Source organism: Monodelphis domestica, chromosome 4 (assembly GCF_027887165.1).
Source record: "Monodelphis domestica isolate mMonDom1 chromosome 4, mMonDom1.pri, whole genome shotgun sequence".
Taxonomy (NCBI): Eukaryota; Metazoa; Chordata; class Mammalia; order Didelphimorphia; family Didelphidae; genus Monodelphis; species Monodelphis domestica.
In genome coordinates, this window is record NC_077230.1 from 28863300 (window position 1) to 28935388 (window position 72089).

The 72089-nt window shown below is 35.9% G+C and overlaps 1 protein-coding gene and 1 long non-coding RNA gene across 2 annotated transcripts; one reads left to right on the forward strand and one right to left on the reverse strand.

The window, feature by feature from the left end:
- Positions 1-12444: 12444 nt before the first annotated feature.
- LOC103105227 (uncharacterized) lies at positions 12445-16787 on the reverse strand. The gene is made up of 3 exons (XR_008918327.1): positions 16418-16787; positions 16093-16194; positions 12445-13301 (listed from the first exon to the last, which is right to left on the reverse strand). It is a non-coding gene; the product is annotated as an uncharacterized LOC103105227 (long non-coding RNA).
- TMEM47 (transmembrane protein 47) lies at positions 14353-56381 on the forward strand. The gene is made up of 3 exons (XM_001367116.4): positions 14353-15497; positions 38456-38596; positions 52789-56381. The coding sequence occupies exons 1-3, from the start codon at positions 15272-15274 to the stop codon at positions 52965-52967; spliced, it is 546 nt and encodes a 181-aa protein (XP_001367153.1). The 5' UTR covers positions 14353-15271; the 3' UTR covers positions 52968-56381.
- Positions 56382-72089: the final 15708 nt, after the last annotated feature.

A 72089-nucleotide genomic window follows, 5' to 3' on the forward strand; every position in this document is an offset into this window, starting at 1 on the left:
GAGGTGGTATCTCACAGTTCTTTTAATTTACATTTATCTAATCAATAGTGAATTAGAACATTTTAATACAAATATAGATAGATTTTATTTCTTCTTCTGAAAACTATAAACTGATCATTTTTCAGTTGGGGAATATTTCTTAGTTTTGTTTTGCTTCTATATATTTGACTCAGTTCTATGCTCAGTATATATTGAGAAATGAGGCATTTTTATCAGAGACTCTTGATGTAAGTTTTTTATACTACTTCATTGACTATGGTTCCTTTTAAAACAATATAATTTCCACAATTAACCTTTTAATTAGGTCTATTTTTATCCTTGCTTTGTCTGAGATCATTATAGCCACTCTTGCCAATTTTATTTCAGTTGAAGCATATTAGATTCTGCTCCAGCCCCTTATTCTCCGACAAAGTTTAATGGATTTTTGGGCATGGTTCCACTTTGCTCTCCAGAATGTGTGTATCTGATCACAGCTCCTCCAACAGTGTATTAGTATCCCAGTTTTCCCACATAACTTCAACATTCATTATTTTCCTTTTTCTGTCAGGTTAGCCAGTATGATGTGGGTAAGGTGGTATTCAGTCTTTACTCTGTCTGTGTCTTTTTGTTTCAAGTGTGTCTCTTGAAAATAACTTTTTATTGGATTCTGCTTTCTAATTCATTCTGCTGCCTAATTCCATTATATGGGCCAGCTCAATCCATTTACATTCATAGTTACGATAACAAACTGTTTATGTCCTTCCCATTTTCTTCTTTTTTTCTTGTCTATCTCTTTTTTTATCCTACCACTCCTCAAAAATCTGTTTTGATTCCAATAACTCTCTTCCTTAACCTGCTCTCTCTTTTATTAACTTGCTTTATCTCTCTTATCTTCTTTCTCTCCTATTTCATATAGATAAGTTAAATTTCTACACACTATTGTATTTTCTTCCCATGCTGAACCAATTCTAATGATAGTAAGGTTCAGCATTGCCCAGCAACCCCATCATTTCCCCCTCCATTGTAAAAGCCTTCCTGGTGTATGTCTTTTTATGAGAAAATTTCCCCCATTCTACCAGTGCATCCCATTTTCTCAACACTTCATAGTTTTTGGAGATCATTTCAATATTATATACTCACATCTATGCTTTCTGTCAATGCCAATCTCTAAAAATGATGAAATTATTAAAAGTTATACATCTCATCTTTCCATATAGGAATCAAAACAGCTTTCCTTTTGTTGAGTCCATTATGATTACTCTTTTAGGTTTACTTTTTTTTCTCTTGAATTTTCTGTTTAAATGTCAAATTTTCTAGTAAGCTCTAGTCTTTTCATCAGCAATTCTTGAAAGACCTCTATTTTATTAAGTATTAGTTTTATTGGTTAAGTCATTCTAGTCTGTAATCTTAGGTCCTTTGCCTTTCAGAATATCATATTCCAAAATCTCCACTCCTTTAATATGGAAATCACTAAATCGTTGGTGATTATGAATGTGGTTCAAAGATGTCTGGAGTATTTTCTTTCTGGGCATTTGAAGTATTTTCTCCTTGAACTTGGAACACTGGAATTCACCAATAATATTCTGCAGAGTTTTCATTTTGGGATTTTTTTTTCTGCAGTCAACTGCTTTTCTAATATGGTATTTCATGATTTCTTCCATCTTTTCATTATTTTGACTTTGATTCATTTTTATTGTTGTCTTATAAATTAAATAGCTTGCACTTGCCCAGTTCTAATTGTTGAGGTATTATTTTCTTCAATGAGCTTTTGTATCTCTTTATGTCCATTTGCCAGTCTTTATTATTAGTTCTCATTCTGAATTTTTTTTTTGCCTCTCTTACATTTGGTCAATTCTGATTGTAAATGGTATTATCTATGAGGGATCTAGGTGAATAAAAGCTTTGAGAGCCAAGCCTAAAACCAGAAGTGGCCTCAGCACTTTTTAGATATGTGAACCTAGGCATACCACTTAACCCCAGACAATGTCCCTCTCCTGTCTTGGAACCAATACATAATATTGATTCTAAGATGGAAGGTAAGGTTTTTTAAAAATGTTATAATATTTAGTCTTTTTAATGTCTCTTTTACCAAGCTATTAATTCTCTTTTCATATTTTCTTACATCACTGTCATTTCTTTTCCCAATTTTTCTCTACCATCCTTATCTATTTTTCTAATACTTCCAGGAATTCTTGTTAGGTTTGAGTCCAATGAATATTTTTCTTTGAGACTATTTTCACATTGTCTTCTTTTCAGTTTATGTCTTGGTACTCTCTGTCACCTCTGCAGTTTTTTAAAGTCTGACAAACAGAGAGAAAAATAAAGTCATCTCTTTGACTAATCAGAAGCGAGATAGGGGAGCAAATTATTGGCCAACTGAAAATCCACATTGGAACCCCAATGTTGAACCAGATTATACAAAACTAAATCAGGCCAAAGAAGTATTATTGACAGCCGTTAGAGCATGCTTTTATAGACCAGACTAATTGTCTAAATGTGAAAGCACCAAACAAGAAATAGATGAGACTCCCTCCCAGTTTATGGACAGACTTATTGATGTGGGGAACATATTTATGCACTTTGACCTATCCAGAAAAAGAGACATTACATAAATATGTAGACAATTCGTTAAGAATTGTTGTTCAGTGATAAAAGACTACTTTAAAACTAGTTGCCAAAACTGGGACTCTATGGACCTCAAAAAATAGAGGAGAGTAGCAGTCTATGTTTATAAGAGCCATATAAAAAGGTGTGAGGAAAACAGTAAATCAGTGGAAGACTTACAGAAAGAAATTGAAATGTTAAAAAGAAAACTGGAGACTTCCAGGTAATCATACCTGCAATCTAGACACCACACGCTTCCTCTCCCCGGCACCGAATGAAACAGACTACATCAAAGGAGCACAAAAATCAGCTTTGGAGGAACAGAAGGACTCCCCAGTACTCCCCAGTACCCCACAGAGGCGAAGGTACTTGGGTTTTGAACATTTCCACACTATAATAAGAAGGAGGAAAAGCTTGTACAGAAACGTGAACTGAGCCGCCCTTCCCTCCCCCACCTCCCCCACCAAACCAGAGTGAGCTACCGGAGCACTCACTGCGACAGCAAGTGAGTGGGGAACATCTCTGTCTGGGGGGGCAGTCCAGGGTTCTTGGGATCTGGGGACTGCCAGGAAAAAAATGTCTCAGGGTGGTTTCACGGGAGAATCCTGCGCTGAGCACAGGGGGCCCAGGGAGCTGTACTTGGGGCAGTTGCGCTGAGCATCTGGGTGGAGCTAAATACCAGGTGCGGACCATGTGCTGATTATCTGGGCAAAGCTGATCACCTGGGTGGTTGCTCTGAGAACAGAGGCCTGCGCTCTAAGAAACGTCAGAGGAGGGGAAGAACTAGTCTGAGGCAACCTAAATTTACAGAAAACCCGCCCATATTACCCAGACCCCAGAACAAAAAGGAAAGGGGAATAAAACCACCAAAGGGATGGCTCACATTGCCCAAAATCAAGCCTCCAGGAAGAAAGGGAAAAAGGTGACTATTGAAAACTTTAATGGTGGGAGTACCCAAGGAAAAGAAGAAAATGAGGATGAAATCCAAAAAAAATCAGAACATGCATCCCAAAATGGAAACTATCAACAAGCTCTGGAAGATCTCAAATGGGAACTTACCCAAAAGATAGAAACCTGGAAAGAAAAATGGGAGAAAGAGATCAGCAGTCTGACAGATAAGACTGCTCAATTGGAAAAAGAGCTTGAAGCATCCAATAGAAGGGCAGACAAAGCTGAAAAGCAAAACCAGTCCCTAACGACCAAATTAAGCAACTCGAAGAAAGTGAGATCATTAAACAGCAAGAATCAATAAAGCAAAGCCAAAAAAATTAATGAATTAAAGAAAACATAAAATATCTCACTGAAAAGGTCACTGACTTGGAAAACAGAGTAAGAAGAGACAACCTCCAAATTATCAGTCTCCCAGAAAAACCAGAGATAAACAATAAACTCGATGTTATTCTACAGGAGATTATAAAAGAAAATTGCCCACACTTTCTGGAGCAAGGAGGCAAAATAGAAATAGAAAGGGTTCATAGAACACCCTCTATACTAAATCCCCAAAAAACAACCCCTAGGAATGTAATTGCCAAATTCAAGAGCTTCCAAGAAAAGGAGAAAATCCTACAAGAAGCCAAGAAGAGGAGCTTCAGATATAGGGGGACTCCCATAAGGATCACACATGACTTAGCGGCTAACACACTAAGAGACTGGAAGCATGGAACATGATATGTAGAAAGGCAAGAGAGCTGGGTCTCCAACCAAGAATCAACTACCCAGCAAAACTGACTATATACTTCCAGGGGAAAGTATGGGCATTCAACAAAATAGAAGATTTCCAAGCATTTGCTAAGAAAAGACCAGAACTTAGTGGAAAATTTGATATCCAAGCACAGAAAGCAAGAGAAACATGAAAAGGTAAATATGAAAGAAAGGGAAAAGGAGATAAATCTTATCTTTTTCTTTAAGTCAAACTCTCTTTTATAAGGACTACATTTACATCAAATTATATATATATTACTATGTGGGGAAAATGTTTTGTGTAACTCTCAAAAATTGTATGTATCATAAGAGTAGTTAGAAGAAACATGCAGAGGGAAAGATTGGGGCATTAAGAAGATTTGGGGAAAGTGGGAGCAAAGAAAGGAAAAAGGAAAGGGTGGAACCACTGATAATACTAAGATTTACTTCAAGAAATTGGGGGGGGGGACTTAATAGAATAATCTTTCCCATATAAAGATACACATGGGAAGGGGAGGGGAAGAACCCTCATATGAGAAGGAGAGGAAGAGAGCATGAAGTGGAATTACTTAAACCTTACTCTCAGTGAAAACAAATCTAAGAGGGAAGAACGTCTAGATCCAGTGGGATCCTGAATTCTATCTCATCCAACAGGGCAAGAAAGAAAAGAAAATTAAGGAGGGGGTTGGGGGAGGGAGTATAAAAAGAAAGGGAAGGAGAGGGGGGAGGAGAAGGGAGCATAAAAAGGGAGGGGCTAGAATGGGAAGCATATCAAGGGAGGGGACTAGGGGGACTGACCTAAAGTAAATCACTGGTTCAAAAGGAGATAGCTAAAGAATAAAGGTTAGAACTAAGGAAAGATATCAAAATGCCAGTGAATCCACAAATGACAATCATAACTTTGAACGTGAATGGGATGAACTCACCCATAAAATGTAGCCAAATAGCAGATTGGATTAGAACTCAAAACCCTACCATTTGTTGTCTTCAAGAAACACATATGAGGCGGGTTGACACTCACAAGGTTAGAATTAAAGGTTGGAGTAAGAACTTTTGGGCCTCAACTGATAGAAAGAAGGCAGGAGTTGCAATCATGATATCTGACAAAGCCAAAGCAAAAATAGACCTGATCAAAAGGGATAGGGAAGGTAAATATATTCTGTTAAAAGGGAGTGTAGACAATGAGGAAATATCACTAATCAACATGTATGCACCAAATGGTATAGCATCCAAACTTTTTCAGATCACAAGGCAATAAAAATATTGATCGGTAAGGGTACATGGAAAGCCAAATCAAAAATTAATTGGAAATTAAATAATATGATACTCCACAATCGATTAGTTATAGAAGAAATCATAGAAACAATTAATAATTTTGTTGAGGAAAATGACAATAGCGAGATATCCTTTCAAACCTTATGGGATGCAGCCAAGGCAGTACATAGAGGAAAATTCCTATCCCTGAGATCATATATTAACAAATTAGGGAGGACAGAGATCAAGGAATTGGAAATGCAAATCAAAAAACTTGAAAGCAATCGAATTAAAAATCCCCAGAAGAAAACCAAACTAGAGATCCTAAAAATTAAGGGAGAAATTAATAAAATCGAAAGTGACAGAACTATTGAGCTAATAAACAAGACTAGAAGCTGGTACTTTGAAAAAAACAGACAAATTAGACAAAGTACTAGTGAATCTAATTTTAAAAAGGAAAGAAGAAAGGCAAATTAACAGCATCAAGGATGAAAAGGGGGATCTCACCTCCAATGAAGAGGAAATTAAGGCAATCATCAAAAACATCAAAAACAACTCTGAGGTATCACCTCACACCTAGCAGATTGGCTAACATGACAGCTATGGAAAGTAATGAATGCTGGAGGGGATGTGGCAAAGTAGGGACACTAATTCATTGCTGGTGGAGTTGTGAATTGATCCAACCATTCTGGAGGGCAATTTGGAACTATGCCCAAAGGGTGATAAAAGACTGTCTGCCCTTTGATCCAGCTATAGCACTGCTGGGTTTGTACCCCAAAGAGATAATAAGGAAAAATACTTGCATAATAATATTCATAGCTGCACTCTTTGTGGTGGCCAAAAATTGGAAAATGAGGGGATGCTCATCAATTGGGGAATGGCTGAACAAATTGTGGTATATTTTGGTGATGGAATAATACTATTGTGCTAAAAGGAATAATAAAGTAGAGGAATTCCATGGAGACTGGAACAACCTCCAGGAAGAGATGCAGAGCGAAAGGAACAGAACCAGGAAAACATTGTACACAGAGACTGATACATTGTGGTACAATCGAAGGTAATGGACTTCTCCATTAGTGGCAATGCAATGTCTCTGAACAATCTGAAGGGATCTAAAAAATACTATCCACAAGCAGAGGATAAACTGTGGGAGTAGAAACACCGTGGAAAAGCAACTGCTTGACTACAGGGGTTGAGGGGATATGACTGAGGAGAGACTCTAAATGAACATTCTAATGCAAATACCAACAATATGGAAATGGGTTCGAGTCAAGAACACATGTGATAACCAGTGGAATTGTGCGTCAGCTATGGGAGAGGGAAAGGTGTTGGGAGGGGGGGGCAGGAAGGAAAAGAAAATGATCTTTGTTTCCAGTGAATAATGTTTGGAAATGACCAAATAAAATAATGTTTAAAATTAAAAAAAAAAAGAAAACTGAAAAATCAGGGAGAGACCATAGCCCCTTTGCGGGAATCCACAGATAAATCAATAACATGCCTTTACTGCGGAAAAAGAGCTCATGTAATGATGATCTATAAGAACTGGCTACAGGTAAAAAGAAATAATAACAGCTTTAGAAATAATAGCTATAGAAATGACTATAATAATGATCATAGAAATCATAACTTTAGAACTGATAGGAATAACTAAAATGACTATAGAAATCAAAATTTTAGAAATAAAAATTATAGAAATAGAAATTGGGAAAATAACTCAAACCAACTAACTTAACAACAGTATAACTCAAGTGGAGCTTGTCCAAAAAATACACAGGGTGCTACTGCCTCTCCATGTGGGGCAGAAGGTGGTGCTCCTTAGATTCTATTGCTTTTGTTGATATTAACCCTTTTTAGTTGTCTCCCCTCCAAATAGTAGCAAAGAAGAAAGAAGGAAGATAGAAGAAGAAATGGATATTTTTAATACAGTACTCCTCTAATTATGAAATATACACATTTTTAACATTTTTGTTTTTCTTCCCTATAGATGGATCTGTACTATTTTGTTGCAATTTGCTTGTGCCTTTGATTTTCTTCTCTCATTTTTGTATTTGAAGCATATATAATTGTATTGAAAAGATTTTCTTTTAAATATTTTTGATTTTTGCAGTAAGCTAAGATATCCATTTGCTTAGCATAAATATTCATACCCCCAATACTCCAGACTATGGAAACCTGCCATTTATTGATAAATATTATGGGACTGTGACTTATAATTGTGTCTGATTCTGGGATATGGGATAAAAAAAAGGAGCACAGACTTTACATAGTGCCATAGAAGCGCAGATTTAACCTGAAAAGTGTCAAAAGGAAACAAATCCATATGGGACTGATGAACTTGTACCCCAATATGAAAGGACTTGAACCTAGTGTGAGACTTTAGGTTGTGGCACTTGACATATATTAAGACACAGGACTCCTTGAACCACACTCCTTGTAAAATACTTTCTATGAAAGTACCTAACAATTGACTATTCTGGCTCCCCTATCCCTGAGAAATGATGAAATATCAGACCAGGGAATGACACTCCCCTTCTTACACAAAAATCTAGTCCTTTTTTTTCTCTTATACTATAGCAAACTTCCTATAGTCTTGGCTGCAAATGGGTAAGTGAAATATTATTATATTCTGTCCTACAGACTTGTGGGATAAGATAAAAATTTTCCAGTTTTTTGCCACCACAAAGAGTGCAGCTATGAATATACTTCTACAAGTCTTTTTCCTTATTATCTCTTTGGGGTACAAACCCAGCAGTGCTATGGCTGGATCAAAGGGCAGACACTTAGTGCCCTTTGGACATAGTTCCAAATTGCCCTCCAGAATGGTTGAATCAATTCACAACTCCACCAGCAATGAATTAGTGTCCCCACTTTGCCACATCTCCTCCAGCATTCATTACTTTGCTTTGCTGTCATGCTAGCCAATCTGCTAGGTGTGAGGTGATACCTCTGAGTTGTTTTGATTTTTATCTCTCTGATTAGAAGAGATTTAGAACACTTTTTCATGTGCTTATTAATAGTTTTGATTTCTTTGGCTGAGAACTGCCTGTTCATGTCCCTTGCCTATTTATCAATTGGAGAACCACTTGATTTTTTTGTGCAATTGATTTAGCTTTTTATAAATTTGAGTAATTAGACCTTTGTCAGAGGATTTTTTTTTATGAAAATTGTTTCCCAATTTGTTGCTTCCCTTCTCTTTTTGTTTTTAATTTGATGTAATCAAAATTATTGATTTTACATTTTGTGGCTCTTTCTAAGTCTTGCTTGGTTTTCAAATCTTTCCCTTCCCAAAGGTCTGACATGTATACTATTCTGTGCTCACATAATTTACTTAGAGTTTCCTTCTTTATGTTCAAGTCATTCACCCATTTTGAGTTTATCCTGGTGTAGGGTCTGAGGTGTTGATCCAAATCTAATCTCTCCCACACTGTCTTCCAATTTTCCCAGCAGTTTTATTCAAATAGTGGATTTTTGTACCAAAAGTTGGGATCTTTGGGCTTGTCATAGACTGTCTTGCTGAGGTCACTTACCCCAAGTCTATTCCACTGATCCTCCTTTCTTTCTCTTAGCCAGTATCAAATTGTTTTGATGACCACTGCTTTATAGTGGTCTCACTATACTCTATATTGAGTATATACTATACTCAAACTATACAGTTTGAGATCTGGTACTGCAAGGCCAACTTCCTTCGCATCTTTTCCCATTATTTCCCTGGATATCCTTGATCTTTTGTTCTTCCAAATGAACTTTGTTATGGTTTTTTCTAATTTAGTAAAAATGTTTTTTGGTAGTTCGATGGGTATGGCACTAAATAAGTAAATACATTTGGGTAGGATGGTCATTTTTATTATGTTAGCTCATCCTGCCCATGAGCAGTTAATGCTTTTCCAATTGTTTAGATCTAGTTTTAATTGTATGGAAAGTGTTTTGTAGTTATGTTCATATAGTTCCTGTGTTTATCTCGGCAGATAGATTCCTCAGTATTTTATATTGTCTAGGGTGATTTTATTTTATTTTATTTTTTTAATTTTTATTTGGTCATTTCCAAACATTATTCATTGGAAACAAAGATCATTTTCTTTTCTTCCCTCCCCACCCTCCAACCACCTCTCCCATATCCCACACGCGATTCCACTGGGTATCACATGTGTTCTTGATTCAAACCCAGTTCCATGTTGTTTGTATTTGCATTAGAGTGTTCATTCAGAGTCTCTCCTCAGTCATATCCACTCCACCCCTGTAGTCAAGCAGTTGCTTTTCATCAGTGTTTTTACTCCCACAGTTTATCTTCTACTTGTGGATAGTGTTTTTTAGATCCTTGCAGATTGTTCAGGGACATTGCATTGCCACTAATGGAGAAGTCCATTACCTTCAATTGTACCACAATGTATCAGTCTCTGTGTATAATGTTTTCCTGGTTCTGTTCCTTTCGCTCTGCATCACTTCCTGGAAGTTGTTCCAGTCTCCATGGAATTCCCCCACTTTATTATTCCTTGGAGCACAATAGTATTCCATCACCAACATATACCACAATTTGTTCAGCCATTCCCCAATTGAAGGGCATCCCCTCATTTCCAATTTTTGGCCACCACAAAGAGTGCAGCTATGAATATTTCTAGGGTGATTTTAAATGGAATTTCTCTTTCTAAATCTTGCTTCTTATATGTGTTGGAGATATATAGAAATGCTGATGACTTATGTGGGTTTATTTTGTATCCTGCAACTTTGCTAAAGTTGTTGGTTATTTCCACTAGCTTTTTACTTGATTCTCTAGGATTCTTTAAGTAGATCATCATATCATCTGCAAAGAGTGATAGCTTGATCTCCCCCTTGCCTATTTTAATACCTTCAATTTCTTTTTCTTCTCTAATTGCTACTACTAGTGTTTCTCGTACAATGTTAAATAATAGAGGTGATAATGGGGATCCTTGTTTCACTCCTGATCTTATTGGAAGTGCATCTAGTTTATCCCCATTATAGATGATGTTTGCTGCTCGTTTTTTTTTTTAATATTGTTTATTATTTTTAGGAAAGACCCTTCTTTTCCTATGTTTTCTAGTGTTTTCAATAGGAATGAGTGTTTTACGTTGTCAAAAGCTTTTTCTGCTTTTATTGAGATAATCATGTGATTTTTGTTGGTTTGCTTGTTGATATGGTCAATTATGTGAATGGTTTTCCTAATATTGAACCATCCTTGCATTCCTGGTATAAATCCCACTTGATCATAGTGAATAAATCTTGTGATGACTTGCTGGAGTCTTTTTGTTAGTATCCTATTTAAGATTTTTGCATCTATGTTCATTAAGGAGATTGGTCTATAGTTTTCTTTCTCTGTTTTTGACCTGCCTGGCTTTGGAATCAGTACCACATTTGTGTCATAAAAGGAATTTGGTAGAACTCCCTCTTTGCTTATTATGTCAAATAGTTTGTATAATATTGGGATTAGTTGTTCTTTGAATGTTTGATAGAATTCACTAGTGAATCCATCAGGCCTTGGGGATTTTTTCTTAGGGAGTTCTTTGATGGCTCGTTCAATTTCTTTTTCTGATATGGGATTATCTAAGAATTCTATTTCTTCTGTTAATCTAGGCAATTTATATTTTTGTAAATATTCATCCATATCACCTAGATTGCCATAATTGTTGCCATATAATTGGGCAAAGTAGTTTGTAATGATTGCCTTAATTTCCTCTTCATTGGAGGTGAAGTCTCCCTTTTCATCTGTTACTGTTAATTTGGTTTCTTCTTTCCTTTTTTAAATTATATTGACGAGTTTTTTGTCTATTTTTTTCAAAATATCAGCTTTTAGTCTTATTGATTATTTTAATAGTTCTTTCACTTTTGATTTTATTAATTTATCCCTTAATTTTTAGGATCACTAATTTAGTTTTCTTCTGGGGATTTTTAATTTGTACTTTCCCAAACTTCAGGATTTTTCATGCTGCTGTTTTCAGAGCTAATTTTGTGGGTCTGCAAGTTGTTGAAACTTCCAAGTTGGCATGATCCTGAGAGAGATAGAGTATTTTTTTCCTGGTCTGTATTCTGAACTTCACCCAGTATGCACCCATAGCCAAAGTGGTAGCTATCCTCCTTGCTTTGGTAATAAGGGCCCCTGCTTCTTTGTAAGTGACCTCCAGTTTTCCTCTTTTCCCTGGAGCTATTACCCTGAACTGCATATGCGCAGTAGTTTTGCCAATCATTGCCAGCTATATTAAGTGTCAGCAGAGTATTTCCTGTACTCTTTTTTTCTGACTACTTCTCCCACATCCTTACTTTTTCAGAGCTGAAAAGTCCCTAAATTGCTGTTGCTGGTGTTGGTGTTGCAGGGGGTCTTGGTCCACACAGTCCTCTACCCCCATGTCATAGATTTCTTCTGACCTCTTATGGTTCCTTGGGCTAAAAAATCTCATCCCATCCTTTTGTTGGAACTGCCACTCCAAAATTTGATTTGATGCATTATTTTAAAGGTGTGTGGAGGGTAATGTAGCAAGAATTCAACTGAGTGGCTGTCACTAATTTACTATGTTAGCTCTAACACTAATCTGGAGTTTTGTTTTGTTTTTTAGTAAAATATAAGTTGAAATTCTCAGCTCAGAATAAGGGGATACAAGGAGAAGTTTGAGGAGTGAGTAAAAAAAGGGTTGGCAAAGCTTCTGTGTTGAGTATGTACTGAGTTAATTGGGAAGATTTTAAAAAAAGGATTGTCTCATAGCAGACAGGGCTATTGAAGTTGTTTAACATAAATTTGTATTGAACACAGTCAGAACAGTTGATGATTTTTTCTACCTCCATTCAGCAGCAAGTGTGTAGGAGTGAAGGCATTGAATGGTGGAAGTGATCCAAGCCTGAAGCTTAGCGGACACAACGAACAATATAATAAGGAGGCAAAGGACATAAGAGGAGAAGACCATTGAAGTCATTCACTAAGAAATCAAGATTGTGAAAGAAGAAGACTGTCATTATTAGAGGGTTGATAACTGAGGAGAGAAAACCTGAGAGTCAAGATGCTGGAAGTCACTTCATGGATGAAAAGCAGGGTGTAGATCTGTAGGGCAGAGGGTGAGTTTTTAAGCCTATAGATATTTTTCTAGTAAAAAAAAGATTTTTTAACTCATCAACATGTAGGTGGTAAGGTAGGTTTATGGGTGATGACAAGATAAAGGACATATTTGTGTGTGGTTGAGGTGACATGAGAGTATATTTATGGAAAAAAGAATAAGTTGAGGAATCGAGGAGTTAGAGTGGGGAAGCATCTATTAGAATTGAGAGGAGAAAGAATATAAACTAGGTGCTAGACTCATTGAGGGAAGAATAAAGCATCACAGAGAGAATCTGCAGACTAAAACAACTAGTATTTAAATTGACTGAGATATGGGTTGTATGAACTTTAAAGGAAAAGTTACTAAATGATGGTGGTATTTCCTACAGTGTAGACTTCCAGAGAGTTCAATAGAAGGCATGAGTGTATTTTTTGCTTAGTCCTTGGGGAAAGAGGTTTGTAAAGGAATTTGAAAAAGGAAGTGGTCAGTTCAGGGTAGGGAATGGGGTTTAGAATTTTAGGGGTTGAGAATTGCTAGAAGGAGGATGCTATGTAGGATTGTTATTTATTAAGTTAAAATTTTAAAAGGATTATCAAATTAAATAGTATTTTGACTTCTTGAGAGAGTCCTTGCTGAGTCTTTGGCAGTTCAGACAAAGAACAGAAGGAGTAATGATCCTCTCCTTCCAGAGCTCTGTGGCTGGAGGCTGCTATGCTGTAATGATGCTTCTCCACTTCCTTCAGGAGGCTGTAGATCAAGAGAGGGATTTCAGAGATCAGACAGAAGAGTGGGGCTTTGTGGTAAGGTGCTCTGCTTTCCTCTTTCAGAGGCTGGCTATCAGACAGGAAATATGAGGATCATGATGCAATGGTATTCATTTCTCCTCTATCCCACTCCCAACTAAGGCTGGAGACCAGGTGAGTTCCTCATGGAAATAAGGGCAAGCTTATAAGGCACAGGATTGTCAGGTAGGATGGGAGATGGGAGAGAAAGGAGACAGTTTCTTTTGTTCACTTTTTCCGCTGCTATTTTAGTCAGATAACATGCCTTTTACAAAAGAACATCGTCCAGGTCTCAAATGCTTTCAGTGCCTTCCCATCACAGGAAGTTCACACTTTTGTCTAGCTTCATGATTCTCCACAATCTATAGACTTTTATCTCTTTCCTTTCTCTCAAATAGTCTAAACCTAGCCATCTGGGGCTGCTCTCCACTCCCAAACACTTACCATTTTTCGTTTCTTCACTCATTTCTAAAACCCCAAATGCTCTCCTCCCTCTCAACCTGTTGATATTCTATTCATCCTACCAAGCCACCTTTTCCAAGGCCTTCAATGATATACCTCAGTGAATGATGTTCTATAAACACAGACTGTTCTTTGAATTTTTCTTATTGTTTATGAACTAATTTGTATAATAGTTAATTTGCACTTTTTTTTCTACCCCCTTAGGGTACAACCCTCTTTCTATCTAGCCCTCCAAACCCCCACCTCCTCCTCTCCATGTGGAACGGAGTAAACTCTGTTGAGTAAATGAACTTCACAGACTAGATCACATATGGAACTTTATGCTGTATGAGGATACCCTTCTTTGTTTCTTTTCTAAAGCAGCTGGGACATCTGTTGTAGCTAGGTGCCTCAGAAAAGGCAAATCAAAAGAAGAAAGAGCATCGGATCAATTGGGGGTGGGAGAGAGAAACATATGCTGGGAAAAGCAGAGGGGACGAGGTTTGGGAAAACAAGACTGAGACCACCCTAGGTTAGGAAAGTAAAGGAAAAGGTTAATAACTTTTCTTTAACACACCAACACCTCTCCATCACACCAGAGGGCAGGGGGAGGTCTGAATCCTGACAATGCAGCTGATCAATTTCTTGCCAGTAACAGCTGCGGATAGGAAACCTAGGAGGAGTTAAAAATCTGACGCCTTCTAGAAAAGGACCCCTCCTTCCCCGCTATAAAAAGAAAAACCACATGACACGGTTTGGGGGAGGGCGAGGTGACAGAGAAAGTAAAGGGTTGCTGGGGGATGGGCAATGAATCTTCTAGGAATTGTCCAGTATCAGCTCAGTGAGGAGCCTCCTAAGCCCAAGAGAAAGAGTTTGTGTCTGGGACCCCACCCCACCGGCTGTCGTTTGGCTTGCAGGCCTTGGGGGCGACGGAGTTATCCGCCTTTTTTCTAATCCATCCTTGGCAAAGCCGGGACAGTGACGCTGCCGCCCTACCCAGCCTTTCTCCCTCCTTTTCTCCACCCCGCCTCCCTGCAGACAGGAGGAGGGGAAATGGGAGGAGTGAGCGAGCTGGGCAGAGCTGGAAACTGGGCACTGCACACAGTGAGAGAGCAAGAGAGCTAACGCGCTGGGGAGCCCGGCAGCCGGCGTTCGGAGCTGCCGATGCCTCGGTTGCCTTCCGTGGCTGCAACCTCTGGAAAAGACACAAAAGGACACTTCAGCCTGTATCACCTTTCACAGCTGCTGCATTCTTGATCGTTCTTCCCATCTACACCAGCAGATTGGGGGGGTGGGGTAAGGAAGGCAAGGAAGAAAGTGTAACTCTTGCTGGACTGGCTTGTTATTTGTTATTTTTGTTTTGGTAGAGCTTTATTTTTATTTTGTGTGCGTGTTTCCCCCCAAATCTCTCCTGGAATCGTGGTTGCACCGTCTCCTAACCCCAGAGGGGGGCAGAATTGCTGGGGGCCAGTTCTGTTAGTGGCTCCCCTGGGCATGGCTTCATCTGGCAGCGGGATGGAGGAGGTGCGTGTGTCGGTGCTGACCCCGCTGAAGCTCGTGGGACTGGTTTGCATTTTCCTGGCTCTATGTCTGGATCTGGGAGCGGTTCTGAGCCCGGCCTGGGTCACCGCGGATCATCAGTATTACCTGTCTCTGTGGGAGTGCTGCCGGAAACCCGCCAACGTAGACATCTGGCACTGCGAGTCCACTCTGAGTAGCGGTGAGAGCTCTTCTGTATCGTACCTCCTCCTCCCCTCCCGCCCCGCGCTCCTCCCTGGGCTCCTAGCGGTTCCCATGCCACAGCGCATCCACTGACTCCCTCCCTACTTCTGCTAGCCGCGAAGTGCTGCCCCCGCCTCACCCCGCTTCCCCCCACACAGTATCTGGTTACTTGCAGGCTAACCCCTGCTGGCTCCCGTGTGATTCTCCCAACTAGTGGCTGCAAGCCCTTTCCAACTCAAATCCTCGGGGCCAGGGTTCCCCCTTGGCACATCCCAAACGGCTTTTCCACCCCAGGCCCTGGGCCAAATCTCCGGGCACCCAGCTCTTCTTGGAGCGGGCGCTTTCTCCGCTAGCCCTGCCCCCCACCCCAAATCTTGTTGCTCTAAGCTCACGAGGAACATATGTTATTTTCTGTAATTGCTATAATTTGCGGCAAGGACCATGTGGAGGCTTTAAAAACGACGCCTCCCTCGTCCCCATTTTTGAAGGTGAAAAAGCAAACAATCCCCCCTCCCAAGCAGCATTCCTCGTTTCCTGGTCCCATTCCACCTTCTTTCTTAGTCCCAGAGAGTAATTTCGCTGAGATTTCTTACCTCCTGTCTTTCTTAGTGTCCGCCTCTCCCTTGTCCGGGTTCTCCTATCCCAGGTTCTGTTTGGTGTTTTATTCCAGTAGCCTTGTAGGGATAATAGAGTAGCTGGGGAAAAGTGGTACGAATTTCCTTTTTTGGTGGCACATTACCCCCGATTATAATGCCCGATTTCTCCTTGCCCTTTTCGCTACCCTCAGCCCCCCCCCCCAATTGTCCTTCTTTCTCGGGGTGAACTGCTTACACAAGGCTAGAAAGTTGTGACTTCTGCCGGCCCTACGTATAAACTGCAATGGTCAGCTTCTTACCGGGGAGCAAGTCAGGGGCTCACCTTCTCCTCCCATGCAAAATAAATACGTCCCTTGGCTTGCTGCCGGCTGCCACCCCTCCACACCTTCCTATGCCTGCTTCTCTCCCCTCCCTTTCTTCCCACCACTTCCAACAGGCGACCCTCCTGGAGGCCCCCTCTAGCCCTGGCCTGGTGTGTATTCTCCCTTCCACAGGCTGCTGGCCTCCTCTGCCTCCTCCTACTTTCTTGTAGCTACTCTGTTGTCACCATTCTGGATTCTTTGGCTGTTCCTTTTAGCCCTAAGAAAAGGTGGAGTTAAAAAGGATTTTATGTGAAAAGAAATGAAACTTTGGACACTAAACCAACATGGTGTAAAACTCATTAGATTTCATGATGCCTGGGTTAGTTTAGGCTTTCTTGAGGCAACTTTGTGAAGCTTCACTAAGCATATGGGCTAGTTAAACCCCAAAACTCATCCCAAGCACTAAAAACGAACTCCCTTGGATCTGTCTTTGCCCTGGTCTCCTTGGCATAGAAGAAAGTAGTTTTAATTGGTCGAGTTTCCTGCCTTCCTCTGTTTTTCTTTTTCACTCTGGACAGGACTTTGGAAATGTGTACTCAAAATAAATAGTAATGGTTTTGGTGGTGGTGTTTAATTCACCATCAAGAGGGCTGGCAAGAAGACACTATTTAGGGCCTTCATTTGGCAGAAGGTTGCTTGTTTATGGCTGAAGCATGAACTGGAGCTTTAAAACATCTTCCTTAAGTAACAGGGTATCCAAACAAACTTTGGAAGAAAATACCTTTTCTTTCTTTTCCACACTATAAATGGAAATTTATGTAGGAATGTCAGCTTCAACATGTTTCCTTAGCAACGTGAATCTTTTGCCCCTTTCTCACTGTCTCCTGAAATAATAGCCCCTGATTGCATAAAGACTTTTTCAGATAGGTTAAAAAAAATAATGGCTTCAAATCTCCCCTTTCTTTTCATATTCTTCCCCCTTTATGTTTCCAAAGAATGTGGGGAATGGAGAGCAGCCAGATTGGGCTTGTTGAACAGTATGTTATGTTGGTTAAGCTTTCCCTAATTGCCTCAACAGGCATCTATCCCTTAATTTAAGAAATAAAAACGGAAATCATCTTTTTTTAAAGGGAAGGCGATAGAGAGACATAAGTATAATGTAAATATATGAAAATCGAACATTTTAAGGTAAAAATTCAAGGGAGACCCAATTTTTTTCCATTCTCTTTCTTCTGGTCCCCACAAGAAATTCCTATCATTGCATTCATTTCTCTTAACATACCTAAGTATCAACTCAGTTTTGTGTTAATTAAAAAGAAAATAAATCCCAGAAGAGCTAGAGTTAACAAGTTCTTAGAAAAGAAGTGGTGATTGTTTTATTTTAAGAATATTTGAGCAAGCTCTTTATGTCTCTTTCTTTCCTTACTATTGTAGGGAAAGGAGGAATATAGAAAACTATCCTATCCCTTTCTACCCTTAGAATATTGTGTTTTTCCCCAAAATTTCAAGTGAACTTTTAAGCATAAAAATGCTTTATGAAAAGAGATAGAGCTAGTACAGAAGCTTGCAGTCCTTTGCTCTCTTGTTTGTGTTCCATAGCAAACTGGTTTGCTGTGAGAAACTGCAGAAAGCAGGGATAAAGCATCTTTTCTGGTGCTTTGAAGAGATGGACTTTATTGTCCCTTGAAGTGGATTACCTCAGATAGCACTATCAAGGACAGAGTTTTCCTAAAGGCCCTTAACAGCATCTTCAAGGCTTAATTAAAAACCTTTGTCTTAATTAGAATTAGAACTGCCATGAAATAGCAAGTTCATGTTTTTCTGAGCAGGAAATTTTCAAGAATATTTATATTGGCAGCAACATGCCCTCTTTCTGCCCTGCCTCCTCTGCAAATCCCTTAACATTTCAATGTAGCATTTTAATTTTGATTCAAAAAAATGTGCACCCTTTACTGTTTATAATCCATTTTGTAGTTTTAATTGAGCAGAGCTCTGTTCCTATTTGCATGACCTATTGAAAGCAGTCAGCACTTGTAGTATGAACTAGTAATTCTGGCAGTGGGTTAATTGACCATGATGTCCCTCTCCCATCTACCTTCTTGTCATCATGCCCCACAAACATACACCTACTCACTCTCAGGTGGGAATTGAGGGTGCAGTGAGAGAATTAGGTCCAAAGTAATCTTTCTTTATTTTTCTGTGTTCCAAAGATCAGATTAGGAAAATGGACAATTTATCCATCAAGTTCAAAGTGGAGAGGAAGAAAAACATTTAAAGTCTACAAACTTGGGACCATTCACATTTGTGGTCATATGAGCGTAAGATGTTATATTCACAAGGCAATGAGTCACTGGATTTCTTCAGAAGAATGTAGCAGATCTCTCAGTTGTAGGTATTCTTTTGCCAAAAAATTTTAACACATCCTTATAGAGAAGAGCAATAACAATAGCTCTTGTAGATGATAACTTTTTTTTACTACTTACTTAATATTGTAAAGTTAAAGTTTATCAAAGCCATAAAAGTGAGAAGAGATCAGATATGCCAACTAAGTCTATATATGAACATGCACATACAAGGAGTATGCATGAAATTGTAACCTAGTCACTTATTAAATAGTAAAGGTTTTATGTTGTGACCTTTGGGAAAATGTGCATATTATATTGTTTTAAGTTGCTTTAAAAAATAAACTCAGACTGGTTTGTCTTTGAGGTCAGAGTGACCTTATTGAGTAAGCAAAAATCAAGACCCAGTCAACATGGTTAAGCCCTGTAGTGTCTTTTATGATACATGAAGTACATCTATCTATAAACTATGCTCCGAGTATGAATTGATTATAATACATAGAGCTCCCCCATCCCCTCACCAAAGGAGCTGGTTATAACCATTCATGGGAAATCCTAAAAATAGCCATTTTTGTAAAGTGAATCACTGACATAGTTTTGGAAGTTTCCTAAAGTATATGCCAATTTTAGGCAAAATACATTTGATTTTCCATCTGTTAAAGACGATTATTTGAAAAAGTGCTTTTGAAATGAATTTTGACACATGGATTTTGCATAATCTTGTTTTTTCTAAACAGGGCATCAAAAACCTACCCTCAGGGGTGGAATGTTAGTTAATTGTTAGCCAGCCTGCCAGATGATCCGGACATTTCTCAACTCCTGAGATTTGGTGGCTTCATTTCCACCTTTGCAACATCCAGGCTGGCTTGGCATCTAAAGCATCCTTGTGAAACAAAATTGCCAGCTCAGAAGGTGTCTTCCTCCAGGGAAGCTGTGGCTCATTGCTTTAAATGAGTTGATATTGACTAGTGTTTACAAATAGCTCAGCAAGATTGCTAGTCACTGCCATATACCCTCTTACTGAAAAACACTGTGAGTGAAGAAAAGCAATTTTGTGAAGTCTAAAAAAAAAAAGTCAAACGTGGGAAACTAATAAATAGCCATTTCAGTTAGTATCAAACACGTTGAAATCAATTACATACCCAAAGCAATTCTTTTAAAAATATAGCATGGACTAAAGAAATCAAACAGCTCATTTCAACTTCAGGAGAACCTTTTCCTCCCGCAGTCTCTCAAGTTTCCAAAGGTCTTCATTAGTTTATTGCAGTAGTGTAAGAGGATGGTGAATTTTTAGTCCAAACTTCATTTCATGAGAAAACTCTGAGCCTGAGAGAAGTGGGTAATTAACTTGCATGGGGTCACACCAGTTCCAAGTAGGAGAGTTCATGTCATTTGATTCCAAATCCCCATGTTCTCTACCCTCTAACGTACTGAGTCTCATGCTGTAACTTAATGAGAAAACAAATGCATATTTTGGGGAGTGTATTTTCTTCGGAAACCTTATAGTGTTATCAATACATTTGTTAAATCATATTAATCAATTTGAGACAGATAGATGGTGCAGTTTAGAGTGCTAGACATAAAGGCAGGAAGATATCAGCTCACATCTAGACATTTACTAACTAAGTGGCCCTGGACAAGTCATTTAAACTGTGCATCAGTTTTTCCATCTGTAAAATGGGGATAATAATAGCATTATCTCTCAGGAGTATGTTTATAAAGTGAGTTAACATTTGTAAAGAATCCTGTGAATCTTAACATGGAATAGAAATGCTATTTTTAATTATTCTTCCTGTAAGAAACCTTCACTAAAAAAAAAGATAAAAACTGAAATGGATTTTTATCTGCCTACAGAGATGTATACAGAGATTAATAATTTGTTACAAGTTGAATCAACATGAACTTTTGGAAATTGCACAGAAGCATCCACGTCCAAAGGCATACTGTTGAAAAAGACCTTTGTTTGCTATTTTCCCATGAATTTATTATTGTTGCTTATTTTAGAAAGCACATGCATAAGAACTATCTTATTTTTAGATTAGCATAACCTCACTGTAACATAATTAATATTCCAATATGTGTATAGATGTGTATGCACAGATATATTATTATCTATGCAAAATGTTATTAACTGCACACACACAGATTCACACACACAAATGTTAGGCATACAATATTACTTCTGCAAATATCACAACTCCAGTACACATTGGAAAGGTTTTGTATAACATAGTGCACTTATCAACTGGGCTTAGTCTTCTTTTCCACCAGTAGCTTATGAGAATTCCATTGTGTTTCCTGTACCATAAATCAAATAAGAGGTAAATCTTTGGGGCACGTAAGTCATCTCCTTTTTTAACTAGCAGAATTTTGAGTGCATTAAAAGGAATTTCTCTAACTTAAACTCTTTGGTGCTTTATTAGCTACACAACCACCTTTGAGCATTACTTTCCTTGGTGATGTAATCTCTACAATTTTACAAGCATGTATTAAGGGACTTAAGCAATGGGCAATGGGGCAACAAAGATTCCCATTAGGAGGAATTTCTAGTTATCTAGGGATAAACCAAATATATGACAATTGGAGCCTATGATGATGTACAGGAGAAACAAAGACAAATTGTTTTGGGAAAATTTGGGAGTGAAAGAACACTTCCAAATATAGGGATCAGGACAGACACTCTGCAGTAGATAAAATGAGAGCTGAACATTGATGGAAGAAAAAAAAATCTACTTTAACTGAGGATGATGAGGTATGTGTGCATAAGGTTCAACAGAAAGAATTGGATCTGGAGTTGGAAGCTCTGAGTTCAAAACCGGTGCCTGCTGCTTAGTACTCATGTGAACTTAGGCAAGTAATTTATCCTCTACATGCCTTAGTTTAATCTCTTTAGTCTCTTCTAGCTCTAAAATTATGAATTTATGATCCTAATTGTTTAGGCATGGAAATGGGCTTCTTGAATACACAGATAGAAGATGGTAGTTTAAAATTAATTTAGTTGGAATATAGAACTTCTAGGTGGGAATAATGAGAAATGAATCTGGAAAGGCAGGATGGACGTCATGTAGTGACTGACCTTAAATAACAGGCTAAAAAGTTTATATTTTACGTTATTCTGTTAATATTAAATCATGTTTTATTCAACATTTTCTATACAACACCAACACAATCACAACATTAGGTCATCTAGCATTCTGTGGCCTCAAATAAAGGCCAAGACATTTTGAATAAAATAGAAATTGACTATGATATCAGATATGTAGCTTTTATTGTTCCTTTTCTAAGATATGGAAATAATAAAAATTCTATTTGTAGATCTATTCTTGGGGCTTTAAAAACATTTTGAATGACAATGCAATTCAGGAAACACTTACTGAGTGTGTATTAAATGCAAGGTACTATCCTAGGTGCTAGGATACAAACATGACTGAAGTAACCGATGCTCCTCAGTTGCTTACATTCTTTTGGGATGAGGCTATACCATGTACACAGTTAAGAAAATATAAATGATCAAAATAATTTCAAAAGAGAGTACTAATACTATGGGGGAATGAAGACATAGTTCAGGTAGGAGGGGGTATCTATGCAGATTTTTGACAGAAGTTTGGGGAATCTATGTTTACAAAGTTAAGAGTAAGGGCAGTTTCTAAATGTGCAAAGGCATGAAGGCAGGAGTCTGTGTGAAATAGCATTTATTCGTTCATTCTGCAAATGAGAATTAATTCCCTACTCTGTAGAGAGCAGAAACAAGCATATTTTCATGTGAGCAAAACACATGTGTAGTAATGTATGAAAGTAGCTGAAACTGCAGTCAGATTGTGTGGAAAATATCTGACAAATTATTTTAAAAACAGATTCTAGGGGGAAGCTGTGAGGCTCAGTGGATTGAGAGTCAGGCCCAGAGACAGGAGGTCCTGGGTTCAAATATGACCTCAATCAAGTACTTCCTGGCTGTGTGACTCTGGGCAAGTCACTTAACCCCCATTGCCTAGCCCTTATTGCTCTTCTGCCTTGGAGTCAATACCCAGTATTGATTCTAAGAAGGAAGGTAAGGATTTAATAAAAAAAAAGATTCTAGGCAATTGTTGAAATATTACATGACCTAGTTGGACATATAGAGAATATTTCTTTTAATCAAAAGAGATTTGATCACCTCAACTTTGAGTAGAGGGTAGATAACTTGCCAGTATTTGTTACTAATCTAAAATATATTATTTGAATGCTCACACAAAGTTAAATATTCAAGGTAGTGATTCCCATGGCTCCATTGCATTTTTTCTTATCAGTATTTGTTATCTTATCTTATCAGTATTAGTGTTACTACTGACATTTCTGGATAGCCAGAAGCTTGTTTGGATGGTATGGGATAGAGAAGGCTTTAGTACTGACGTTAAGCAATATATAACAAGTAGTTATCTTCCTTTTTCAAGAAAATATATGCCTTCAAGCCAGACCTAGAGATAGGAAGTCCTGGGTTCAAATGTGGCCCTAGACATTTCCTAGCTGTGTAATAATGAACAAGTCACTTAACCCCCATTGCCTCACCTTTATTGCTCTTCTGCTTTAAAACAAATATTGATTCTAAGATAGAAGGAAAGGGTTTAAAAAAAAGAAAATATATGCTACGCCCTCAACACTCAAAAGTCTCAGGTGAATTTTAAACTGCTTGTTCAATGTATCAAACAGAATCTGTTTTATAAAGGATCACCTTAAGTTATACAGGTTAATTATTCATTTTGACTGTCTATATCATACCGAAAGCTGCCAAAGTGTAGTACTATAGTGCTGTGTAAACACAGTGTGTGTGCGTGCTTGTGGGTGTTTGGTCTATGCGCACTTATGTGGAAGATAACGTTTCTTCATTTATCTTACTTATTTCTATTATGGGAAGCATTGCCACAATATTTTCATTGTAGAAAAAGAGCAATATATTCAGGCAAATTAAAGTCAAGCCTGTGAGAGACAGACGAGATAAAGACAGACACACGGAGCTCACGCTAGAACTATCCCAGAAGCTTCAGCAAAGTACACGAATATAGTTTCAAACCAAACTATCTTTTCTCATGACCAATATGATAACTCTTAATATTAATTAAACTAACAAATATTTGTCGAACACCAGATGTGATCAAGTCATTGAAATGGGGTATAGAGGAAGCGATGGACAAGTCATGATCCTGCTCCCAAGGAAAATAGAATCTCGAGAGACTTGTGGATAAGTGAAACCCATGTTGTGTATAAAACAATGCCATTGCTGTCAAGTCCCCAGGATATGGCTCTATGTGCCCTTAGAGCTCCGGGATGGTCTTGGGGGCTCAGGATAAATTCTTTTCTGGTGATGCTCCTAGTTCTCTCCTTTGAAGGGTGTTCATGTATTGTATATCACAACTGTACAAGTTTGAATATATTGACCGGAGATGTATTGGTATGTGGTTAAAGTATTCCATTTTATGATATATTTTCTGTAGAGTGAGATAATTCAATTGGTTTACCCAATTGCCTCCTCCCCCTTATACTAGTAGAAGGCTAAAAGGTGCTAAATATACTAAGAGAAATAAATCAAATGCTACAAGATTTGAAGGGAAGGAGAAATCACTTGGGATTGGAGAAATGTGGGAAAGTTTCAAAGAAGTATTGGTGTTTGAGTTGACATGTCAGCAGCTATATGGGACATGAGTATGAGTGTGTGTTTGATCATTTTGATCCTTTTTTTTGGCTTCCCAGCAGCGTACCATGAGTTTCAAATTAATTATCACAGTTTTGATTTATCAAGACATTCCATTTGGAGGATGTGGCATGGCTCAAAAATAGGAAAATAAGGAGAAAATTTAGGGAAATGCTGAATAGTCTAGTTTGGATAAATGATAGAGTTCATGTCTAGAGAAAGACGATAGTGTGTTTGCAGAAGAAAAGTGTAAAATGAAGCTGCAAATGAAGATTGGTAGTAGATCCTAAAGAGTCTTGAATATTATTTTAAGAAGTAAGGACAATATTTAGTAGACCATGGGGAGACACTGACAGTATAGGTAGATTCATGTTTGTAACTATAGATTAAAAAAAAATTCATCCTGCAGGACTGTATGGAATAGAAAATGGAAAGATTGCAACAGAGAAAATGAAGATAGGAATAATGATGCAATCTTGGAAAGAAAGAATAACAGTTTGAAGTAAGGTAGTCAGAGTGGAAATGGAAAAGAAGACATAGACATGGGAGACATTGCAACTCCCTGAATTTGGAAGGGAAGGGAAAGAGAAGGGAATAATTTGTAGAGTGTCTACTGTGTATCAGGCACTGTATTAAGTGATTTTTAAAATGTTTCACTTGTTCCTTACAAGAACTCAGCAAGGTAGCAATTTTAATTATCATTATTTTACAGTTGAAGATAGTAAGTCAAAAAGAAGTGAAGTGGCTTTGAACTGAATTGAAAGTGAATTTGAAAAAATTGAAAAAAAAAGTGAATTTGAAAAAATTGAAGGTGAATTTGAACTGAAGTCATCCTGACACTAAGCACAGTACCCTATCTACTGAACTACCAGCTGCCTCTAAAGAATATGGCTTAGAGTGATGGAAAGCTGAAATATAACATTAAACTATTGTGATTGTGTGACTGAGTGTCTGATGTCATGTCATTGAAGGAAATATAATAAAATAATAGAGAAGCCCAGGGAAGAGCAGATTAGTGGTAAAAGATATTCATTTCTATTTTAGAACTAATTATTATAACATTCATATGATTAAAATAAATATTTTATAATGATAATAATTCTTCTTAGAATTAATTTGAAAAACCCTTTAGACATATACAGATCTGCATGTCTATATTTAGAACTAAAAGATGGTTCATACAACTGAAAATGTCTCTTTAAAGCACTATTATGACTGCTATTGTAAATTTAGTACCAAGTAAAGCAATTTATGGAAAATTCCATTAGTTTAAAGGTAGGCCAAAGTAGTAATGATGCAGGTAATTGCCAAATAACAAATCAAAAATATTGTGAGAAGGGAGGGGGGAAAAAACCAACCACCATAAAAAACAATGGAGTTGGTGTTTTAGTAGCCATTAAACATTTTCACAGAAACTAGAGATTTAGCAATACTGACTCAAGCAATCAGATTTTTAAATCCCCCACCCTACCACATCCCCTACTCCTCAATAGATTGGCTTGCTATCTAATTGATTAATGGTAGATTACTTGTTCTAAGGAACCAGATGCTTTCTCTATGTTGGCTAGCAAATACAAGTAAGGAGAACCAGGGTGATATTTATACATATGATCAATTTTTCTTTTGTGGCAGAAGTGATGATTAAGAAAAATGTTACGATCTGGGTGAAACATTTTATAACCAAAAAACAATGCGACTTTGGGAGTCCATTATTGAAGAGTGGTTTAGCAAGTATTCCTCAGGGATATGCATATTTCTGAGGAAGTTTTGCAGACCAGGACTTGTGGAATTGTGCAATTTCTTAGGGATAGAGAAGGGAGGAGGATATGTAGTATCTGTGTTAAAGAAGCAGTTTTTTTCCCTTTTATTCTCATTGGAGGAGGGAGAGGGAGAGAAGAAAAATATTCACTTGAAAATAAAATAAAAGTTAATGAAAATAGAACATTAAAAATCCTATCCTTTGTAAATTTTGATATCTGAGTAACTTCTTATTCTTTCTAGTATTATTCTATAAGATCACTAAAGATGAGAAATAAAAAGATGAGACTCTTAAGGGGGTGAAAAGAATTAATAGTAATGGAAGAGGGGAACTCTAGATGAAAATAATTTGCTTCATTTCTGGTCATTGAATGCCTATCATCAAGTACAGTCCCCCATGTTTAATAGGTCCTTAATGAACACTACCTGATTGATTCCTTCAATGGCCAGGTTAATAAAATATTTGCAATGAATGCTGTAAATTCCCACAATAGTCCCTTAATCTGAACAAGCTATTTGAAACAACGGAGATTGTACCACTGAAGTGAGTAGAGAATTTCATAGTTGAAAGAGGTCTTGAAGACAAATCAGTCCCAAATCTTTGTTTTACAGATGAGGAAAATGAAACTAATTAAATACAAACGTTTGGTCCATGGTCATAGAAAGAATTATAGCATTTTTGGACTAGGTCCTAAATTTCCTGACTTCCAATCCAATTATCTTTCCATTACACTACAGTGTTATCTGGGAATAGAAGGGTCAACTCAGAAAGAATAAATTGTTGTTGAAGCAGTTATTGTTGCTGCCAAGTCCTCCCAAAATAGTTTATTCACCAAATATTTGTTAATAACTCCTTTTAATGCCTGCATCTAGCATTAAATTGAAGATCTGAGAAATTTGAGTTATCTTAATTAACTATTGAAAAGCTTGAAGGAAGAAATCTGTTCTTGTCTCATTTTCTATTTTGTGGCTTCTCCAACACACTCAGAAATGACTCGTGTCCATGCTGCCAAGTCCCACCAGAATATCCTCTCTGTGGTATGTCCTTCATTCTCCCATCAATATAAATATTATTAGCAGCCTCATTCTCTGTGAAAAAATATTTTCAGAAAAGAGCAGGAAATGTACCAACAAAACTCTTCTTCTCCTATACTTTTGACCTCAAGCTTTTTTTAAAGTTTCCATCTTATTAAAGTACTCTCAAGGACAGCGATTAGCTGGTGTCAATCAAAAGAAAAGGAAATTCTGTATGTCTCTCTGTCTCTGTCTCTGTCCTTCTCTGTTTCTAGACGTCTCTCTTTGCTCTGTTAGGGGGAATATGAACAAGATTTTGGGCAAGCAGAAAGGAGTTGTTACTTGCATGGATGGAGGGCATATCCACTTCAATGAGATCACTAAACCTTATTACTTGATTACACTGTCATTACCACACACATTAATTATTTGACTGAGGGCCAGTAAAGAAGAAATTTAAGATGGCAATTTCTTTCCCTGCATCTGAAATAAAAGAGGAGTTTGCTGATAATTCTCTTTCCTGAATGTTGTCAGTCTTATTTATCTTATTTGTGTGAATTAGACAAATGAACTTGGATATTTGGTACTTTTGTTCAAATTATATCTAAAAAGGAACTTTTTTGAAACGTTGTAATATGCTTCTTCATCTCTATACCTTTTCTCTCCCTTCTCCAACCCCACACCAATGGGAAAAATATGTTAAATATGCTTTATATTCCTAAAAAAATGAGACTGTCTTTAGTGTATCCCCAACATAAATATTCCTAAATGCTTTTGCTAAATTGTCCAGGTCACTCATCTTGATTTCTCATTTTTCTTTTAGTTGTGTAATGCAACAAAAACCCAGCCTTACTGGAAAAAAGTCCATTTTAATCTAAAAATCACTCAAATCCTCCTTAAAAAAATAAAGCACCACTGATGTTCAAATGTTTGGTCAAGATACCTTCAGAAAAGCAAACATTTTAAGAGCTCGCAACCCCTCAGATGTGTTACTTACTGCTTTAGCAAGTGGATATTTAGCTAAATATCATGTAAAAGAGTTATTATATAGCAGAATGTTAGTATAAGCTTATACATATAAAGTAAGACACTACCTTAGAAGCCATCCAGTGCAGGCCCTTCGTTTGATTGATGAGGAAACTGAGGTCCACAGAGGGGTGGACTTAAGGTCACAATTAGGATGTGGCAAAACTGAGGGCAGTTACATTACAAATCACATTTTTACTCCTTTTTCATGAGGCAGCATTATGTGAAGAAACCAGTTTTTTTTCTTTGACTGAAATAACCATATCTTTAAAGATCATTTCTGGTTCTTTGCTTGGAAACACAAAAGGAATAACTCATATTCTGTCTGGATTTTCCCTGCAAACCTAAAACAGTTCTTTTCAGATCTGCATGATCATTTGGCAGCTGATTTGCATTACTGCATTATATATTTCAGCGATTATGAGGGATTGTAAAGGAGACTACAAAAACCATTTGATCATGCTGTGACCAATTTGATTCTATGCTATAGCTTATCTCTTAGCTATGGTTATCTAATAAGTAAAATGTGAATTCAGTTATTGCATCAATAATAAATATTGTTGGTACCCACATTTCTATCAGGAAGGACGTTGATTAGCTAACGTAGTCCAGAACTCCATTTTATAGTGAAACTCTCAGGAAGAGACCAAGGCACTTCATCCACTCTCTCCCTTCCCTACTTCATCTTGTATGTGGAGACAGGCTAAGAAGTTGAATATAATTTTTAAACTTTCAGGAGCAAAACATCCGTTATTGTTAGCTGTGGAGACCTCACCATGATCTGGTAAAGATTTTTTAAAACAAAACACAAAATAGTCCTTGTGCCAGCTTGTTCAAGTTGTCATTTCCTTATTGTGAAAGAGTTAGAAATGAAATGTGACTTTCCTATTTATCTTAAGTTACTTGTGAGGAGGAGATTATTCAAAGAATTTTTTTTTAAACCCTTACCTTCCATCTTGGAGTGTATTGGCTCCAAGGCAGAAGAGCAGTAAGGGTTAGGCAATGGGGGTCAACTAGAAAGTGGCTGAGGCCAGATTTGAACCTAGGACTTCCCTTCTCTAAGCCTGGCTTTCAATCCACTGAGATACCCAGCTGCCCCCCCAAAGAATGTTTTTATGAACTAAATGGGCTTAGCAAAGCAATGTCAATCTGTCTTTATGATCATTAAAAATACAAAAACTTTGCACTGAAAATCAGGTTATATAGGAAATTTGAAGTCTTTACTTCCTTTGAGAATGATGGTTTTCTACGCTTATTAGGGTCTGAGGTGTCTACATCGCTGTAGAAAAGTGGAATTCACTACATTTATATTAACTTAAGGGAGATAACTACAAGTAGCCAGGAAAAGATAACTTTGGTTAAATGAAGCAGAATGATCATTTCAGGGACAGTTTTTGTTAATGCGTTTTGCTTGATTGTTTCTAGACAATGAAAATGACAGTTAATATTTCTACAATCCTGTAGGGGTCACAGAACACTTCATATATGAAGGCTATTTAAAAATGTTAATTTACCTCACAGTTTTTAGAAAGGATATAATCTGAGTAAATCACAATGTTACGTTAACGTAGGAAAATGTATAATATGTGGAGGTTGGATTTTTCAAACATTAAGAAAAAAGAGAAAGAAAGAAAAGATTGAGACTGATTATACTAAGCCAAACAGTGTGAATAAAATAAGTGTGATAAAATCTGATTCTTCATTGATGCCTAACTATAGTTCTTAGGAGTTGACTATCATCAGACATTCAACTACAGAGATATCTATAAATGCAGCTTAACTAGAAATGAGTGAAAGGGAATTTTATAAGATTTTTTTTACAACCCTTCCCTTCTGCCTTAGAAACAATACATTGTATTGGTATATATAAGGAAGTAGATTGGTAAGGGCTAGGTAATGGGGGCCAAGTGACTTGCCCAGGGTCACACAGCTAAGAAGTTTCTAAGGTCACATTTGAACCCAGGACCTCCCATCTTCAGACCTGGTCTCAACCTATTGAGCTACCCAGCTGCCCTCTGAGATTTTGAAAAGGAATAGAGGAGTAGTAAATCTATATTTATATAGTAAATATATTTAGTAATTCTTTAAATGAATTTAATTCATTATTTATTTAAATTAGTTATTACTTTATATTATATGTGATATAATAATAAATAAATTATTAAGTTATTTAAATTAATAATTTAGTAAATCTAAATTACTATATGAGTAGTAAAAAATCTCTGGAATAAGTATAGCTATTTGGCCCAAAAGAAATCACTATTGACTCATTGACGGTGGTTTCAAAGTCTGGAAGGGACATGATGTTAATTGAAAATCCCTACAATGAAATGTTCATTCTCCAGTTGAGTCAGTAGTAAATGCCCCCACAGAATTTTTATTTTGCAGATAGGGTCTCACAGTAGGTGAGATGGTTTAAGTAAATAAATCACACCATTTTATGGGATTCACAAATATAAACAAACATGAAAGTTTCTTGTACCATCTAAGAAAACATGCCATGAGAGGTCTTTATTAGTGCTATTGAATTGTATTTTAATGACAGATTTAATAGCTTCTCAGGTTGTTCAGCAGATGTAAATACATTACAGGGACTTCTAGATTGTTTTTGCTACTATTTCATCTAGTGAACTACCTACCTATCCCACTGTTTAATTATTTGTTCATTCATTTGTTCAATATCCACCCATTAATTCACTCACAATGTATTCATTCATTTGCTCATTCATTTATTTATTTATTCCTTCAATTCTTTATTAGTTTATCTATTTATATATTGATTCCCTTACTTAATTTTCTGGCAGATTCAGAAAGAGATTTTTATAGCATTGCTAAAGAAGCAACGTGTTGAGCTGCCATGTTTCTCCTCTTTATAGCAATTTTAAAACCTGTTCTCTCTCCCTAAACCTATCAGAAAGTACTTACAGTGAGATTTGGTTTAGAGAATGGCAGTTTGGTTTTAGCTTTGTTTCCTATCTTCTGAAGGTTTTTCCTGGGACATCCTTACCCTAACTAGTTTAATGGCATAGTTTAATGGCCACAGGGCTCATATTACTTTCCCCAAATAGATCAGCATATGTTCACTGCAGTCAAATCAACAAAATTAAAATTCCAAATGAGGCGAACTGATAGTGAACAACTACTAGTTTTAAAAGTACTGTGCTTACGGCCATTTGGTAACCACCATGCCTGGCTCATTCCTCTATTGCTGCAGTGTAAGATTTATAAATGACATGTACTTGTACATACATGAACTAAACTTAAGAATCCCTCCTTCATGTAACATAACAATATATCACTAATAATTGGCATCTTCAGTTTTAAACAGAATTTAGCTGATTTTATTCATTTAAAATCCATCCAAATTTTAGTTGATGAAAGTGAATAGAAGCAATTGCACAATATTTTCTTATTGTGAACACAAATTATATGATATTAAAATTAATTGACTATAAGATTCTTGAAGTCAAAAGTATAGTTGAAAATTTTCACTTTTAAATTTAATTCACTGTTTTGATAATTTATCCTATCAATGTTGTTTGGCAAAGAATTTTAATATGTTGCAAAGATATATTTAACGTTAAACATGATTTTAAAAGTTACGTTTAAGTTTATGAGGTAAGTAGATCCTCATTTTCATTTCACTGTGATCCAGGCACTACACTATTTTTAACAGGCATTTAAAAATGATGGGATGGAAGTCATAACTGGTCAATGTAATGGCAAAATTTTACATGTATGGCCTCAGATATGGCACCTTTACATATGCTTTGGATATAGATAGGAAAGCACTAAAGCTTTAAGGACGCCTGAGGACCTAAGAATTATTACTAGCACCACCAGAGGCCACCTAACCACCTAACTTTGCATCCTAGGACACACTCGTAGACACACACTTAGATGCACACACTCACACTCACACAGATGTGTGTTTCTAAATATACATGGGTAGCCACAAATGAACTCAAAAATGTTCTCTTCCCCTCATGGTAGAATATTTTGGTTTTGCTATGACTGTAGGGAAGAAAAGTATAACTTAAAAATCAATAGCATGGAATTGGAATAAACCAGTAGAAGAAAGAAAATCTGTGCCAATAACAAATCTAATAGCTTTAGTATTTCTTGTGATTGATTGACTCTATACCTCACTTCCCAAAATGATGACCATATTCAAGCAATAAGCATTCATTAAACTGCCGTGGTATGCCAAGCACTCTAGATACTAGGATTACAAACCTAAATATAAAATCATTATTATAATTGAGGATCTTACAGAAGAGAAATAGTATAAAGATGACAGAAGCTTCACTTGCTGTTCTATATAATTCTTACATCCTTAGAATTCAAGAGCCAACGGGTAAATGTCCTCGTGTCACCTAGTTCATCTCTCTCTGTTATTTAGGAACTTGTAAGGGTTATATTAGTTTTTTAAAAGACCACCAAAAAGCAGCTTTTATGATTCCAGCCCAGTTCCTTTAAAGTAAAGATGAAGTCTTAGCCAAGGTTCAAACCTTTGTCCTTTCCATTCCATATATTCTAAGCTATTCACTAGTTTCTTCCATTACAATCTTTTTTTTAATTAAAAAAATTAATTTTTTAAAGAGACAAATCATGGAGCACTCATTATTAGACATAGTTTTACATAAAACATGATCAGGAACTAGAAACAACTCAAATAAAGAAATCATGTAGGAATGCTAAGGAAAAGAAGGAAGACAGTTAAATCTTTATTGTTCTTTGACTAATTTCATGGAATGACCACAGCTTATACCTTTTGTCTGATGCAGTGACACTCATCAATTTTTTGTTTCTTTTTCAGTAAGGGGGCATCATGGCTACTTGTGCCAAGTCTGCAGTGCCTGTACTCTGATCTCTGAATTGCCATCACAAAATATTTGAAGGGGATTCCCCAATCCCTGACTCTGTCAATCTGTCTCAGTTTCTTTCCCTGTCTCTGTTTGTCTTTTTCTTTTTCCCTCAAATTCTCCTTGACCTAGAATAAGGAAAGACACAAAAATATGAGGAGCTTGCTCTTTGGGTATTATGTTGGTTCTAGAAGCAAAAGAACCTTGAGCCTCTCTCCACCTGGAGACATTAAACACCATTTCTCTCCTTCAGCAGTGAATTCCCGTTCCAGTTCTGTAACTATTCCAAAAAGTGCTCCTTCACCATATAGTTAGTGGAGTGGAACCACTTCCAGAATGTCTGCACCCGCTTCAAATCTCTGTGAGAAATATCTATAACACCGTCATGTCTTCTGAAAGCAAGCTCCTTAGCCTTTCCCATTTGGGAAATAACACTGTAGTATAATAATATAATTAATAATATCTACGATAAAAGTAAAGAAGAAGATTGTTTTTCAATCATTTTAGTCATGTCTGATTCATCATGACCCCATTTGGGGATTTTTTGACAGAGATATTGAAGTAGTTTGCCATTTCCTTCTCCAACTCTTATTTGCAAACCTTTCTCAATTAAATTGATCTGCTTTGGTTGTTGTGGTTTTTATTTTCATTGTTTCTGACTCTTCATGACCCAAAGGGGACTTTCTTGGAAAAGATACTGGAGAGGTTCACCATTCCTTCTCTAGTTCATTTTATAAATGAAGAGCTGAGGCAAAAAGATTTATTAAGGGACTTTCCCAGAGTCACATAGCTAGTAAATAGTTGAAGAGTCTTCCTGACTCCAGGCCAGTGCTCTATTCATTGTATCATCTAGTTGCTATAGTAGTAGTTGTTGTAATAGTAGTAGTAGTAGTAATACTATATAGCTAGTACAATAGATTATGGATATAAAAGACCCAGAAAAGGGCACATATGCATGCATGTCTATGCATATGAGAGTTAGGTTGACAGTGATTAGAGAGGCAAGGTCTTGATCCAAGTTCTACCTCTAAAATTAATAGATACGGGACCCTTGGCAAGTCACTTCATATCTTGCATGGAAGTGCATTAGTAGAGGGAATTTCTTCATCCAGAAATTTAAATGTAGTTATGAAATCATAGGTCCAGTCATTTTCCTGTTAGTGTATACATGTACTTTTGTGTATTTTTCTCATCATAAAGAAATACAAAAGTTGAATGTTTTTGTTTGTTTTTTGTTTGACTTGGGCTTTTTTTGTTTTTGTTTGACTTGAATGTTTTTGTTTGACTTTCAGGGGACAGATTGATATTTTCTTAATCCTATCATTTTCACTAGCACAAACTTTGATAACATCATAATTTTGTGGACTTGCCTTACTTCATATGATATTTAAAGATAAAACAAAATGCTGCATAGCCCTGACATACATAGAATATTTTTATGGAGCTTATACCTGAGAAATAATCAACCTGCAAGATGACCTTATAGAACATATAGGCTTAGCACAACACAAATAAAATCACTGAAAGCACATATATTTTATAGACCCAGACAAAAGCATGACAACATTCATTTGCCAAAAGAGTAATCTGGACCGTTAAAACTCACACTTGAATTACTCTATATTATATAGATATCAGATTTTATGCATATTAACATACTCAAAGTAGAAGTAGTCTGATGTAAAGACACAGGTAGTTCTTGGAGACAGGAAGATTCAAATCCTACATCCGAGAATAGATTGTTCGACCCTGAGCAAGTTACTTACCTACTTTGTCTTACAGGCAACTTTCTAGTTTTTCTTTAATGTCATAGACTGTTACCTTTGTGAAATGAGCATCTGCACTGAAGAAATTAACTGACTGAGATAAATCACACCAAGAGTTTTTATATTTAAAATATTTTCTAACATAACTCCTTTATTTGAACAAATCCAGCAGGTGAAAGCCCGTATTTATTTAATAACACATTCTTAATTTTTATAAGGTCATATTAACAAAATAAAATATTTACTCTGGTACTTAATTAAAAATTTTGATTTGCATGCAAGCTTTCAGTAATACATCTCTTAGAGCAGCTGAGATATATCTATACTATACCTTTATAAGCATATTCTTTTGTTTGGCTTTTTATTCAAATTCATATGTTATAATACTGTTATGGCATATAAAAGCAAATGTCTCTTTAACTCATAGTTGGAAGTCATGTTCTTTTGTTTTAAAGTATATTACTTTAAAAAGTGAGCCACATATATATGTATATTTAAAGTGATGCCTTTTCTTAATATTTGCCTTTTATTCTATTTTAGTTTTTCTCAACTTTTTTTATTAATGGGAAGAATGATAGAATATACTTGTAATTCCTCTTGCTAATGGGAGAATAAGGATGATAGATCACTTGAGCTTAGTTGGATAGTAGTAATTTGCTAAATTTAAAGGAATTTCTTAATATTTGTCACTATTATGTTGACTACCAGGAAGAGGAAGCTTCTTAAGTAAGGTTGAACTGGCCAACGTGGAAAAAATGGAGTTGGTCAAAACTCTGCTAGGTAGGGAAACTCAGTTTCCAATAATTCAGTGAAAAATAAATCAAATAAAAAAACAAGAAAATAATAAAAGAATAGAAGGAGATGTTTTGTTTTCCATCTCTGCCTCAGCATCTCAAAAATCATAAGATCTTACAGAAATAGAAGTGGGCCTAACACCAACTGCTCCCACTTATGGGCCAGAAGCCCAGCTGTTAATTACCATTTCCTTTTCTAAGGATGATGGGCAAAAAAAGGGGGAAAAATGAGTGAACTCAACTCTAGAAAACATTGCAGTTAGAAACCCAGTCTGATAAAAAGATAATTAATTTTTTTCCTCTATGAAAGCTATGTACAAGCAGAAAATATGTTTTACCTAAACCCAGAATTGTTGGAGGAAGGAAATTTCCTAATGTTTCAAATTCTGCAGGTGGTAATGGGAATGGAGGTACATCAATGGTTAAAATTTGTAAAATGCCTAGTTATTACCATACTGAGCATGTGCCTTGTAGGCTGTTGTCATGGCAAAAAGCCTTTCATTCAGCATGCAAGGGTACTGTAAGCAAACATCAGACCTAGCCCTGCTTTGATCATCCTTATTGGCCATCATTGAGTAAAAAAAGTGGTTTTCCTGAAGCAAATGGAGTAGCTTGCCACTTGTAACAGGATGCCTGGCTATTGACCTTGTTCTTCTGTAAAAAATACACCAGAAATTTGTCTTTGACACTTCCACAAGGGCTTATATTTTGGGGTGAATATTCCAAAGTATCTTACTGATGCATACTTTAAGAATAGGAGGCTGTGTAAACCTAGACACCAAAGAAATAATCTTGACACAGAAAAAGGGAAATGAGTGTACAAAGCAGTGCAAGATTGATTTTTTAAAAAGTAGACTCGCTTATACTCACAAATGAGAAAATTTTCTCAACTCCATGACTAACTGCACTCCGTTAGTAGTCTCTTCACTGCAGTAGATTTTATCCTCCAAAAATGTTGTTGTGAATAAAGAACTCATTAAAATATTGAGACTAAGTAAGAAAAAGTCAGAAAATAAAATAAAATCTTCTGGAGGAGAAGGGATCCATAATAAATAATTATCCAAAATTTATTCAAGTTAGAATTCTGGATTATATGTAAATTAGCTTTCACTTATTTCACAAATTTTGGTACAACAAAAACCTTTAGAAAGGAGATCAGGTGACCTGAGTTCCCCTTTCCTTTCTTATACTGTATATCTCTAGTCATTTGAACAAGATATATTACCTGTCCATGTTTCAGTTACTTCATAAAATGAAGGAGACAGACAAGATAATGTCTCAAATCCTTGCCAACTCTAATATTCTAATTATTGGTCTTAGAAAAGCTGCTTAGAAATGTGTTGCATGTCAGGGTTGGGATTAAAAATAAATTATATCAGTAATAACAGTAAGAATCCCCTGCATTTACATTATACTTTTAACTTTAAAAAGCTTTTATGTAGGCTATTCATTTCCTCAAATTATTCATTCTGACTCTGGATAATAGAAAATGTGGATGAGACAAGATTCCTACTATATTATTTCTTTTTTTTTTCTTTTATACTAATGGAGGAAATTCAGTAACCTTCACACTTGGTTTGAATGAAAAAAATCTGGAAGCATCTAAGCACTAAGCTTTGATCATAGAAAGAACTAAATAAATATTGAATGAATGAGTGAATGAAAAATAGACTTAGTAGCTCTATACAGTTTTTTGACTCACTGCAATTCCAGTCTTAAAATATGTGTCTTAAGTAATAATCAGGCTGTTATAACTGAGATTTAATAACTATGGGAGAGAGAGAGAGAGAGAGAGAGAGAGAGAGAGAGAGAGAGAGAGAGAGAGAGAGAGAGAGAGAGAGAGAGAGAGAGAGAGAGAGAGAGAGAATTGACAAATATTCCCTGGAAAATTCCCAAAAAAGAAACAACACAACTTTTAATAATAAAAATTAGCACTTATATAGCACCTACTATGTGACAGAAACCATGCTAAATATTTTAGAAATCTATCTGATAGGAAAATTATGAAAGAATATTACAAGGATAAAATCACCTTTTGTTGAGATTTGAGGAAATAAGAAACATTTAAAAAAGAAATCTGAGAATGGGGATTACCCTTACTTCAGAACTTAAATGGGCTTGTGATCATTACAGTAGATGCTTCCCTTCAGTGCCTTCTTATCCTGTAGGGTTCTTCTCTAGGTTCTTTTGTAAATCTTGAACAAAGGATGTAGCTGACACCCTGGAGGACATTTCATTGAATTTTTAATAGTATGTGTGGACTACTGCTGTACTCCGACTGTACCTTTGCTCTCATTCCATGACTGACCCACCTCTTTTTTCCAGTGATAAAGTTTCATGATTTTAGAGTTTATCTTCTTAGATTCACGTTATCATTAATAATTTAGTGTAGCCATCTTATATCCACTCTGTATCTTTTACATGGTCTTTAGAATGGATTCAACATTGATAAATATTTTTGGAAAATACTGTCATGAAGGTCATAGAAGCCTTGGTGAATTAAATTATCCCAAGAGTACAAGGAATATATGATCCCAGATCTAGAAGAAAAGCGAGAGGAAGTCAAATTTAACCTTCTCATTGTACTGATAAGAAAATTTGAATCTTGAAGATATTAAGTGACTTGCCCAAGGACAGAGAAATAGTAATCTTCAGATGTGATTGGAAACAAGGCCCTCTAACAGAAGAGCCAATGGATTTTTCCTGTTCCACAGATCAGTTAGTGGGACACATTTAATTGCATCATTGTATGAACTGTGGAGCATTGCCCTGCTTTATATTTTGTAGACTTGTCATTTGATATCATTTGCTTTCTTTTCCTCTTCTAGACTGGCAGATTGCTACTCTGGCCTTACTCTTGGGTGGTGCTGCCATCATTCTCATTGCCTTCCTGGTTGGTTTGATATCAATCTGTGTGGGATCTCGGAGACGTTTCTATAGACCAGTTGCAGTCATGCTTTTTGCTGCAGGTAAATATATTCATAATTTCCATGTCTGTATTAAAGTTTCATGAGCCTATCTACATCTTCATTGCCTGTGGAGAAGTAGCATACCTATATTACACCAAAATTGGTGACATATGTAATGTCTTAAAATAAATTGGATTAGGCATTAGCGGATTATTAGTTTTTTAGTATGATAAATATTTTAATAAGCACAAGTTATAAACTTTTGAACAAAATATGAACAAATAAAATCCCTTGAATGTATTGTCTGCATTAGTATTGTAACAGATTTGTTTACTGAAAGCCTTTTCAAAAATTTTTCTTAGAGAAGATTTTATTTGTGACTGTCCTTTTGGTCTTACTGAAATCTTATTAATCACTATTCATTTTTCTCTATGGCATGCCATTGAATGTAATTCAGTATGAAAATAAATGTTTTTTTCCCACCCCAAACCACCAAAAAGTCAGCTGTGATGTTAATTAATACATGCTCATTAATTTAACAACTTTCACAATATGAAACTTTGCCTAGATTAAAACAACACCAATGAATGGATGTTAAAAATGACAGGGCAATATTTAAAAAGAGCTTCACTGACTAAGAAAAAAGTGAGCCATTTTTCAAATGAGATTTTCAATTTCCAATAATAATGATCTGAAATATATTCCTTTGTATCCTGAGGTGACTTCCCTTCTTCCTGTCAATCACGTTGATGTCAAAACCAATGTTATCAGCTATCCAGTAGCCAAAAATGAATAAACTGATAGAGCCATGTAAACTGCTACATGGATTTTTAAAAGCATTTAAATTATAGGAATAGACGGATTCTTGAATTTGAAGGGTATCCAGAACATAAAAGAAAGAGAAAAAAAAAGGGGGAAATGATGAAGTGTTCTGCTGCCCCCTACCGTTTATGTTCATTGTTTTACTCCAGACAGTTCAATGGAAGGGAAATTTCTTCAGTGTCAAGAAGGATTCTTATGGAGGACAATATAGTTCAGCCACAACATTTTGCAGATAAGAAAACTGCATCCCAGAGATGTAAAGTTATTAGTTACAGATCGCAAACACGGGAGATCCAAAATGAGAGGCTTAAAGCAACACTGATGTAAATTTAGAGGGGAACTTTCCTACTTACCAATTAGGAAACTGAATTTTAAGACCTGAAGTGACTTCACCAAAGTTTCACAGGTAACATACAGTAGATTAAGGACTTAGCTACATATCTTCCAGGAGTCATTTCATCATCAAGGGAGTTAATTAACTTTAATTAACTTCAAAATTATAATTTTCTATTTTATTATATCATTATTATTAATACTGGAAATAATAGTGGCCATTTAATTATTATTTATTAAAACAACTTCCATTTCACTAAACAGAAGTACTACAGAAGCACTACAGAAGAATTACAAGTTGATAAAAAGAATTTCTAAGTCCAGGAAACAAAATTCTCCTATGACTAATTTAATAAACATTAATAGGCCCCCAAAGCCCTAGAACTGAAACCTAGTTTTGGCTTTGAGGCACATTCTGATTCTAACACTCATGAGTAAAATGAAATAATGTGGATCTCCCCAGAAGTCCATTTTAACCAAATTTGATCTTTATTGCTATTTATGGTTTGCTTTTTTAAGTACACAGAGATACAATTATTGCCATCATTAATATTATATGTTAAAGTCTCATTGTTTGGGTACATGTCATATATGTAAACATATGTTATCTATGTGTATACATAGGTGTATTGTAAATATATACATATATGGAGAGAGAGAAAAAGAAAGTTAATTTTTTCACAGTATGATATTCCATGCTAGGCAAGTAAAAAAAAAATGTACATCTTTTAGTGACTTTCACTTAGCCTTTGACTTCATCTTTAATAACCATGAAGGTATGATGAGGTGAAAAAATCATCACCTGTATAAAACATTATTTGTCATAAAAATTCTAGTTTTCAAATTCTCTTTCAAAGAAAATTCTATGCTCTTTCATATGCAGCTTAAAATGAAATATGGCTTTCCTTTTTTCCATAGCTTTGTTTTCAAATAACCTATTATTATGTAATGCAACATGAGCTAGCGGAAATTGTGCTATGAAGGCAGGAGACCTGGGTTCAAACCCCAGTTTGTAACATGTAGTAGATTTGTTAATATGGATAAATCACTTTCTTTCTCTATAGTTTAGTTTCCCTATCCCAGCAATGCTTTCATAAAGAGAAGTGCTGTGAAAGTCTAAAAGGATAATTTATCTATGCATTAATAAGAAAATAAGACTCTTTAAAAGTTAGTTTAGGGGGCAGCTGGGTAGCTCAGTGGATTGAGAACCAGGCCTAGGTCCTCGGTTCAAATCTGGCCTCAGACATTTCCCAGCTGTGTGATCCTGGGCAAGTCACTTAATCCCCATTGCCTAGCCCTTACCACTCTTCTGCCTTGGAGTCAATACACAATATTGACTTCAAAACAGAAGATAAGGGTCTTAAAAATTTTTTTTAAAGTTAATTTAATAAAAGTTGTGTGAGAATAAGAACTTGATACTGTTTCCACAACAAATCTTAATTACTAATTAATTAATTTCGGGGACTTTATTAATTCACCTAGCCTTTTTCAAACAATGATAACCCAAACTCAAAATTATAATAGAATCATTCAAATATAGTATCTTTATAATGCTGTCACTTCATTTAACTCAATATCTTTTGACAGGCTGTGAATATATGAGCTCTAGAATGAATCATTAACTTTGGGCTTATTATGCATTTAAACGGGGTAGAACTTCATGGTTATTTGTAACACAGCAGGTCAGACTTTCCCTTTCTATTTGGAGAATATCATTAAAAGTACTTGTAGCTGATTCCTGGAAAATATATTCATTAAAATACATCCATCATGTTCCTATGGGCAAAATGAAGGCGAGAATAGGAAAATCTGCTCACTAAAAATGAGGCAAGGTCAAAAAATGCTTTCTCCTAAAGGCACTAAAGTAATGTACCTATTATTATTGATGTTATATGTGAAAAGTATTGGGGTGGCGATACCTGATTAAAATGCTGTCTGCTTCTTCCTATCTGTGTGACAGTGGATGAGTTCCTTAATCCGTCTCAGTTTCAGACTCAAGAATAAAAGGAAATGACTGAACTGGTTACCCAGCCCCCAAGTATACTCCATCTCCTATCTTCTACATTTTGCATTTGCTTTCCTGCATATCCACCCTTATATGAGGAAACTTCAACATTTTGATGATTCTCCCTCCAACAATGTAACCAGTCAGTTCCTCAACTTAGTCACCTCCACTCCATCTCATTCCATCATCAACAAATACCCCATGACCATATTAAAGAATTCCAAAATATTTATATATATATATATATATTTTTTTACTGAGCATAATCTCTTGTCTAACTCTCCTGTCTTCCCTTACTAAACCCTGCTTTCCCTCCACAATATATTTTCCAATTCCTTGACTCCTTAATTTTCTTCTAAGCCTCTCTTGCATGAGCCACTCTTTCTTTCCCTATCTTAAACCTTTGATGAACCATTCTACATTGTCCTCTTCTCCTAAGACCCTTGTACCCTTATTTATCACCAGTCATACCCTGACAAGCTTCAGGCTTGATCTGTTCCCAATACCCATCACTCGTGTTCCCACACATGTGCTCCTGAGGGAAGGCAAGGATCATACAATGCTTCTGGTTAAACTCCCTAACAGGACCATCTATAAATAATGCCTTAATTTTCTGTCTTTCATTCTCTTAATCACCTACAATCCAACTTTTGGCCTCATCCAAACTACTTTCTCCTAAATACCCAATGAACTCTTCATTGCCATATTCATTCCTGTTTTTTTCTCAGTCCTTATTCTTCTTTGCTTCTCTTCAGCTTTTGAAATTTGGTCACTCTCTTCTCCTTGATATCCTATGGTAAGAATTAAAATTCAGAGACTGGCCTTAAATTTAATAATTTGATTAAATCAAAAGTAGCAGGAGGAAGAAGAGGGGAAAGCAGGAGAGAGAGTGGAAGAGTACTCTCCTTATTGCTGCCTTAGCTGATTATCCTCAGGTCAACATAATGGTGTATTCGCTGCACTCACCACTCACCAGCAGGTCCAGCCAGCATCATCAACACCCAAGCCAAGAGAGCACTTCCTCTTCTCCCTGGTCATAGAAAATCCCCTTCCCACTAACTTTCCGCCCAGGAACTCGCACACATCACATCTCAGGAACCAGACATGGCTTTTCAATTCGCCTGAGCTGCCCAGTAGAGAGCAGTCCAAGGGCCTAAGCTCTACTTCCTGTCTTGTGACTCTTAGCTTCCCTTTTCCAGCCCCTGGTCTATAGCTCAATTTACACAGTGGTATCTGCCAGGGCGACAGGAGATGACGTCAAGAGAGTGACGCAGGAGAGAGAGACATTTACTTCAGACACGGTGCTGGCTAGTTTTTTTTCAAGACATCCCTCTCTCCCGATTTTCCACCTACCTATAAGGTTGACCCTTTGTCTTCTTTGCTGAATTCACCCTTGGGTCCTGACTTCTAGGCTTATGGGTCCTCCTCTTGTCTCCCTCTATACCACTTCCATTTGAGTTCTCATTTAATTATATGCATTTAATTATTATCTCCATGATTCTCAAATATACTGCTCTCTATGCTGCTTTTTATTTTCCATGGTGACTGCCAGGTCTTGCATCTCTACTTGTCTTTCCAACATCTTGAACTGAGATACCCTTTAGATATCTTAAAACTCAACATGGTTAAAGCTGAAACTTATGACCTTTTCCCCCCAAACACTACCCACCTCTAAACTTCTTTATTACTATGAAGTGTTTCACCATTCACCCAGTTTCCCAGGCTCACAACTTAGACACATGCTCAATTCCTCACTGCCTCCCACTTTCCATAACCAAGGTGTTGCTAAGACTTCTTAATTTCTCCTTTGCAACATCTCTGGAATACACCGTTTCTCTCCTCTTATACTTTGCCTATTCAATAAGCTCCAATGAAACTTTTTTTTTTTAAGCCTTATCTTTTGTCTTAAAATTAAGTGGTAAATTTGAGATTCTGTGACTTGCCCAGGATCACTCTGCTAGGAAGTATATAAAACTCAGTTTGAAACCAGGATCTCTTATCTACAGTCTCTGGCTCTGTATTTATGGAGTCATCTAGCTGCCCCATTCCAATGAATTCTTAACACCTCTAGGATCAAATATAAAATCCTCAAGCATTCAAAATTCTTCAGTTTTTCAATCTGTTCACAGCTGATTTCACACACCAACCTCTCTTCCACCCAGTTATATAAGCTCCCTTGCTGTTCCACAAATAAGACATTCCATCTCTCAGCTCCAGTTATTTTCTCTGACTCTCATCCATGTCGGCAATACTTGTCCTTTCTCATCTCGACCTCATGGCCTCATTAGAGTCCCTGGAATCCTCAATGAAATCTCATTTACTACAGGAAGCCTTTCCCAACCCCTCTTATTTTTAGTGTCTTCTCTTCTTTCTGTTAATTATTTACTGTTTCTCCTGTAAATAGCTTTTAAAATAGATTTGGTTGCTTCTTGTCCCTCTCATTAGATAGTGAGCTCCTGAAAATTAGGGACAGTCCTTTGGCTCTTTTTTTTTATCTCCAGTGCTTACTACATTATAGGTACTTAAATGATTACTGACTGGCTGACTAGACATTTGTTGACTCTTCACCAATTTATCCCTAAGGGTCTCTAAAGCCTATGACAATGCAATATGTGCCAGCCTCTCTTCAATCTGTAAAATAATTCCCCCTTGACAATGGGATAATTTAGCCTCAAAAGGTCTTCAATCAGGCGTAATCCATCAACTGCTGAGCTGTCCATTTTATTTGTAGACAATATTAGTTATTGGGAATCTTTCCTTTGTGTCATGCCTAAATCCTACTTTTTTGACCTTCAGTTTTTTCTTAATTTTGCAACATGGAGCCAAGTAGGAAAAGTCTATACCTATGTATGCATGCCCTTCAAGTAGCTGATGAATTTCCAGTTGCTATCATGTCCTGCCTTAAGTTTCTATATATAGACTAAATATTTTCATATGTCATGATCTATGCTTCACTCACCATCTTTAGCACTCTCTTCTGGACTTCCTGCTTCTTATCTAAGTCCTTCTTAAGGATATGATACCTAGAAATAAACAGAGCTCTGCAGATGTGTTCTGATCATGAAAGAGCTCATCACCTCCTTTATTCCAGCCTACATCTTTCAGTGTAGCCTAATGTCTTTGATGGTCACATCCATAGCTTGGTACACTTACTAAGATATCTGTGGAAGGGTCAGCTCACAAAAATGTTAATTGGTCCAGGAAGTATTATTATTGTTTACATATTGATTGGTGTGCCTGTATAATGTATTACTCAAATATATTTGCATAAGGCTCTCCTTTTTATCAGAAAGTCATAACTGAATTCTCTGTCCTAAGCACAAAGCATCTGATAATCATTTTCTACCAAAAAGTAAGGGCATATAGGGCATATAGGATAGAGCCCCTGGGCATATAGGATAGAGCCCAAAATAATCTCACTAAAATATTTTTGAGGAAATTTGACTCCACAAATCAGTCCATAAATATGGATCCATGAATTCAGAAATGATAAACACAACTAATTAAAAATATTTTTCTGGTTATTCAAAGGAGTAAAATTATCATGCCTATTAGACACTGAACACACTTCTCAATTAATTCTAAGCTTCCCTGGAAGTAAAGGGAATAAGAAGGTATATTGTCCCTTCCTATTAACACTATAATTTTTCATTTTGTAAGAAAAGAGACACCAATCCCAATATCTCTGTTGTGGGTTTTAAAATTAATAACCAATAACTAAATGTTATATTTTTATAAAGTTTTATTAATAATAACTAAAACAAAAGAATTGCCTGACTTCAACCTGGTTGCAGACAGGTCCAAGAGAGGAAGATGGAGGAGTTACAGCCACTTAAATACAATCACACAAAATGCGGGGACACAGGAAAAGGGAATTTTGGGAAATTTTAAAGGACTTGTGGGGGATGAAGTACAAAAACTCAAAAAACTCCATTTATACACTGTGTTCACAGTAAAGTACAGGATCATTGTCCTAGAGATCACGGGTGGAGATCTGAGGTAGAATCCAAATAAATAGGCAAAATACGTTCTCTATTCTTACTCCTAGCTTTTTACCCACTTTGTGTTTTTCTGACTCCCACTAAGAAATTCACCACATTGTGTAAAAATAGAGAGACTGTGTTTGTTCCATGCAATCACTGGATCAACATGCCACATACATATCTGGAAATCTCAAAGTGTAGAGGAAATAAAGTCTCTTCTTCCCCATAGCCTAGTGTTAACATGAAGACTTCTCTGTACACTTACGATCCCAGGTAAAAAGAAATAATGGACAGATAGGTGACACAGTGGATAGAGCACTGTTTCTGGAGTTAGTAAGACTTGAGTTCAAATCCATTCTCAGACACATATTAATTGTGTGATCATGGGCAAGTCATTGCACTGTGTTTGTTTCCATATCCTTATCTTTAAAATGAGCTGGAGAAGGAAATGGCGAATTACTTTAGCATCTTTGCCAAGAAAACCCCAAATGGGAGCATGGAAAGTTGAATATGAATGAAATAACTAAAGAATAAAAAAGGAAAGAAATGGATGACTTCATATTAATTACCTCTTCCCTATATCATGAATATGGAGATGAAAAAAATACTCAGGGGTTCCTGATTCCTACCTACCTTTTTTTTCTTCCCTAACGTGAGACATTACATGACTTGATTAGCATCATACAGCTAGTATGTATCTGAGGCAAGATTTGAATCCATGATGACATGCTGACTTCAAACCTCACATTTCTCTTACTATGCCACTCAAATTCCCAGCAAATGCCAAGAAATAACTAAAGGTGGTATGTCAGGTAAATCAGGCTAGAAGTCAGTAGGTATAGATGCTCATCTGAGTTATATTATGTATAAGCTTCAGTGAGTTGAATCCATTACCCAATTGGCAAATTTATGTGACTGAGTTGTAAGGAAAGGTCTTTCAAGTCCTAAAATTAGGCAAATTAATAAGATTTTTCATGAGTGATTCAGTCTGTATGAGTCTGGTGTATTTAAGTGATGTGCTGATAAATACACTCAAACAATAATAGAAACAATATACTCTTAAGTTTAAACTCCATTATTGACATTTTCTATAGTCTAGATAATTAATAAAACAATAATTCAAGCCTTAATTGGTAGTGTTTTCTGTTATCTCTATATTCAAACTGAAAAATGTAATAATCATCTCTTATAAGCCTATTTGAGCTGCCTCCTTCCCTATTATCTGTAACTGTCTATTATTCTCCAATAATTAGGAAATGCAATTTTAAATATTGACATTTTTCATAATTTTCCATAGAAAACTCATTTGTAAGCTTTGAATATTTTCCCTATTTCTAGGAAAACTGTTTATTAAATTGAAGTGATAATTTATACTAGGAAAACAGAATTTACATATTTTTATTAAATGAAGAAAAAAAACTTGTCATAACTAGATTATTTTAAAAAAATTTTAGCATTTATTTCATCATGTACATTTTTCTATGATCCCAGAGAGTCCATAAAATTCAAAAATATAATTCAGACCCATAATTTTAATATGTTAATATTATCTCTATAATAATAATAATATTTCATTTCTAATGAAAGTTATCTCTAAATAACTTTACAGATATCTATGCCAGTTGAGCCTTCTGTAGTCATGTTCCCTTGTTCCACAAAGGGAAAGCTATGTAACTATATAACCATACCTCAGAGGCCAAATATTTGCTTACGTAAAGCACACTGAGATGGATTTTAAAAGCAATCACTGTAAATACTACATTCTAGAGTAAATAGTTACTCCCAAAATGAAATGGAATACAAAATTTCATAGTATTATCCCTAATTCATTCCCATATTAGTTGATAACCAGGCAATAGCAGTAATTATTTTAAATCATTATATGGTGGTTATTCATAGGTCCATGTGGAATGTGTTATTTGTTTTAATTCAGTTTCTGTTAGACTTTGTAACTAAAGAAATGCATCTCGATTATCCTTATTATAAAATTTAAAATTCCCTTTTTGAGATAATAGTAGTAGCCAGTGTATGTGATTTCATTGTTGTGGGGGAATTTCCTGGTATGATCAATTCTCTTCTTTGATGCAGCTGGACAACTCAAGTATAAGTCTGAGAGTTCTATGGGGGCACCACAAAGTTGTGTAACCTGTTTAGGTCATATATTGTATCAAAATCAGCATCTGAGCTCATGTCTTCTTGTATAATACCAGCCTACCAACTACCATATCATTATGACTTGAATTATAATATGTGATCAAATTTGATTCATTGCTAAGTTTAAGATCATATTCTGTGAAACTGCCTTCTTTCTTGTAGAGACATATAGAGGTACAAAGACAACTGGAAATTTGAAAAACATGATTTTTTATTTTAACATCTTCTTACTAAAATTATTTAAATAATGGGTTTGTATCATATTTGTACATAGGAAATCTAAAATCCATATCAAAGCTTTCCATAAGCACAAGTAAGATTTCATTCATATTTTGGATAATCACTTGGACTGCAGAGAAGGACTTATTTTCATGAAGAAATTTGCCCGTTCTAATTAAATTTGTTGGCATCTGAGTGGCAAACTTTCTCAAGAATTTGTTTGTCAGTATAATTAAAATACTCAGAGATAATTCTCACTTAAGGATCGGAAGTTATACCTTAGAGAACATAATGATTTTTAAGTATCCTTCCTTTGAGAATTTAATCTATTCCAATAATATTTACTCAGAGAGAAGAGACATTTCAAAATGTATTCTTTTCAGCATGGAAAAAAAAAAGGCTCAGTGATTGGGAAAGAAAGTATTGCCACTTTGCTTTGGTGACAACTCATTCAGAAATCTTTCCAAGACTTTATAAGAACATAAATCATAATGGGAATGATGACCTTTTGCTGACAATTTGATTGAGTAGAAGAGTCAGTTCTCTTGTATGATTAAACAGGTTTCCTCTCATGATGTTGTCCCTTCCATAAAGGTTAATGAACTGTGTCCATTGCTAGATTGCAGTTTGCTTTCCTGTTCTACTCTCTTAGAATTTGATACTTTTTTTTTAACTTTCCTGAGATTTATGGATTCTCAAAAGCAATGTAGTTAACAAGTATTTACTGAATACTTACATTGTGTATTTATTTCAGAAAGATTTGTATTTCTTTAAAAAATCACAGACAAGTGAGACTTTCTCACATGTATGTAATGATCCTTTATAAGAAAATATACAATAAATTATGCAACCTATGCAAGCTGTGACACTGTTCAGTGCACAGGGCTTCCTATCAGCAGTCCTTGCTTTCAGCTGTCTGTGGACTTGGAGAGACTAAATGCTCATAAAAGTCTCCAGTGACAGAGTCAACATTTAAGCACAGAAATGATGCTAAGTTAAAGAGATGAACCATTTGGTGTGAGAAATAGTATCAGATGAAGAGCTGCCATTGCAGGGCATGCAATGTCAATTTCTCAATGAATTCACAAATTGTGCATCTTTAGGAAGGGTAATGAGAAAAGGGTCTCATTCATAGGCAAAATAGCAAAGAATAAGGAAAAGATTCTTGCTTTACCTTTTACCCCACCCTACTTGTTACCTTAAAAAGCTGAAGCTGTATTCAGGATGGGTCCCCTAGGGATAAGAATGTTGGAGTCTGATAATTCCTCTACTGGGACCCATTGCCACCATCTAGTCTTTTTTTTTTTCTTTAGGGAGGAGAATTTTGGAGGGCAGAGACTGTCCAGAAATTTGATTCCTCTAATTTCTTAGCACAAAACTAGGTCCATAGTTAACTTTGTATAGTTAACTGCCCCTTGAATTGAACAGAATAAATAAAGAAATAATAAATAGAAGCATATTGCCTATGATGAACTAAGGCTTTAGTAGATAATGTAAACCACATGGATCAAATGTTTTGGTTTGTAATTGTCCTTTTTTTTTATTTGAACACATTCTAGAATTCTAGAAATAGAATTATTTAAGGAATGCTCTTGCATCATATTGGCACATAGGACACCTCAAATTTGTGCCAGAACAATTGATTAGCACACACAAGATTGATTTAAAAAATTAGTAAATATTTGGACTGGAGAGAGGCTCTTATTTTCCATGAAGAAATTTGCCCATTCCATTAAAGTACAATGAATAGAATTAACAAGGACAAAGTGATATGTAGCATAAAAATGAATGTGGAGTGATGACACCGTTTTCCTCAAAAGGTAAGTGTAGAGTCTAATTTTGAGGTAGGTAAGAGGCATAAATGACAGAGAAAAGGAAGGACATTTCAAGGAAGTGAAGGGGCATGGGAAAAGGCTTTGAGGTGGTAATTTTGCAAGTCATACATATTGGGAAACCAATGGTAACTGGGTTGTCAGTTTGAAATGCAGAGAGAGTTTCAAAGGAGATGAGAGAGATCTGAATGAGCAATGATACAAACTAATGTGATAGGCTAAGCAGTTTGGAAATGTTCACTGAGAATGAATTTAAGCTCCCTCATTTGTGAATAGCATAAAATAGGGAAAGGGATTGTTGCTGGACTTTTCCCCTTCGCAATCAAATCAGTAATCGTTCAGTTTCTACAGTCCATGAATTGTGCTAAATTCTGTGGATACAAATTTAATGAATGAAACAATCTCTAGTAGTAAGGAGCTCACATACTAATGGGGAAGATAATGAGGTATTATAGACTTATATAGTAATAATGGGTATATATATATACCAGAATAAATGTTGTAAACATATTTATACTATAAAAAATAAAAAGTAGGCTATTTGGGGAGAGTGAGAAGTAGAAATTGGGAAAGGCTTCAAATAAAATATAGTGAATATGATGCGCCTTAAAGGAAGAGAGATATTTTATGATGCAGACATTAGGAAGGAATGTGTTCTAGGCTTAGAGAACGTCCAGTGCAAAGGTCTAGAGAAGGAAGTGCAGGTAATGAATGGAAAGAAGGCTACAGGGATTGGATTGCACAATATGTGAGAGGCTATCATGAGGCCAATAAGTCAGGAGAGATGAGGCTTGGGACCAGGTTTTGAGGGGCTTTGAAAGCTAAACAGAGGAGCTTCCATTTGATCCTAGAGGAAAATGGAAACTATTAAAATTCATTGAGTAGGGTGAAATCTGACTTGAAGGCAAAGCATTTAGGCAGCAGTGTTCAGGATGGACTAGAGGAAAGACACCAATCAGGAAGCTATTTTGTTCATCCAGGTAAAGGAGGTTAAAGATCTGAACTAATGTAGTAGGTGCATTGGTAGAGAAGGGATGGAATATAAAAAGGAAAATTCTTCCTTCTTCTTAAAACAGCGTTAGGTATGATTTATAGTTATTTTAAAATGTTAAGTGAATTCCAATTAATTTTGTTTTGAAAATTTCAACATGCTACTTGGGATAATTAGAGAACTTGGGAAGGGACAAAGCCAGAAGTGAGAAGTAATAGCTCAAGAGTTCCAAATGATATATTTAGTAATAGTAACTTTTCTTTCTTTAAAAGACATTGTGAATGGGGGCAGCTGGGTGGCTCAGTGGATTGAGAGCCAGGCCTAGAGATGGGAGGTTCTGGGTTCAAATTTGATGTCAGATACTTCCTAGCTGTGTGACCCTGGGCAAGTCACTTACCCCCCATTGCCTAGCTCTTAACGCCCTTCTGCCTTGGCACCAATCTTCAGTGTTGATTCTAAGAAGAAAGGTAAGGGTTTAAAGAAAAAAAAAGGCAGTGTAGCAAGGGAATTACTGACTGACTTGGGAGCCAGGAAGATCTAGGATCAAGTCTTGCCTCTGACTGCCCCATGCCACTAACTACATAAATTAGATGACTCCATATAACTATATATATATATATATATATATATATATATATGTACGTACATAGATTATATATATATATATATATATAGTTTATGTGTAACTAGAAATTAAAGATGAATTACTGATCAGCATTGGTAGTTTCTCCCAGAGGTGCAGTGAGTAGAGCCCCAAACCTCCTGTACTCAGGAAAATAAGAGTTCAAGTCTGTCTTAGATACTATCAATCAATCAATCAATCAATCAGCTTTTTTTAAACCTTAATTTCTTAGTAACAATTCTAATACAGAAGGGCAAGGGGAAGTGGGCCAGCTAGGTGACAGTGGATAGAGAAACACACTTGGAGGCGAAAAGACCTGGGTTCAAATTTGCCCACAGACAGTTTCTAGCAGTTTGAATCTGGGCAAGTCAGGTAGCCTCAATTGCCTAGACTGTGTTCTTCTGTCTTTACAGAATGTAAAGGTTTAAAAAAAAAAAAGAAGGGCTAGGCAAATGCCTTTAAGTGACTTGCCCAGGGTCACACAGCTAGAATGTATGGGAGGACACATTTGAATTCAGGTCCTCTAAGTTTAAGACATGATGCTCTATCCACTCACTGAGCCATTTAGTTGCCCTAATAAACATTTATTAAACACCTACTATGTGCCAGGCACTGAGCATACAAAAAGAGACAAAACACAGGCTTGCCTTCAAGGAACTTACAATCTAATGGAGATGGCAAGAAAACAAATATATGCAAAGCGAGCTATATATATGATAAACAGAAAATGATTAACAGAGAGAAAGCAAGAGAGCTTGGTGAAGGCTTCTTGTAGAAGTGCCTTTGGCAAATCACTACATCTTTCTCAATTTCCTCCTCTATACAGTGTGGTATGTGACAACACTAGCTCCCAAGAGTTGTTTTAAGGATAAAATGAGATAATATCTGTAAAGTAACATACAACCTCTAAAATGTTATATGAGTGCTAGCTATTATCATTTTTATTAAATATTCATTCAACAAAGAAAAATGATTTTATGTCAATTATGACAAGTTTATAATGATCAACATCCCATATTTCACCAGCTTGATTAACATATTTTGGGGTTTTCTGTTCATTAGATACATTTATTTAATAAATTTAAAGATTTTATTGGCTAAAGTACAGTACTTCTAATTTTTCTATTTATCTTTCCATTTCTTTTCTATTTCTCCTCTTTCTTTTTTCTTTAGTTTTTCAATTTTCCTTTATTTTTCAATTCCTTTTATTTTGTTTCTTTTTAAAAATGTGTTTCTTGGAAGCTTTTAACCTCGTGTCCTAATTCACCGCTTTGTTTTGTTTTTCTTCCAGTTGTTTTACAGGTGTGCAGCCTCGTCCTCTACCCAATCAAGTTCATTGAAACTGTGAGCCTGAAAATTTACCATGAGTTCAACTGGGGTTATGGTCTGGCTTGGGGTGCAACTATATTTTCCTTTGGGGGTGCCATCCTTTATTGCCTGAACCCAAAGAACTATGAAGATTACTACTAGAAACAACAGTCTCCAAAGAAAATAAACAAAGAATTATGACATCTTTTCTAACTTATGGTTTTCTAGAACACTTGCAGAGCATCAAAGCAGTTTGATCTGTTGACTCATTATCCTCTGCCCTTTGGCTGCTGTCATTATAAACAGCTTTTACATGTGTTTTGGGGACCTGCAGAAATTAAGAGAGCTGATTAAACCTAAGCAAACGCTGCAAGCTTCCAATATGTTAACGCCATTTTCCTTGACAAGTGAAGGATCAACATGACAGACCATTGTCTGAAAAGTAGGTGGAAAAAATGCCCTCATGTCCTCCTGCCTGCAGGGGAGCAGCTGGCATAAACTCCATTTCAAAGTGTTTTCGGTTTTGTTTTTCACAAGGATAAGGATTCAGCCGGTAGTAGTCTTTTGCAAGCTTCTCCTAAGGAGTCTTTGAATTGGTCCTTGGCCTCTTGCTTAATCATTTCTTGAAGAATGAGGTTCCCTTTAGTACCAGGAGAGAACGGGACTGCTTAAAGGCTCAGATTCCCCATTGGAGAAGTTTTTGGCCATAGGAGTTTATGCATCGGCAATGAGCATCTCCTTGCTGCGCGTGGCAGAGCAGGAAAGCCAAGACTTGTAGACATTTGCTTTTAATTATGTGGTTAGGAGCCGGGCCTCTGCTGTGACTAGCACGAGAGGAAAATGGAGGGCCTCTCTTTTCCCCCCAGGCAAGCAGAAAGAAAAAAAATGCATGAGTTGCATTTGTCCTAAATAATCTCTCAATCATTTTACCAAACATTGCAGTAAAGAAATGTGCACATGTTCCCAGGCTAATTATTTTTCTAGAAAGTGATCATTTAGTACAATTTGCAATGAAACCTATCCCGACTCCCTTGCACAAGGCATCTCTTCCGTATGAACCCCAGTATTTCCTGTAGCACAGTGATTGGAGCACTGCCCCTGCGCACCTTGTTAAGCATCTTAGGCTGGTAGCCGCACCTTAGCTGACATGCCAAGATCCATCTGCTGAAGTCGTTTGCTGCAGGCTCCCTTCACGATGTCATTATCCCGAGAATTTTCACGGAGAGGCATAAACAGAATGTTAAACAGAAATGAGGCAAATTCCAAAATGAGGTACTTTAGAGAGTTCACCCAAGAAGAGGGATTAGGGCTGCCATTTTCTCTTGAAAGCCCTTCAAAATAGAAGCTGCTCTTTTAATTTCAGGAACCTCCAATGTCGGGGGGCTTTTGTTTCCTAAAAAGCAGAGAGAATTAAATATAGGCGAAGGAGTAGAGGACTAGAGTTCAGCTGATAGCTGCGTTATCCTCCGAATGGAACCAATTGGCTGACAGTTTCATGCCTTCAGCTATTCTAACTCGCGTTTAAAGTGCCCCATTATAATCCTTCATAGACTGTTTAAGTTAAGGGAAGTGCCAACAGAAGAGAGTGCAGATTTGCAGCTAAGTTCCTGTTGCAAACTGTGATGTTTATTTCTGTTTAATGCTTTCTAATTTGAGTACTTAAATTAATTATAAACATATTTTTATATCATATATACAGTTCTAATATAAAAGTTAAAATACTTATTTTTGTTAACAAAGACAAGGAAAAGATATGTCCTAGTTGGCCCTCTAGCCCGAAGAGACGATGGAAATCCTTTAAAACGCTCTGCTGTGCTGTGCTGTGCTGTGCTGTGGTGTTGTGTTCCTGGTTCCACAGAGGGACTGCAGAATCCATTAACAGCAGGACGACATCTCTAGTATGAAATGCATTGGTCACAGCTCACAAAACAGGGCCCTTGCTTCCAGCTTGTCATTGTTTAATCCCTGTTGCCAAAAAACAAAGGAACAACAACAAAAACCCAACCCACCACAACTCTCTGCCTTCCTGTTTAAATACAGAATTTCTGTTTGTTGAATTTTCCAGTGTGTGTCTCGTAGAGACACACACGAAATGAGAAGTGGAAGGCTTAGTCTTTAGTTTCAGCAACAATCAGCCAAACTGGTTAAAAGTGCCTGAGGATGACATTCTTTGGAAAATGTGTGGTTCTGTGAAGGCTTTTAAGAGATGGGAGGAAAATTTCCTATGATTCCCCTGAAAAGCACTCGAAACCCTTTTGAACCAGTTTTCTCAGAAATACGACTGTTTCCCTTATAAACAGCTTTACAACGAATTCCATATCCTTGTTGACCAGTGTGAGGAACACAAACTTTGTAGAGATATTTAGGCTACTTGAAACAGCAGCAAAAAACGCCCTCGATTGTGAGAGGATGGCTTTTGTCTTTCCTTCTCAAATACTAGAACAGTCCTGTGGTGCTGGCATCAATCTGTGAGGCAATTAGTCATCCAAGAGGATACAGTGTGCTGTTAGAACGCTATCCCATCTACCCATCTCACTAAGATTTCATTCTCTGTCAATATGACAAGCGAAAAGAAGTGATGGAGAACATGCGTTGTGGGCTGAGGCAGGCATGGTTTCAGATTACTGATAGCGTTTTCTAATAAGATTTCTTTTATCTACCCAATGACGAGCCCCGTGTTCTGTTTCTACACTTGTACCATTTGGAAGTGGTTCCGTACTGGCCCACAAGTTCAGTACCAAACAGCACTCCTTAAGGTTTCTGTGAACCCAAAATGATAGGCTTTTGTTTCTGAATAAATACAACCTAAATACGTACATCTATTATTCATATATCATATTAGTATCATTTGGTTTTCTCTTTGAAGCAGAAGCTTTGCCCTTGCACAAACTCATTGTTTATCTTCTAGTTACCCAGAAGCACCCACACTCACACACACACTTCGAGCAGGGCTAGTTATTTGTATTTCTGAAGCTTAGCGTATTCCGTCCGGTACTGATCTGTACAGAGCACCTCTCTTGGATTTCTTGCACAATTATGTTTTAGCTTTTGTAAGTTCAACATGTAAATTTTAAAGACATAAATATAGAGAGACTTATGTATTTGAAATATAAATGATATATATGGATCAGCATGTAACTGTATATTATTAAACATGCAATGAAATGACTGGTAAGTGAAGCCTAATCTTATGACTAGCTATGTAATTTATTCAGACTGTATTTTTGTACAGAACTGTGCACACTAACCTATTGCCTCTGTGTCCTCTTTAAAGCCTAAAACTGTGCCTAGAGATTTCATCTGTCTTTAAAAAAAATTAAATCTATTTCATGCTGTTGATGGTATTAGTTTCTCTACTGTTGTTCTATATTTATTTTGTTTAAATATATGGTGTGTTTATTACTTAAATGTGAATTCATGGTAACTCATTTTATAAAAAAAAAAGTCATCAAGGAGAAAACTGTATACAAAGGTTTTAGCTTGAAAATGCACATCAAAAAAAACATTTCACAACTTTTGTAGCTGACATGAAGTTATCTATTTGGGAGAAAATAAAGATAATATTGATAACATTGACACCCTACTGTGTTTTGCACTGTCTGGACATCTGGCTTTTTTTGGTTCACAGTGCATTTGCTACTTTAAAAGTCTATCTTTTATCTAGATTCATATATTTATTTAAATACATTTTTGAATGAATACTTATTTTCTCTTCAAAATTATTCCTTTGTCTCATTTAATTCCTTTCTAATTCTTTAAAAAATAATTTTCACTTAATAGCAATGGGAAAACATTTCAGGGTCTTAGAAAATGACTTACATTTTCTCAGGGAGGCAGAGGGAGCATTTGCATGTTAGGGCAATTTATGGTGTGTGTGTTTATGAGAATTTATATAGAGATACATATGTATATGTATATCCATATACATTTATCTGTATATACACATATATGATTATGTAAATATGCCTTTCTTATGTATGCATGCATACATGTGGTGTGCGCATCAGATACACACACATGCAATATGTAAATGTATAATTGACATATACACATGCATGTGCATATATATTGCCCTACCTTATAAGTTTTTTCTCTGCTTCCACAATATAGACAGGAATTGGACTGGGTGGCTAGACAGGGATCAGTAGCATTTTTTTTCCTATGAAATCATAGATCCATGATTTGTACACACATGTACATCGTTATTTGTATATTACAAATATTATAAAGAAGATTTCATATGTAAAATAACAAAACAGGAATTATAGCAGGAAGTACTTCTTAAACTTATTCTCTTTTGAGGACTATAGCAACAAGAAAATATTTGTGTTCTTGCTTATACTTAAAATTTGTTTTTTAAAGTAACATTAAAATTTCTACAGAATAGAACAAAAGTCTTCAATATTCATAACTCTTGAGCATACTTAGAAGGAAATTGAAATTATTTCTATAATAAAAATTTATTTGAGCAAAAGGCAGGTTTTCCTTCAGGATCACAAATTGGTTCATTTGTGTTAGAAGGAATTTATGTATTAAAATCGATTTTACTGTTTTTTGTAAAGATTAAAACTTAGGGCAAGTAGGGATTTCAGAGTTTGGGATTTAATGTATGTTATAGCAAACAAAAATCTATTTTTTCTCTCAACTATCCACCACACAGGACCAGGAGAAACAAAACGAAATAAAACCTTGCAATGAAAATTCAGTCAAGCAAAAGAAATTACCTCAATATCCATGTCCAAAAATACATGTCTCATTCTGCACCATGAGTCCATCATATCTTTCTCAGAATATAGGAAGAATATTTTATGTTTAGACCTTTGAGACATGTTTAAGAGCTCATAAGTATTTTAAATTGTTTATAAGTGCTACTATTATTTTAGAAATTGTTTTCTTGGTTTTACTCACTCCACTCAGCATTATCAAAAATACAAGTTTACCCAGATATCTCTGAAAAATATGAAGCAGGAAGTACTTTAAACCATCTGAGAAAACAATCTAAATTATGACTTAATACAAAATGATTATCCTCTTCAGATCTCCTATCTTTATAATCTGAATTTAAAGGATACATGTTTTTAATTCAATATTTTCTTCATCTTGCTTTTTCCAATAACTTATTTCATAATTTTACCTTTTGCTAACAATGTGATTGACCAGAAGTTTTTAAGCTCTGGGGATTTCAGAGCATCAAGTTTCTAATCCTGTTTATTTCAGTAGCTAGTTTGACTTTTGACTATGTTATCTCACATCTCTGGGCCTCATTTTCCTCATTTATAAAGGAAAACAATGTTAAACTAGATGATCTCTAAGATCCCTTCTGGCTGTAAATTAGTGATGTAATAAAAATAAAATATATTTTATAGTACAATACATTCAACAAAGGCAACTTACATAGGGTATTTTAGTTTATTTTTTATATAGTCCTTATGAAGAAAGAAGAATATCTATTTATTCTTTTACATGTAAGTCATTTGGGACTCAAAGAGGTTCAATGGATAAATCTCATCAGATCTTAGAGTCAGACGTGAGTCAGTATAGTAGGTCCAGGTTAGTTTGAATAACGAATTTAATGAAATAATCACATTATTTGAATTCACATAATATTAGGCTGGAAACAATGACCATATTTACATAGCTATAACTTCCAAAAGTCTGAATGCAAATACATTTTACCATTTCATTGGAGTCATTAATCAGGACGTGGCTCATTTGGATTGTACTTCTCACACTACTAATAAAAACAGACTCAATGAAGGTAGTTGACATAGCTAATTGGGGGAAACTGTCCTTTGATCTCAGGGTTCCTTTCTCTCACTCCTATGCTCTGTCCATTATAAGTTTCATTTGCTTAGCTCATTGAAGTTTACACAGAACTTTCCTCATAATCGTGGGATGATGGTAGTGCTGGCGTTGTTATTATTCCCATTTTAAAGGAGGATCACTAGATTAAAATGAATTGTTGAAGAACCTTGTGAATGGTGGAGACAATATACTAGCCAATATTTTTTGGAGCCAAATTTTTCTAAATATTCTCTCAATTTTCAAAGTTAAAAATATTCCCTTTCCAGGACAAATGTTGATCTCTCTTCTACAAAGTCAGTAGAGAATTTGCTAACTTTCAGAAAGTTTATTGCTTTGCTTTGAGGATGAGGAATAGTTACTGATTAGTTAACATTACATATTCACAATCAGAGAGTGTAATATTATGTTAGAACATTTGGTAATTTCATTTTCTAAACCCTTAACTTCTGTCTTAAAATCAATACTAAGTATGAGTTTCAAGGCAGAAGAATAGTAAGGGCAAGGCAATGATGGTAGTGCTTGTTGGGGTTAAAGGATTTGTCCAAGATCACCTAGCTAGGAATGTCCAAAGTCATTTAAACCCAGGTCCTCCCAACTCCAGACCTGGCTTTCTATCCACTGATTCCCCTAGCTACTCCTGATCATTTAATTTTAAAAGAATAAAGTCCAGAAAATTAACTAAGCCAATAGTTTTATCATGATTGCTTAAGGAAATTTTCCACAAAGGATATCACAACTATATAACTCCATAGAAAAGTCCTAAGGAATAATTTGAGGAACAAAGCTGTTATGTTATTGGACTAGTATAAATTTGCTGTTGTGTCAGTAGTGGAATTTGATCCCATGACTTCCTGACTCTGAGAATTATTTCATTCCATGTGTTGTCAGCATGTAGACCAAAAAAAAAAATGATATAATCTTTCACTGTAATCCTTTGTTCAAAATTTGTGACTTTCTATCATTAGTTCTGTTTAAGTAGGACCTGAAAAATGTAAACCAAGATTGAAGGCTAAAGAGACGAAACCATGTCTAGAGTTTACTTTATTGTGTTTTGGAATATTTTTATAGAAAGCATTGCTTTAGTTCAATTTTCTCTCTCTTTTTTTCATTTTCCATGTATGAAAGGTACATATTATGTATCATGGCTTCATGTAATAAAAAAATAGAAAGGGTATAGACATTTTGATAACAAGATTACAGAAGTCAGCATCAACTATGACATATTTTCATTGATTCTAAGGCTGATATATCTGAATGAATGGAAAAAATAGCTGAAAAAGGGTTTTAATTTTAGAAATGTTAGACACTTTAGAGACCATAGTATAACCCCTCACTTTTTGCATTTATAAGGAAGCTGATGCCAAGAGAAGCAAAGGAACTTTCCAAAGGTCATATAGGGACTAAGAATGAAAGCTGAAATTTGAACCCAGAGCTTCTGAATCTGGATCTATACCTCCCTCTTTTTTATTTCACCATGTATATAGAAAGTATCCCAAAAGTTTTATGCTAAAAATGCATTGTGGTTTTTGTCACACTTTTTATAGCACTTTAAAATTTTCATTCATGATCTCATTTGTACCTTGAAACCATTCTGTGAATTATTATGGTAGCAGTGCCCCCACTTTTTCATATGAAGATCTGAAACTCCCAACTAAAGGGATTTCTCTGTGATCTTGTAGCTATTACATACTAGGAATAATCTTCTGTTTTTTAAGAGTCTGGATCTTTAACTAGTCTGTGAGGATAACTTTTTTTTTTGAGAAGAGAATATTTAACAGATTCATAATAATTGGATCTAATTATAAAGGAAGAATGATGTTATCCATCCCTTATCCTTTATGTAGTCATTGAATTGTTTCAAAGACATTCAGATTTTAGCATGTAACAAGTTTTTAAACTAACTAATGGTGCTGACCTACACAATGACTCCATAAAAAAGAATTCTCTGAGTTAGACTCTAAACACTTATTCAGTGATTACAATGTTCCATGCAAAGAGCTACTAGCTGAGGATATAAAGAAAGGCAAAAGACAATTCCTCCACTCAAGGAGAGCACTGTCTAATAGAAATAACATGCAAATCACTGTGCAGGGGGGAAAAAAAAAACCTTAACCCTAAATGGGAGATGATCACCAGAGGAAAAAACATTAGAATTAAGGGAGAATGAGGAAGGAAAAATGATATTGTATCAGCAAAAATAAATAAACAAATGAATATCCCTGAATTCTTTAAATAGCTAAAACTGGGGGAGTTAGGAGTGGAGGTTAGAGCAGTTATAGGGGGTAACATTCCCTGACTCCTTATTACTATCTCTCATTCCTCACACCCCAACCCCATCCTCAAAATGGGACAAGGAGATTATTTTCCCTCCTCTCGATCTCACTCACCACAATATTTAGCAGGAATTTGCCCATATGGAGCCACTCCATTTACTCATTTGAGAATAGATCAATTTCCCTAAGTTTATCAGTTTAATTAAGACATAACTATCATAATTCTATGCTTCTGTCTATAATATCGAGGATATCTCTTTGACTTTGGGGTTTTAAGGTTTCTTTTCAGTTGTTATGGTTTTATTAATAACAAACTCAAATAGACATGATTCCTCTGCCCATTGGGTAGAAGAGTGCTCCTTTTGGTAATCCAGTTAGGGCTCTTGGAACTCTGACTCCCCACCAAAACTCTGCTCTCTAGCAGAAGGGAACAAAAAGAAATCTTATGCCCTCAGACTGCCCATTGAGAGCAGAAAGGTGTGGTTTGGAAAATTAAACTCCTCCCAAATTACAGGGAAAAAAAAGGGAGATATAAAAGAGTGAGTGCCTTTGCCAGCTTTTCTCCAAAGGGAAAAACTCTTAGATAAATGCAAAAATAGCGTAGAATAATACCCCAGTTCAACCCAGAAAGCTAATATGAGATATTCGAATATATAGGTTATCAGAATATTATGAACAGCTTTCTTTATTCTGTCAGAGCTGGGTTGCGTCATGGCCACCCAGCAGATTTTAATTCTGGCAGTCAAATACTTCTAAGTCAAAGGACTTTTAAAAAATTTATGATTTGGAAGGCTGCTTAGGAAAACATTTGGAAATTTAATGTCATTTAAATATTAGGAGTTCAAGACGATTCTCTCTTGGCATGAAAACATTTTGAGAAAATACTATAAAGGGCAGAAATATAAAATGTTCTCACATTTCTTTGGTCTTGGTAAAATATGTTCTTGGTCCATTCCAACTCATGATGAGGATCATAGATTTAGAACATTACAAATGGAAACCTGCCTCGTAGTTCATAGTGTCTTTCACTACCATCATAATAGTTAGCGTTTTTATTGTGGTTTAAGGTTTACAAAGGAATATGCACGCACACACAAGTGTGCACACACAATATAATTGGGTTCTCACAACCAAGTAAGGTAGATGATTTCATTTCCACTTTGTTTTCAAACCCTTTCCTGCTTCCTCTTAATTCTGATGCCTTTTCTCTGTTGATTATTTCCAATTAATCCTGTATGTAGCTTCTTTGTATCTAGTTGTTCACAAGCTATCTTCCTCATTAGACAGGTACTGTCTTTTACCCTTCTTTGTAGCTAGCCTCAGCACTTAGCACAATGCCTGGCACTTAGGAGATGTTTCTTGCCTGTCTGCCTGACTGAAAGAGCATTCGACAGATCCAGTGCCAAAAGTTCTAACTAACTTCCAGGAGGAGATAAGTCAGTATTTTGTATTTCATGGAGATGTAGATAATATTTTCCAGAAAGACCAGGCAGTTTCTTCCAAGTTCTGTGCCATCACAACTTTTTATTCTTATTTTTTCAAGAAGAAAAGGACTGGAATCCTTTGAATTCATAATCACCGTGTGAACAACCTTTGTTTTTATTTCCTAACCCTGAGACTCTGATCTTCAGTTCTTATCTTTTAAAAAAATCTCTCATAATTTTTCCTGGCTTTTAGTATGTTAAAATCTTAAATATGATGTATATTTTTAAGAAGCTTGAGCAAGTCTTCAGCTGTTTTGAAAAAGAGAGTCATACCTGATTGTAAAGCAGGAGCATCATCTCAGTAATTCAATGGTCAACTGAATTTGGGGGTGGGAGGTTTTAACTTCATATTAAAATATTGTATTTATTACAATAAGATCTCAATGACTTCTGTGAAATTAACACATTTTTAAGAGTTTGGAATGAGACTGTACTAAAACTAGAAATCTTTGATCAATTATTCCCCACATGCAATCTTTGAAAAGGAAATCCTTATCCCACATGTCTCTAGCCAACTTTGAAGTCATTAGATACCTTATTACTGTCCTTTAGTGCTAGAGCTGGGGATAAAATTCATCCTTTTCCATTTATCTCTAAAAATAAATAAACATTAGTACATATTTAGCCAGATATTTGAGCTGGGAGAAATTTAATTGTGGTCCAGAAAATGACAATCCAGATTTACAGGATATATCTTGTCATTTCTGAGTTGTAAATATTTTGAAAATATACAAAACAGGAAGAAGTAGGTGAGACTCTGGCAATAACTTTAGTTGAAAGGCCTATTTTACTTCATTACAGGATTTGGAATTAGTTCTAGTTTTGTCTTATTAAGAAAGATATGTAACATTGGACTGTGTTTAATGAGTTGTATACATTAAAACATGTGGAATGATTTATGTATTATCTAAAGAATAAATTACTAACTTCCATTCAATTTAAGACATAATATTTTGGAATTTTTACAGAGTTGACAAAGAAAAATGCACTGAAATATAAAACTGGGATCAGAGGACAGGGAGCACAATTTAGGAGGAAAAGATGTTCTTCTTAAAGGAGTTAATTGTGTTTTTATGATGCTAGTGACATCTTTCTGACTAATTTATTTAGTTTTACAATCCCTTCACAGAATGAACCCAATGGTTTTTTTCAGACAAATCTTTGTTGCAGTCATTGTTGTTCCAGGGAACAAATGCTTAACTTCTTCCTATATAATAGAGAACAAATAGTTAAGAAAGTCTATGTACCCAGTAGAAATATATTAACTATTTAGTGAATGGGTTATTGTAACAGGAAAGTTGAAAATCCTGAAAAAACACAAAGTACTGGGCTTAAAAGAAACTTCAAGCTCATTTAATCCAAAAATTCCATTTTATAGCTGAGAAAACTGAGACCCAGACTAAGATGATAAAGTGAGTGCTCTAAGGTCATGAAATTAGTCAGGGTGCAGAAACAAGACTGGGAACTAAGCTCTTCACTCTGTTTCCATCAGGATCCCTGCTGGTCTTGCCAGATTAAACCTTTCTTTTCTCAAATTCCTTTAATTTCACTTAATCCTAAACTACTATAGATGCATATACTTAGAAAAATTATACAAAATATTCATTCCCATGGATTTGTTTAATATGTATATATTATGATAGATCTGGAGTTGCCTCAGAGTCTATGATTCTGTAGTTAGTGAAGAATTCACAAAAGAAAAATAATCTAGGATCAGCTAAGCAGCTCAGTGAATAGAGAGCCAGGTCCAGAGACAAGAAGTCCTGGATTCAAATGTGACCTCAGACACTTTCCTTGGGTAAGTCACTTAACCCTAGTTGTCTAGCCCTTACCATCCTTCTGCCTTTGAACCAATACACAGTATTGATTTTAAAATGGAAGATAAAGGTTTTGAAGAAAAAGAGAAATGGAATGTAAACTAGACCTTGTGTAAAAGAAAAATAAAGGCATCCCTTCTAAATTGCAGGGATTAGGAGTATAATTCTCTTGTGATCTGGAAAATTCATGCAAAATCTTTGGCCTTCTCTTCATACCAAAAATAAAAAGATTTGGATTATTTTTTCTTTTTTCCTCTATAGGATATTTACGATATTTGTGAGTTATTAAACAATATAACATATCCCTAAAATTCTAGCCCGTGTGTGTCATCTTCCAGCTTTCCTGTTCTTTTCATAGACTTTAACTTTCTAATTATTTTTACTTAAAATAAGAAATTGTACCATATTTATAGTGTTAAAATATAAAATATGTTGATATTTTCATCGCTATTCATATATTTCACGTATTTCTAAATTCCTCAATTTTTTTCTGTATCATCTGCTGGCCTTGTCATGTCTGTGGCTTCTTCAGACCCCATTACCCCCAAATTCTCATTTTATTTCTTATCCTGACCCATGATGTATTGGAATGACAATGGGGAAAGTTGTGATACAGAAGGACTGACTTTATTGTGATGCACGCATGCAACTCACATACATCCTTGGTCTACAGACATCTGCAGCATTGTCTGCAACCTCAAGCTCATCGATTGACTTCTCTTTATAAATGACCTACATTATACAAATTCAGGTTGGAGGGGGTCTACCAAGTAGGATATTTTCTTTTGAAGTTGGCTCTTCCCTTGGAAGCAGGGAACACTCCCAGGGCTCTGCTTAGGCACCTGTCCATATATTGTGATGTAAAAACAGCCAAGGCATTCCATGGTTCTGTGGTTTCTTCAAAGCTAAAATGAGATAATGTGACTCCACAGCCTCTGAAACTCCTAGATATATTCTAGGATGCTGGAGGCATGTGCAAACAAAAAAAGAATATTTTGTAAAGAACACATTTTCATTTTACTTATGCTATGATTATTAATTACTGATTCTCACATACAATTATTCAATCAACAATAGGAATCATTCCTTACTATTTAATATAATTAAAACTTATTACAATACTGGATATCTAATAGGATTAATGCTGAAGATATTAAGTTATAAAGAGGAATAAAATAATGAATATAAACTAATTAAAGCTACTTAATTAGATTATCCTTCATACTTTTCAGTATTCTTGCCAGTACTATTATCTCCCCTTTTATTGATACAATATACTAATTTTCAACATACTTAGTTGTTTTCTAAATTTAAAATAAAGTCCCTAGCTTCTATTCAAATCTAAGTTTTAGTGAAAGAGCTTTCCCCTTTTATTGATACAATATACTAATTTTCAACATACTTAGCTGTTTTCTAAATTTAAAATAAAGTCCCTAGCTTCTATTCAAATCTAAGTTTTAGTGAAAGGTACTTTGTAGTTTACATTTAGCAATTTTATATCATCAAAGGAACACTGAATTTCAAATTGAGATCTAGGTTCAAATCTTACTTCCCCAGTATTTCCTAGCTGTGTGACTGGGAGCAAGTCACTTGACCTTTCTGCCTCTTGGATTTTTCATCACAAGATACTTGGGAGAAAAGCACTTAACTTGCTATACATGTGAACCATAGCACCTTTGAGCAAGGTAACTGTCCTCCGTATCCAAAAGAGTCACTCTCCTTTGAAGGCTGGTACTAAATTTCCAGTGTAGTATAAAATTATGTGACTTAGTTTTTCCTCTTTTATTTTAAGATCAGAAAGGCAGGTCAGAACCATTTTATATTCCAAATTCTTTCATCAGTGTTCAGAAAGTAAAATACCAGGCCACTTGCTGAACATATGACTTGACATTATGAATTAAGAATCTTGTGGTTTATAGAATTTACAGAAAAAGTGGGAATGTGAATGTGGCCTTAAAATACACCTCGTCAGGACTCGTTCCCTTTCTCCTTCTCCATCCTTTTGCACAAGTGCATATACTTAGACAGCTATCAGAAAATATCCCTAATGAGAAATTCTCCTTCTCCCAGAGGGTGCCTCTGCCACCATCTATTTATGGAATAATAGCTGGGTCCCTACTTCATTCTCACACACTATGTTTAAAAGAGCAATTTCCATTTGTGAAGCATTGCTAAAAGGAAAGAAGTCATCTTTTATCATAGTCAGGAAAGGTCAGCAAGTCAGTAATCCTCCATTCACTTGCTGACAGAAATATCCTTTTCCCTTCCACACCATACCTAAAAATGATTTATTCACGATTGGCATTAATACATAAAATGGCCAGTACGCAGTGCTGTGCCTCGGCAGCCCTTTACATGGTCCAGGTGCTTCTTTTATTACCTGCTTAGCCTGTGAATTAAATTTCTTGAAGCAGGTACTGGAGATAGGATTCCCAAACCTCTTCTAAGCACTCTAGCATAATGTCTAATCTTGGCAAGGCTGTAACATTTTTATAATGAAGACCAACCATCAAGACTCATCCCCCTCCCTCAGGTACTGTTCAATTTTGCTGAGTTTCATTTTCCCTTTGCATGTGCAAGTGTATATAGGCGTGAATGCATGACATTATATATATACATATATATATGTATATAGCATGACTTTGCATATATAGACATGTAAAAATACTTCACAAGAACTAAGCTCGGGTGACTGGATCTTTGCTCCTAGGGTTCGGAGAAGTAGAAATCATTTGCCTGTAGTGGAGCTCTAATAGTACTTGTGAGTACTAATAATTAAACTATTAATTTGTGAGTACAAATAATCCATCTTGGCACCCACTTACCATGATATTTTGGTGGAAGGGTGGGGGACAGTACTGGAATTTTGAATTCACAAATCTAAGGAATTGCTGCTAAAGGAATTATATCTAATGAGTGAGAATGCCTCGGTGTTGCAACGGACAGTTTTAGAAAGCTGCCTAGGGGCATTGAAATGCTATAAATTTTGCCTAGTTTCACATACCCTGTATATGTCAGAAGCAAGACTTGAAACCAGGTCTTACTGACTCCAGAACCAGTTTCATTACTCTCCCATGCTGCTTCTCATTAGTAAAAATGACTGGTTTGTTGATTATTGTACTTCACGCTCAAAGAGGACCAAAATGGTATCTCTGGTGATATCTTTTGACTGGATAATAAATTGGATTTAGGTGAGGTAGATGTCATGGACCCCCCTCTTCTCTTCCAGTCTTTGGAGTCTAGTATCAAGATAACTGGCGATGGCCCATGATGCAGTAGATGACCTTGACTTGTTTGAGGATTCACCAAGCTCTCAGGGTTTTACTGAGCTTCTTCCCCAACATCACAGTCATTGCAATAAATTGTTCTCATCTGCCCCATTCTTCCTGAGAAAGTATCCACATTCCTGCAGTAAACATTTCTCTAACTCACTGAGGCAGTTGAGACTTGTCAGTTGCTCCCAACCTGGCTTGGTCCATCTTCCAAGATGGTTTACCTGACTATGACTGCTTCACATGCTACAGCTTCTTGGAGGTACAGGTGAGTGCTGGGAGGTGGGTGGATGCCAAGGGAGTATAGGCAGCCTGGAAAAAGGACAACAAGCCCTCATACCAGAGGTGCTAGTCTTCCATGAATACTTCATACACATCCTGCTTTAAACAGAATTAAAATGTAAAGTCAAAGGATTTGAGTGATACATTCTAAAGCACTGCAGAGGCTATATAAATGCAATACCTTGTGTTCAAGATGAGGAAACAAAAATATTTGGAACTTAATTGAATTAGATCAAGGATTTGGACCCAGGTCCTCTTACTTCAGAGTCTAAAAGACAATGGAGTAAGCTTCCCTTCTTCCTTGCTCTGCTTTCCCCAAAACCTGTGATTATTCACTCCTGAATTAAGGTTAACAAACCTTGCACATAAGTATTTCTGTTTTTCTTGTAAGAGAAAGCTTTAAGAGATGTAAGAAAGAATTCATGTGTCAATAATCCTCTCACTTGCGGAAAGAGCTATTCTCCCAATTTTAGTAAGGTGATGTCCTTGTGTGACTTGAAGATAGACAGAATAGAAATCTGTAGCCTCTTCTCCAAGGAAGACTTTCATTCCTGGTAGGAAGTTTGGACCAATGCTACTCTGTTCTCAGAGAGAGGGATACCAGGCTAGCATGTTATATTTCATAATACTTATTTTTAATTTAGGGGATCTCTAACTATGTCATTATCTGGGAGAAGTGTGACCCCAAGGTCTATATCCAAGACTTTGCTCCCCCCCCCCAAATACCAGTTCCACAACAAACACAAATAGAGAATAGCAAAGAAACCTATTTAACCAAATTGTAGCAAAACAGAAGCCGGAGAATATATACATAGGGACATATATTCTGAACAATAAAGAGTGAAGATAGTCTCTTGTTAGGAACAAGGTAATTCAGCTCAACAAAAAGAGAAACTACTAGATCTCATCCAAAAAGTCTCTACTGTAGCAAGTTCCAGGGAGGGTCATGATGGAGACTGCCAGTTTCTTTCTCGTCTTCTCAGAATCTTTTTTTTTTCAGTAACCAGTAATAGGGTTGGCCACCTTCATTTCCCATCTTAAAGCTTGAAGCCAAAAGCACTCAAAGTGACTGGATACTTGAAGAAACCCACAGAAGATTGAACATCTCTCTCCCTCCATTCAATACTTCATATAGGGCAGGGAATTCTTTACTAATAGAGAGTAGCATACCAGTGAGTTTTTGGATGGATATTGCATAGAATGAAAGGATGTCTTTTGTTAGAAATAAAGTTTGCCTTAAAAAGTCAAGTGTACAGCATCTATTGTTCAGTGAACACTAATTTTTCTTTCACAGGATATGTTTTATTGCCCGGACTAACTTTCCCTATTCCCTACTCAATAACATCATAATTAGGATCAAGGATCACAGGTTCTTAGATGTATGGGATTTCAGAGGCCATCTAGTCAAGTTTAATAATTTTACAGATGAATCAATTGAAGCCAGAGATAATAAACAGCAATTATTATATACTGGTAAAGAGCAGAAGTAGATTTTGAGCCCAGTTCCTCTGACAACCAGAACCAGTACTTTTTTCTCTGTATTTTTTCCTTTTCACATTTTATCTTCCTCTCATCTCTATGAAAAATTTTATACATTTTATACAAAAGATTTATACAAATCTTTTCCTAAATCTTCTCTCAATCTCTCATTTTCATATCAACAAGATTATTTAAATGTTCATACAATTTTATTTATTTTAAACTTCATTCTTCACACTATTATGAAATTAGTCCTTCTTCTTTTGATTATTGAACTTCTTTGCTCTATTGTTTACCTACTGCAATCCAAACTCCTTGCACTGTAAATCCAAGTCCTTTCCTTTTCCCCAATCTAAATCAATCATCATCCTGCTTTTGCAGTTTTGAAGTCAGAACTCAGGCAAAGTAGAAGATCCATATCTCTCCAAACTCTACATATTCTATGATCTTCCAATTTGGATCTTTTTAATACCATTCTCTTTCCCCGGTCCTATCTCCTTCTGTGAAGTTTTCACCCAAATTTAATGAACCATCTCTATAAAGCTTTTCCTGATTCCTCACTCTCATTCCTAGTTGGGAATCTTCTTTCCCATCTCAGACCTTATATAGCACTTCTTATTTTTCTTATTCAAGTGATCTATCCTGTCTTACAATTAACTGTATATATGTTGCATCCCTCATTGATTTCAGTGCCCTGAGCATATCTCAAGCAACTTTTCATCTACTCTAGTACTTAGTCCAGTGTTCTTCCTGTAATAATTACATGAAAGAAGTTAACTGAATTCATAGAATTAATGTTCTATTCAATATTATTTTTTCTTCTATCTGTTCACATATTCCTTGAATGAATGTTACTCCTTAAACGTGTCTTGCTTTTCTTTCCAGCAGCCAACATAATGTCCTCAACATAGTAATTATTCAATGTATATTTTGTAATTATGATATTAATATTGATTATAAAGAACAAAGAACTGTATGATCACCATCCTTCATTTATTAGGAAAATTTTATATCTTTTTAAATGAGTATGCCAAATAACTTACTGAAAAGTGACATAACGTTGACTTTAAATCACCTGAAGAAAAGACTTGCTCTTTATGATGATGAATGGGCGACTTTGAAGACAAAGGGATTCACAAGAAGATGTACTCTAGTTGCTTCTTAACTACTATTCTTAACTATTATTCTTAACTATGAAAACTTGGAAAGACATTAATTTGGGTGTAATAGCAATGACACAGTTATAATACAATCACTATCATCGTAATAATAACACAATTATTTTTAATAACATAATTCTATCACTAACATTGTTACTAATAATAATACTTTACATTAACATAAGAAGTTTTGCATAAGAAAATTGAAGAAAGATGTAAGTATCCTCACTGAAGCCCTTTCTTCCAAAGGTATCTAAGTGATGCTCAGTCCTCAAAGAATACAGAAATTAAAAAAAAAATTTCTGGTCATACCCACCATGTTGGAAAGGCCAGGAATACAGATCTGGTGATGGACCATTGGATTAAACACCTGCCTGAGTTTGAATGAGATCAAAATCAGACTTGCCTTTGAATGAGAAATTATTTTAATCATCCTAATTAAAAAACATAAAAATAAAAAGAAGAAAAATATTTTAAAAATATAACATTATAGAAGGATTCATACCTACAGTAGTGGATGGAGCACTCACACTGAGAAATTACAAATCTTTGAATTATTACAATTTACAAAATATTTGTCACTTAAACCTTCAAAGAAGCATATGAGGGAAGAAACAATGAGTATAATTATTTCCTCTGTACAGAAAAGAATATTGATATTTTAAACCCTTAACTTCCATCTTAAAATCAATACTGTGTATTGGTTCCAAGGCAGAAGAGTGGTAAGGGCTAGGCAATGGGAGTTAAGTGACTTGCCCAGGATCACACATCTAGGAAATATCTGAGACCAGATTTGAACCCAGGCCCTCCCTTCTCTAAGTCTGGCTCTCAATCCACTGAGCTACTCAGCTGCCTCTAGAGTATTGACTTTCAAAGAAGTGAAGATTGATATAAATATATGTGTGCAAGGACAGCTAGGTTGTTCAGTATATAGAGAGCCAGGGATGGAGATGGGAGGTCTTGGGTTCAAAATGAATTCAGATGCCTTCTAACTGTGTGACCCTGGGCAAGTCACTTAACCTCAATTGCCTAGTCCTTTCTACTCTTCTGCCTTGGAATGATAATATCCAATCTAAGACAGAAGCTAGGAGTTTAAAAATATGAATGTATACATACATACATACATACATACATACATATATGTACCCACAGATTAATAAAACAATGGGATTTGAAAGATTACAATAAGGTTGAAGGAGTTTGGGGGAAGAATCATAGAAGGAAACATAAACATTTTGATTTTATTAAAACAAGGAAGGGGAAGGTTAAAAGGAAAAGAAGGGAAAGGGAATGATCTTAATTATTTTACCCTCTAAATTATAAACTAGCTGACCACAAACTCTCTTATTTCTAAATACATTAAAGGCAAAGTCTTTAGGGATTAGAAATCTTACAAAAGAATCTGTTTGCGGTCAAAGTCCAAAAAATCCCAAGAGAAATATCCAAAGGTGGTCTTATCTATCTGTCCAGCAGAAGAATGAAGACTATCTTCTTCTCCACAGCCAAAGATATTCCCAGGCTTGTAATTTGGATGATGGTTTCTCAAGGTGATCCAGGAAAATACTCCTCCTCCTTCATCCAGGTCCAAAGAGATTGTCAATTTCTTAACTGTTTCTCTTGGATTCTATTCTACCAGCTCCAGGAAAAATTCAAATCCCATGCCCTGTCAATCACTCATGTCCTAATTCTTATTTCCTATTTTAACAGATTTT

What these genes read in the sequence shown, in the direction of transcription:
- TMEM47 (XM_001367116.4), top strand. Translation starts at nt 15,272, where the DNA reads ATGGCTTCATCTGGCAGCGGGATGGAGGAGGTGCGTGTGTCGGTGCTG. An exon ending in CGAGTCCACTCTGAGTAGCG is followed by an intron (nt 15,498 to 38,455) that starts GTGAGAGCTCTT and finishes TTCCTCTTCTAG; the next exon opens with ACTGGCAGATTGCTACTCTG. An exon ending in AGTCATGCTTTTTGCTGCAG is followed by an intron (nt 38,597 to 52,788) that starts GTAAATATATTC and finishes TTTTTCTTCCAG; the next exon opens with TTGTTTTACAGGTGTGCAGC.